The sequence below is a fragment of the Solanum pennellii genome, chromosome 2 (genome assembly GCF_001406875.1).
Source record: "Solanum pennellii chromosome 2, SPENNV200".
Lineage (NCBI taxonomy): Eukaryota > Viridiplantae > Streptophyta > Magnoliopsida > Solanales > Solanaceae > Solanum > Solanum pennellii.
In genome coordinates, this window is record NC_028638.1 from 514859 (window position 1) to 576720 (window position 61862).

General features: G+C 37.4%; 1 long non-coding RNA gene and 1 pseudogene across 1 annotated transcript; both read left to right on the top strand.

The window, feature by feature from the left end:
* Positions 1–26367: 26367 nt before the first annotated feature.
* Positions 26368–32316, top strand: LOC114076160. Its single transcript, XR_003576981.1, has 2 exons — positions 26368–27175; positions 30518–32316. It is a non-coding gene; the product is annotated as an uncharacterized LOC114076160 (long non-coding RNA).
* Positions 32317–50520: 18204 nt separating this feature from the next.
* LOC107009651 lies at positions 50521–60301 on the top strand (annotated as a pseudogene).
* Positions 60302–61862: the final 1561 nt, after the last annotated feature.

Below are 61862 nucleotides of genomic sequence, written 5' to 3' on the forward strand. Positions count from 1 at the left end.
CTGCAATGAGTCTTCAATCTGCTCTCTGGCCTACACCTATAAACATAGTAAATGTATAGGGTTAATACACACTTGTAATGAGAATGGGTGTATGCACACATACACATAAGTCCATGCATGATCAAGGAAAGCTCTTCCTATACAACATGCCATTTATGGAAAGTGAAGTCACTAGACTTTCCGAATTCGTTAGTTGTGAATTGTGGTATGAATATGATGTATTTTAATGCATTCAAATCACACAACTCATTTTCTATATGAACATCAGACCTTAGAGTCATCAACATAATTTTAGGATAACTCGAGCGAATATTTTGAAATTTGATATTCCAAACCTGAGAGCTCCTCTTCATGCACTTAGTTTTTTTTTCAGTTCTTTTTCTTCTTGTTGTCTAATTCAATGATCTCCTTTGATCCTATGTTTTACTTACAAGTCCAATGATTCATTGTAGTCCCATACCCAAAATGAATCAAGTAAGTAATCCAAGGACTAAGGAATGAATTCACTATCCTTAAAATAAGTCATTCATTACATTATGTATTCATTAACACTTCATAATCCAATCTCTATTGTCTATGCCAATTATTTCATCACTTTCATATTAGGGAAGTTAGGAAGCTTTGATTTGCTATTTTATTTTTATTCCCCTTTATTGACATTATATAAGAAGTCATTATAAGCAAATTTTATTTGTCTTTGGCCATTATTTGCTGAAACTTCATTGGTAATCATATTGGCAACTAACATTCTTAAGCTCTTACTTTCATAGCTCACTTAGAACATACTTTCCATCATCTTTCTTTATGAATTTTAGAGACATTTTTAGAAGTAAGATCATGCGAGTTGTCTTCCCCACACCAAAAAGAGGCGATTCACTGATCAAAATGAATCTAGATCATTTGAGCTAACATGAAATCCAGTGTCTGCTCCACACCGAAAGGGGTGATTCACCGGCTAAGGTGAATCCATCTCAAGTATTTACCCCACACTGAAAGGGGTGGCTCACGGCTATAGTGAACCAAGAACATTCTTTTGAGCATTAAACGACATATATAATGTGAGATAAACATGAAATACAGTGCCTACCCCACATCGAAAAGAGGTGATCTCACTGGCCAAGGTGAGATCGAAACATACCTAGGCTAGTTCCCATGTTGGCTAGACATAGTTCGAAGACTAGGAGACATATGGAGACTACTTATCCACCTCGGTGGTAGCCTCATCTCATGAGACTTAAACGTGCAAGAACAATCTCATACTTAGTCTATCGGTGCTTTGCTCACTTTCTTTATCTTCTTATCTTTTATAGTTGACTCAAACATTATGGAAGCTTGCTTCTAGATTGAGGTTTACTTACTCTATTGATGACTTGTCATCCCTTTCTTTACTTTGATGAAATGTGAATTATCCTTGTATAACATCTTTGGTGTTAATGATAATTGTCTCACACGTTCTAACACCCTTTTGCATGAGTATCTTAACATAGTATCTTAGGTGTAAGTAAGACTGGTCTCACTTCCTTCAACACCTCATTCTGGTCACTTTTTTTATTTAGACAATTTTGATTATGTTAATACTCACTTTACTTGCTTACGTTCGTTTGATAGCTTCATATCATCGTTTATGGACGATGAGAACTTCATTCACTAAATTACGTATGCTCATAGTTTATTTGGTTAGGGTATGTTGGGACTTGTCACAATGAATGGCATGCCCTTGGATATGGATTCATTGAATTACCTAAGATGTGCTTATATTGTCATTTCAATACTTTGGCTATATATGATTGGCGTAAAATTAGTATTGGCCTAAGAAATTTGGAAAAGATTTCATAGACATCTTTGTTGGCACAAGCCAAAGTTACATTTACATGCTTAAGTTGGGATGTAATAACCATTAGCCAATCTTTTAATTATTTAGGATAATATTATATCCAATTCCATTCATAACTCTTAGACAATGTATTGTTAGCCATTTTATTTACATAAGGCATGCAATTCATTCAAGTATAATTTCATGGAGATCTTTTTAAGCCAACCTCAGATTATGACCTTAGCATAACGTTATTAGCCAATTTGGACAGCATCATGTTATCACTTTAATGAACATAACATCTTCATAAATCACATAAAAAGTAACCATTAGGACGTAACACATCAACACTTAACATTTTCGGACATAGTGTAACATAGCATTATTCCTTTAATTCACGTAAGGAACACTTAACATCATACGATTACAATTTAATAAGTTCATTCGACATTCATAATTCAAGAACCCTACACATTAAGATCAACAAGAACCACATACCAAAAACATGATCAAAACTAATCTATACAATATAGAAATCATAATAATGATACTAGGGAAATGGAAGTTCAATGAGAACCTTGGGAAACAACCCTAGTTTCGAGATTTCATGGATTCAAGATGATGAAAAGTACTCTTGGATAAATAATTTAATGATATAAACCCATACCTTAAGTATAACTTAATCTACTAAGACCACATTGAACGAAAACTTTGAGAAACCTTGAAATCGCCTAGAACGTTTATGAACTTTCTGCCTCTTTCTTTCGTTCATGTTAGCGTTTTGTTGTATGAGTGTTTCATCGTGAGTTTTAGGTTTAGAAACTGATATTGACTCATTCAAATAAGTCTTAATAAGTTAATTAATTAAATAAATAAATAAATTACTAAAAAGCCCCTCCTAGATTGACTAGAACTAGGAAAACACAACACTTAGTCAAATCTGAAATTTTTCCTGAGGATTTCGTTTTGCCCCCTTAAATAATAAATTAAATGGATAATTTAATTAATTAAGGTACCTAGTGTAATTAATAAAGTAACCCTAAGTCACTGGAACCATAACTAACCCTTTTGGACCATTCTAGATTAAGTACTAGGATGTTTCTTGAGTTATACTAGGTTAGTGTAAGAATTTCGTTTTTACCCTTTAATGTAATTAATTAACTTGGTAAAATAATAAATTAGGTGACCTAGGATAATTAATAAAGTACCCACAATTCGTTAGGACCATAACTAACCCTTTCAACCATCCTAGGTTAGGTACTAAGTTGTCTTTTTCTCGTCTTCACCGAAATCTGGAAATTGCTTTGTGATTTCGGTTATGTCCTATTGAAATAAATAACTAAGTTGATAAATTAATTAATTAAGTAACCAAGGGTAATTCAGAAAGTATCCCTAAGTTGTTAGGACCATAACCAACCTTTTGGACCATCCTAGGTTAGGTACTAGGTTGTCTCTTTAATTAGTTACTAGGTTAGTGTGACCCAATTAAGTCTTAGTTTGTCGGGTGTACTAGATAATTTATTTTGTTTATCCTAGGTTGGTTAGTTAGTTAGGGCAGCAGGTTAGAGTCTAGAATTAGTTAGAGAGTTAGGCCCCACATGGATGAACCCATGTGCATGCCTGCCCCCTAACTACCTTAACCAAATTCGGTTAGGGGGGCCCCTCTTGACCGTTTCTCCCTATGTTCTTGTACATGGTCTTGCACATGGGTTGGTTGTACTTTCCTAACTAACTATTATTTATGGTTCATTTGGAAATATTTACTTAATGTCCCTAGGATCCTCACTATGTCATTGGGCACTGTTTAATCTACATGATCACTTCAAATGGTCATGTGGTATGGTACTAGGCTTGACACTTGGATGCCTAGTACTTAATATATTTTGTTGAGGACTTGTTTTTATCTTAGGGTCTTCATTTCAGGTACATTTCTTGGACAACAATCTTGGATTATATTATGCCTACTTGGACATTTGTAGAAATCGGCTAACTCCCTTAGTCAATTTTCTATACTGTGCCCAATATTCTTCAATATTGGGTATTGGGACGTCTATGTACCCCCAATATGCATTCTTAAAGACCTACCAAGCTCTTCATTAGACATGTGATTTTCTGGAATGTTACATTGTCCCCCCTAGGAACATTCGTCCCCGAATGACACTACACATCATTTAAAAACAAAGAGGGTGATTTTTGAAAACACTTTAACATACTTGAGCTTTACTTCTTTGTGAATATCTGATTCATAATTATTTGGATGATGCATATCATTCAATCTTAGCTGAAGCTTCGTATTTGAGATTGAATTTCCTTCTCAATCACACTTAACTTAATGCACATCACAATTCATGCAACACAAAAATTATGTCTACGCTATACAAAAATAGCAACGTGAACGCAAGCATGAACTCATATTAACTCATAAAGTGCAAGTATAAAATACACATTTATGGACTTAAAACACCAAAGCTGACTAATGCACTAAAATTTAGAGTTTTATAACCAAAATCAGACTTGGGAAGAATATATCTAACCTCAAGAACTGAATAAGTCAGGGTAACAGGATCTCATATTGGCTTCGGCCTCCCATGTTGCTTCCTCAACAAGGTGGTTCCTCCATAACACCTTCACGGTGGCAACCTCCTTGTTCCTCAACCATTTCACTTGGCGATCTAAAATTTCAACGAAAAGCTCTTCATAAGAAAGGTTCTCATCATCTCCTAACCCCTTTGATAACATCTTGTTGGATTTAAGATTGGAAACTATTAGGCTTGTTAGATTTTGACCACTCCCTTCCCATTTCAAATCTAACTCATTTGGCAACTGAAACCTTACTATCCTGTTTCTACAGTCTATGGTAGCATAACACTTATAGAGCCAATCCATACCCAAGATTATATCAAAATCAAGCATGACTAATTCTATAAGGTCAGTATGGGTGATCTATCAATAATAGTTATTGGGAAATCTCTATATACTCCTTCAGCTCTAATGTTGTCTCATCTTGCAAAGACCAGAACTTGAGTCTAGCACCTTAGAGCACTCGGCCATCCTGACCTATATCTTGTACCATACCTGATCCACATCCTTGAGCTGGTGTGCAGCCAACTCAGCCTTCTCCTTTTCATTGACACCCATAGCAGGCATTATAACCTACCATTCACTCACCTCTACACAAATGGACACACTTACCGCACACTCCAGCAGCTGGGCCTTGAGGAGGAGCTTGGTCTCCCCCAATAGCTTCTTCTCCAACTCTCCTGCCAGTGTTTCTCCTTGTGTTCACGAACACACAAGAAGGAAATTAACTCCTAGAATTACACAAAATGTCAAAGCTCTAGACAACACGATAAAGAGTAGAAGAAGGGAAATTTCCTAACATTATATAGTCTCTAAGTCATGATTGTGGTGCGCTTCACAACCATAAGTTAGAAACTAAGTATTATGGTTGTTTTGAGATTTAGTTCCTAGGTAATGTACATTGATGCTCTGATACCAATTTTGTCACGACACAGATTTTGGAATCCGGATCGCAAACTGTGTCCTTAACCTCTCAGAGGTCGCAGACAAGCCTCTTCTTAGCTTTTATAACATTCATAAAACTTTTACACATATTGAAGTGTACATATACTTCATATACTTTTCACATAAGTTGCTATTATACTAAGCTCAAATTAAAAGACAACCATCTACAATTGTTGAATCAATTCAAATCAAATATCAATATAGCATAATAGTTTGCAAAAAAAGCCTTAATAAAAAAGCTTCGAAATGAAAATATCTGAAGGAAATGCTAGGGACAACATCCTGTAGCTATATCTAAACACTAGGCTATGAAGATTGACGTCATCCCCGAACATAACAGGACCTACCAAATGGTCTGAAGAACGCATAGTCTAAACCGCTGCAATGAGTCTTCAATCTGCTCTCTGGCCTATGCCTATAAAAATGGAAAATGTATAGGGTTAGTACATACTTGTACTAATTATAGGTGTATGCACACATAGACATAAGGCAATGCATGATCAATGAAATCTCTTCCTATACAACATGCCATTGATGGAAAGTGAAGTCATTAGACTTTCCTAATTCATTAGTTGTAAATTGTGGTATGAATATGATGTATTTTAATGCATTCAAAGCACACAACTCATTTTCTATATGAACATAAGACCTTAAAATCATTAACATAATTTTAGGATAAACCGAGCGAATATTTTGAAATTTGATATTCCAAACCTAAGAGCTCCTCTTCTTGCACTTAGTTTATTTTTAAGTCTTTTTCTTCTCCTTGTTGTGTAATTCAATGATCTCCTTTGATCCCATGTTTTACTTACAAGTGCAATGATTCATTGTAGTCCCATACCCACAATGAATCAAGTAAGTAATCCATGGACTAAGGAATGATTTCACTATCCTTACATTGAGTCATTCACTACATTATGTATTCATTAACACTTCATAAGCCAGTCTCTATTGGCTATGCCACTTATTTCATCACTTTCGTATTAGGGAAGTTATGAAACTTTGATTTGCTATTTTATTTCTAATCCCCTTTATTGGCACCATATAAGAAGTCATTATAAGCCAATTTTATTTTTCTTTGCCCATTATTTGCTGAAACTTCATTGGTAATCTTATTGTCAATTAACATTCTTAAGGTTTTACTCTCATATCTCACTTTGAACAAACATTCCATCATCATTATTTCTTGCTTTCTTAGAGACATTTTAGAAGTAAGATCATGTGAGCTAACATCAAATCCAGTGTCTTCCCACACCGAAAAGAGGTGATTCACCGATAAAGATGAATCTAGATCATGTGAGCTTACATGAAATCCAGTGTCTGCCCACACCGAAAAGGGGTTATTCGCCAGCTAAGATGAATCCATCTCAAGTGTTTATCCCACACTGAAAGGGGTGGCTCACGGCTATAGTGAACCAAGAACATTCTTTTGAGCATTAACTGACATAGATCATGTTAGCTAAACATAAAATCAAGTGTCTACCCCACACTGAAAAGAGGTGATCTCACTGGCCAAGGTGAGATCGAAACATACCTATCTCTCTTAGGTGGAATCCATAAGCTTGTTCCTATGTTGGCTAGACATTGTTTGAAGACTAAGAGACATACGGAGACATACACGTACAGGCACAAGCTCATAGCTAGTCTATCGATGTTTTGCTCACTTTCTTTATCTTCTTATCTTTTAGATTTGACTCAAACATTATGGAAGCTTGCTTCTAGATTGAGGTTTACTTACTCTATTGATGACTTGTCATCCCTATCTTTACTTTGATGAAATGTGAATTATCCTTGCATAACATCTTTGGTGTTAATGAGACTTGTCTCACATGTTCTAACACCCTTTTTCATGAGTATCTTAACATAGTATCGTAGGTGTAAGGGAGATTGGTCTCAATTCCTTTAATACCTCATTATGGTCACTCTATTAACTTAGACAATTTAATTATGTTAAGACTCACTTTACATGCTTACATTCGTTTGGTAGCTTCATATCATCGTTTATGGACGATGAAATCTTCATTCAATGAATTACATATGTTCATAGTTGGTTAGGGCATGTTGGGACTTGTCCCAATGATTTGCATGTCCTTGGATATGGATTCATTGAATTACCTGAGATGTGCTTATATTGTTATTTCAATACTTTGGCTATATGTGATTGACATAAAATTAGTATTGGCCTAAGTAATTAGGAAAAGATTTCATAGCCATCTTTGTTGGCACAAGCCAAAGTTACATTTATTTATGCTTAATTTGGGATGTAATAACCATTAGCCAATCTTTTAATTGTTTAGGATAATATTATAGCCAATTCCATTCATCACTCTTAGACAATGTATTGTTAGCCATTTAATTGGCATAAGGCAGGCAATTCTTTCAAGTATATTTCATGGAGATCTTTTTAAGCCAACCTTAGATTATAATTTTAGTATAAAGTTATTATCCATTTTGGACAACATCATGTTAGGACTTTAATGAACATAGCATCTTAATAAATCACATTAACAGTAACCATTAGGACGTAACAGATCTACACATAACATTTTCGGACATAGTGTAACATAGCATTATTCCTTTAATTCACATAAGGAACACTTAACATCATACGTTTACAATTTCATAAGTTCATTTTACATTCATAATTAAAGAACCCTACACATTAAGATAATCCATCACCACATACCAAAAACATGATCAATACTAATCTATTCAACATAAAAATTGTAACAAGGATACTAGGGAAAGGAAAATTCGACGAGAACCTTGGGAAGCAACCCTAGTTTTGAGATTTTATGGATTCAAGATGATGGAAACTACTCTTCGAGAAATAATTCCAGGAAAAAAAACATAACTTAAGTAGAACTTAATCTACGAAGACAACCTTGAACGAGAACTTGGAGAAACCTTGAAATCTCCTAGAACGTTTATGAACTTTCTGCCTCTTTCTTTTGTTCGTGTTAGCGTTGTGTTCTATGAGTGTTTGATCGTGAGTTTTAGGTTTAGGAACTGATATTTCCTCATTATACTAATGCTTAATAAGTCAATTAAATAAATAAATAAATAAATTACAAAAAAGCCCCTCCTAGATTGAATGGAACTAGGAAAACACAACACTTAGTCAAATCTGAACTTTTTCCAAAAAATTTAGTTTTGATGCTTTAAAATGGATAATTTAATTGATTAAAGGACCTAGGGTAATTACTAAAGTACCCCTAAGTCATTGGAACCATAACTAACCCTTTTGTACCATCCTAGGTTAAGTACTAGGATGTTTCTTGACTTATACTAGGTTAGTGTAAGAATTTCTATTTGACCCCTTTAATTTAATTAAAAAACTTGATAATTTAATTCATTAGGTGACCTAGGGTAATTACTAAAGTATCCCCATGTCATTAGGACCATAACTAACCCTTTGAACCATTGTTGGTTAGGTACTAGGTTGTCTTATTCTTGTCTTAACCAAAATATGGAAATGCTTTGTGATTTCGGTTTTGTCCTTTTGAATTAATTAATTAAATTGCTAAAAATTAATTAATCTAGTTAAATATGGTAATTACTAAAGTACCCTAAGTTTTCAGGACAATAACCAACCTTTTGGACCATCCTAGGTTAGATATTAGGTTTTCTCTTAAACTAGTTACTAGGTTAGTGTCACCCAATTGAGTCTTAGGTTGTCGGGTGTACTAGATAATTTATTTTTGTTTGTCCTAGGTTATTTATTTAGTTAGTGAATTAGGTTAGAGTCTAGAATTAGTTAGAGAGCTAGTCCCCACATGGATGAACCCATGTGCATGCCTGCCTTCTAACTACCTTAAACAAATTCGGTTAGGGTGGTCCGTTCTTGGCCGTTTCTCCCCATGTGCTTGCACGTGGGTTCTTTTACTTTACTAACTAACTGCTCTATATGGTTCATTTGGGAATTTTTACTTATTGCTCCAAGGATCCTCACTATGTCCTTGGGCACTGTTTAATATACATGATCACTTTAAATGATCATGTGGTATGGTACTAGGCTTGACACTTGGATGCCTAGTACTTAATATATTTTGTTGAGGACTTGTTTTTGGCCTAGGGTATTCATTGCAGGTATATTTATTGGATAACAATCTTGGATTATATTATGCCTACTTTGACATTTATAGATATTGGCTAACTCCCTTAGCCAATTTTCTATTCTATGCCCAATATTCTTCAATATTGGGCAGTGAGATGTCTATGTACCCCCAATATGCATTCTTAAAGACCTACCGAGCTCTTCATTAGACATGTGATTTTCTGGAATGTTACAGACATAGTGGATTTCACCCTTGTGTGGGTTTTTCTATATGTAGCTCTGTCAATATTAGCCCCTACATAGGCTTGACTTTCTTGTGTTTCAATATATTTTTTAAATAACTCTTGTGTAGGCTCACTCTTTGTATTTTTTCCCTATTTATCCCCTGCTTATTTTTATTTCGAACATTAACTATTATATGTGAAATTTGCTTGGGCGTAATTGAATGGTTCAATTCCACATGCACATCATTCATATGCGCTAGGCCTACCCTTGGCACAAAGGGTACCCCACATTTTTAGGACACGATATATGTGGTTTAACTGCTTATGTGATATTTGATTTCAATGAGGACGCTGTTAACCCACTAATTTTTCAAAAAATGCCTGGAAATATGTACAAGTCAGTATTACAAAATGTCTGACCAAATTTCCCGGGTCTTAAGTTTCTCAACCAAAAGTAAATTCCTATTATCCAAATACTAAACATTATTCTATCATCCCAGGAAAGGTAAAACCACCGCTACGGATAAAGGCAAGAACATCAATATTAAACCAGCTAAGGAGGATTTACAATTGCTTGAACAACATCCCTACAAAACTATAGTAAAGAGGTTCGAAGTAGAGGTCTCCGCCGCAGCCTTTAAAGCTTCCAACCCACCACTAGAAGAGGAGTTGGTGGCTAAGACGTTGAAACACATTATCCTAGATGAATAGATGATCGTCATGCGGAGGCTGTGCGGAAAGTACCTATATGACACACTCTTTGCCCCTGAGAACGTTAAGTTGGAGAACATTGTAGAAGATTTTGAGGAAGCGATTGCACATAAACCTTCTTTCTTAGGACGTCTGGCAGAAGGGGACCAGAAAGTCACTCTCAAAACATTCTTCAATAAAATTGAATAAGGCTGAATGTCATTTTGTGCGCCCTCATTTACGAGCGCTTTCGGACTGAGCGTATGATGAAGACCATAGAGAGAGAATCTTTCTAAATTGGATAAGGGGATATCCGTAAGGCCCGTGAATGTCATCCTAAGCAGAAAAGGCACACAATACAGGAGTGTATGGAGTTTAAGAATACGGTCTGCTAACTGTTCGATATTGATGGTATCACGAACAGGTAGGGTGACAATGTTATCATTGCGTGTGATGAACCGAGGCTCGGCATATCGGTACTTAGAAGATTGAGTTCTATACTTGATCCTTCACGCCTTTCAAGAAAACAATGTTGGAGGTCTACTCGGAGCTGGTTTGAAACGGGGTCTTTGCCCCTCTTTGTAAGGACGTGGGAGTGTTATATTTATTGGGAAGCAAAGTTCGAAAGTGTTGCCCCTATCACCAAGCCACTTATCATAGCATTGAAAACTGCCTTCCATCTTTCCACGACGTGGAAGCCTCGTCAACATGGGAAAATTTCAACTTGAGTTTGTTCCATGTGACTAATGCAACATCATGGAGAAAATTGGATGAGATGGAGTCACCTTTTTCTTTAGAAGCTTTATTGTTTTTTTTTTCAGTTTCCTTGTAATCGTTTGAGAATGAATGAATGAAAACAAGCATTTCCTTTTGTACCCGAACTACATAGGGATTGAATTCCATTTGTGAGATAGGTAGGCAGCCTTTCAAGGCCCGACCCCTGTCTTTCAAAAGTTTTATCCCCCCCCCCCATTTCATTCTACAAGGAAATGTGAAGTCCAGATCAACGGATGTCAAAAGATGCAGCAAGATGACCTTTGCTCAACGTGATTTAACATTTCTAAGATAGTCCAAAAATTAAAACAAGCAAATTTTTGCTAGTCCTAAGAATCACTTCCCCCTTTAGTTGTGGGTCGGCATGTCCTCAAACAAAGAAACTTTTTTGTGTTTACATGCTCTCTATGTGATACTTTGTATTATGTATTTTGAACTCAAACTAAAAAACTTTTCCTTTGAATTTTTTACCATCCACATGTACTTAAAACTGGTCTGTGTCAATAAGCTGGCTGATCATCCTTTCTTCACAAGATATAAAAGGCCGCAGAGATTCCTTTCCTGGTCAAAGTTCAGATAAGGGAAAAGCAACGATGGGAGACAACAATGAAGAAATCAGTCTAACTGATGTTGTGGTTGCTGAACCCGCCATTGCATACTAGAATGAATTGATCCTGCAGTTAATACAACAGATTGCCGAAATGAGGGTTGAAATGCAGAGGAGGCAAGATCTGCCTCCGTTGAGTTTTGTTGTCAATGCTTCGACTGATGGAAGGCCTACACTATAATTTTCTTCTTCTAACATGGAACAACCGTCCACTCCTGCTCAAAATACCTCAGTTGTCGACTTAACCATGAAAAATCCTCAATGCGCATCAGCCTCCTACTAAATTCCACACCCTCCTCAAAAAAATAATCCTTAAATACCACCGCCCCCTCAAAATGACAATCACCAAACTGCTCCACCCCACAAAATCAAAACACATTCCATCCCCAAACATACCCTTAAAATTACCAAACCACCCAAAACGCCCCAAGTCCCTCTATCGCTCCACTACTACCCCAAAAAACCACTTTCCTAATTCATGTGCCAAACGAGCATTATGCTAACGGTCATGAGCTCAACCATTACGAAGAGTAGGAAAGAGAGTTGAGGTTAAAGGAAGAGGGTGCTAAGGTGGATATAAAAGAGGAGATACGAAAGTCAATGAAGGATCTACAATGCATTCCTGATGTCGCCGACTTGAGTTATGAAGATTTGTGCATTCATCTTAATTTGGACCTCCTAGAAGGGTTCAAGGTACCAACAACCGCCCTTGAAGGAATAGGTAATCTCTTAGCGCATCTAAGGGCCTACTATGACCAGCTAATGGTAATTGGGAGAGATGAAGTTGTATTTATGTGGCTCTTTAGCCAAAGTCTGAGCGGAGAGGCTATGGAGTGGTTCATATCCCACGAAACAAGACAGTGTCCTAGCTAGAATGCCTTGTCTAAGTAATTCATTATACGATTGCTTAGAACATGGAGATTGTCCCTGATAGTTATTCCCTAGAAAAGATGAATAAGAAATCCAACGAGATAAACAAAGTGTTTTTGTACAGATGGCGACAGAAGGCAGCAAGATTTCGGCCTCGTATGTCCAAAAAGAAAGTTGTTGAAGTATTTTTGCGGGTTTAGAAGCCCGAGTATTATGACAAAATCATGCTGCTCATTGGAGCAAAGTTTGCCGAGATAGTCAAGGTAAGTGAGACCATTGAGGATGGATTAAGAACCGAGAAGATTTCCCATGTTGTTGCTGCGTTTGGATCCTTGGGTTTGCTGAAAAAAAGAGAGAAGATGTGTCTGTTGTCTCTTATGAGGGGAAGAAGATCCAAGGAGATCATCATCATATAAAGGTCGTTCTCGACCGTCACAGAGTTCTTACAATGATTGTTATACACGAGTTGATTTTCAAAATACCCCTCCCCCCAATTATAAAAATGCTCCTCCAGCGTACCAAAATACCCCCTCCTAATTATCAAATTCCATCTCCCATCTACCAAAATTCCCCTCCAGCTTACCAAACTTCCCCTCATCATTACCAAGGTGTCGCTCCCAATTGTGCTAACGTGCAGTCCAACTATCAAACGCTTCCCCATATATATCAAGCACCTATCCAGTTTACCAAAATACCCCTCCAAACTACCAAGCTCCATTGCCAAATTGTCAAACCAATCCCTACCCAAGATATCAAGCACCCCGTTCCAACGTCCAAAATTATCTTAGATGCCTCCTCCTCAACAAGGCAACTACGATCCCCCTCATCCAAGTTTTGAGAAAAAAACCCACTAGAATATTTATCCCTCTCATCAAAAGTTGAACAAAGCTGTTCGAGCGTTTAACTGTGGCAGGTTATATCCATCCAGTAGGGCCCAAGCCGGTGGACACTAGCTCCATATTTTACAGACATAATCAAAAGTGTTCAAATCACTCCAACAACATTGGATAAGATACTGAGGAATGTATTAACCTCAAGCATAAAGTCCAAGATTCGATCGACCAGAAGGTAGTCTCCCTCCAAATGGTGTCGCCTAACGTCAACAATAATCCTTTGCAAAATAATGGGGGCGTCACTATCAATATGATAGAGGCAGATGACGACTGGTGCATGACAAAGTGGATATTCTCGATCATTCGTGATGAACTAGAAAGAGACATAGCTTTGTTGAGCATCAAAGAGAAGAAGGAGTTTGTGATTTTGAAACCTTAGAAGGTTGTTGCCTTGGTGCCAATAGAAACTCCCGCTCGACCAAAGTTTGTGATTGAAACCGCTTCTAGTCAAGGTATGACTAAGTCCGGTAGATATTTTACGCCAGAAGAGTTGGATCATGGAGGACAAAATAAGGAAAAAGCAAAGAGGTCGACAAGTGAGGCTGAGGGTGAAGAATTTTTGAGAAAAATGCAGCCTAAAGACTATTCAATTGTGAATAATTTGTAGAAGACCCCAACTTAGATTTTTGTGTAGGTCTTGTTGATGAGATCGCATCTATATAGGCAAGCCTTGATGAAGTATTTGGATGACACATATGTTCTCGTAGGCACCAGCAGCGACAATGTAGCATCCATGATCATCCAAGTCATTAGAGGACATCAAATCATCTTTTGCGACGAAGAGGTGTCCTTCAAAGGGATGATGCACAATAAAGCTTTGCATGTCACCATTATATGTCGAGAAAAGGTTATAAACCACGTCTTGGTTGATGATGGATCCAGTCTCAATATTTTCCCACTATCGACTCTAAGACAACTAAGTTTGACTTGGGGAAGCTTCAACAGAACCAAGTTAATGTGAGGGCTTTCAATGGGATGCAAAGAGACACATTGGGGGCGGTAAACTTGATCATTCAGAAGGGTTCTATAGAGTTCAATGTAAATTTTAGGTTTCGGACATCAACACCAGCTACAAACTTTTTTTCGGAAGGCCGTTCATCCATATGAGCATGTGTCGATCATTTATGAAGCCTTTCAAGGCTGTGATTTCTACACGGTGGAACTTGTCAATGGCACCATTGAAGATTTGTATCCACATCCCTTGACGCCCTCTCTATACAAAATGATTGCTACGTTTATGCTTCATAATGCATTCGAGCCATATTTTGGGTTGGGAAAGAATTTCCAAGGAGTTGTCGAGCTTATTCAAATTACCGCAAAAGGAGCAATGTTTTGTTTGGGGTACGTCCCCACAAATGATGAAATAGAGATGAAACAATAATATTTATCATGCATTGGCCAGGCTAATTCCTCATATGTACCAACCATTTCTCGTTCGAGAGTATGCTAACAATGATGGCCTTGGGGAAGGAATCAGGGGCATGTTTGAAGAGATTGATGCAGTAGAGAAGATGAGGTTGAGACGTCCGGCATCCACAATACTGAGCCTAGGGAGCAGCTGCAGAATTGGACCTTAACACCACTCTTGATTCCCCAAACATCTTGGTAGAAAGGACATTGTTTATGTCTATTTTTAAAATAATTGGTAGCCCGAAAGAGGCCTGATACCCACCATTTTACAGTTTCATTAATTGTTTGAATTTTGAAATTCCCTTATAATATTTAAAAAGGCAACATGGCCCTTTGCCATGGCCAAAGTTTGCTTTTGTTTATCAATTTTAATGAAAGCCTCTTTTATTGAAATTTGTTTTTTTACTTATCTTCTATATTTACTCTCCTAACTTTGTCTGTTTATGATTTTAGTAATATTAATTTAAAACCTGCCAAAGTCATGTCATGTCACAAGCCAAACAAATAAAATGAAGCAGGTGATGACGAAGGTAAGAATATGAAAGAAAAAATGAGGTACCAGAATATGTTGCTGAGGAGTTTCGGCAGTTTGAGAATCAATATAAGCTGAATTTGGAAGAAAATAAGACGGTGAATCTCAGAGACAAGGAGTGCACCAAAGAGGTCAAAATAAGTGTCCATCTAACTGAAGCTCAAAAAAAGGACTTGATTCTTTTACTTAGAGAATACATGGATGTATTTGCCTGGGTCTACAACGACATGATAGGGTTGAGTACGAATATGGTGTCCCATAAATTGCCGATCAATCCAGGTTTCAATCTAGTTAAACCAAAGACTCAAAATATTAAGCCCGAGTTAAGTTTGTTAAGAATAGAAGAGGTTAACAAACAAATCGAGTCTCAATTAGTCAAAGTGACGTAGTATTCAACTTGGTTGGCCAGTGTTGTTCCCGTCACCAAGAAAGATGGGAAGATCAAAATTTGTGTTGACTACATAGAACTCAACAAAGCAAGCCCAAAATATAATTTTCCACTATTGAACATTCACATTCTGATCAATAACTGTGCTAAGCATAAAATGCAGTCATTTATGGATTATTACGCACGCTATCACCAGATCTTGATGGATGAGGAAGATGCAGAAAAGACAATCTTCATTACGCCTTGGGGTGTATATCATTAGGGTGATGCCATTCGGTCTCAAAAATGCCGGTGCTAATTATATGAGGGCTATGACGACTATCTTTCACAAAAGGATTCACAAAATGATTGAGGTGTATGTAGATGATGTCATAGTCAAGTCATGCGAGAGTTAGGATCACCTGTCTGATTTAAGAAAGTTCTCTAATTTTCTGCGTCGGTACAACTTGAAGTTAAATCCCGCCAAGTGTGCTTTTATGGTGACAGTCGGCAAACTGTTGGGATTTATAGTCAGCAAATTGATCATTGAGCTTGACCATTCCAGAAATCAATTCAGGAATTATCGCCTCCGAAGAGGAAGAAGGAAGTGATCAGTTTCTTGGGTAGGTTGAACTACATCAGTCGGTTCATAGCTCAATCAATTGTGGTGTGTGAGTCTATCTTCAAGTTGTTTAAGAAATATTCTTTGTCAAAGTGGAACGAAGAATGTTAGACTTATTTTGATGCCATCAAGAATTATTTTTCCAATCCACCAATTTTTGTTGCTCCGCGAGAAGGGTGTCATTGTTTCTGTATTTGCCTGTCTCGGATTATGCATTCAAATGCATGTGTAAGATCCCGAAAATGAATTAGGTGAAGTAGATCCTAAAAATACTTTTGTGATGGTCTAAGGTCCTAAATAGGTCTAAAATATGGTATTGAGTGAGTGTCTAAGAGTTTAGGTGCATTGGATCAAACGTCAAGGGACGACTAAGACGTTCGACGACTAAGTCACCTATGTGCCTCATATGTGGTTCTATGTGCTTATATGTGATTCCTAAGGTTATAAGATTCTTAAATGAGTTATTATAGCATATATAGGCAGTGTGTCAAGTTTCGTGAAGTTTGGAGGTGAAACGTCCAAGAACATCCATGACGTTCAAAAGGTTTGCCTTGAAACGACCTTCTGAGTCTATGCATGTTTCGTTGAGTTTAACATGTTCGTTTTTTATTAAATTCATGTAAGAGGTCCTAAACTCGTAAAATATCATATTTATCTTGGAAACTCTTAGGCAAACATCCCCAAGGACCATCGAAGGGTCCTTGAGGAAGGACCCAAGTTGGTACCAAAGGATACCAAAGGCTGCCTAAACCACGGAGGCAATCGACGACCAGTGGGTCAGTCGACACTCCGTTGGTAGGTTATAATAATTTGGGACTTAGACATGGGAGAGGAGAGGCAAATGACCAGCCTCAGTCCTCAACCACGGACCAACAGGACAGTCTGTTGGTCAAGGGACGAGCCGTCATTTGGCAACCGTTGGTGGACTGCCTCCCAGCGTGCAGTTCACCGTAAGTTGAGGGGTGAACTTGTAAATTCACCCCACTTACAAATAAGAGGTTTGGAGGTTCTTAAGGGGTCTTTTAGGTATTTTAAACATGCATGTAAGTCTTTAACACTTAGAAGATTTTGTTCTTCCAAATCAAAACCCCAAATCCGTTAAAAATTCCTTAGAACTCCATTGGAGCCAAACCTCGAGGAAGGGTTGGATTGAAGAACTAAGTGGAGATTCTTCATCAAATTGAAGAATTAGATCCATTGAGGTATGATTTGTGATCCTTGAAACTCTCTTCACCAAGGAGCCCAACTTTCAAAGATGTTTTCTATAATTTTCAAAGTTGAATTGTCTAATTTCATGATCTACCATGAGTTCTTGCATTAATGGTTTTTAAACATTGATTATGGAATGAATTGTTAATGTATTGATGATTTTAATGGTTTTCAAACATTGATTATGGTTTGAATTGTTAATGTATGGATGATTTTCATCTAATTAACCTATGAACCCATGAATCGGATGAACCCTAGTTTTGGACTAATTTATGGGTTACTTGATATTGATATAATGTTTATGAATTCTAATATAGTTTCATATAGGCTATTAATTGAAGTAATATTTATAGTAAATTGATATAGAGTTTTTATTAGATTGATGAATATGTAGTAATTTGACCTAGTTTCATGAATATTGTTATAATTATGTTGAATTGTTGGTTATGGCCATGGGTAAGGGCCTTGTGATATCGAATCGGGTGATTTGACATTGGATTGAGGTATACAGGATGGAGTGGTTGTAATGCGACCTATTTCGTTTATTTTATGATTATGTGAAGTACGATAATGTCTATCTGCATGATAAGTAAGGTGAAAGTATATGTGTTCTTCTATTGATGTTATGTAGGTAATCATGTTAGACTATGACTATGACTTTGTGTGTATAGTCTTAGGGTTGATGATTGGTTATTCATTATTTACTATGTGAGTCTATGTTGGTCATATTGATGATGATATGATAATGTACATGATGACTTAAAGATGATAAACGTTATTTATATGTGCTTCTAGAATAACATGTAATATGAGTTAAAGTGAAGTATATGGTGACTTGTCTTGGTTGACGTGTGTCCCTTGCTTGATGTATGTATGAACGTGAATATGTGATGTCTTGACTTAGTGTGCTAATTTATCTTCGTATTTAATGTATGAATGACATGTGAGCTTAAATGGAGTTAAGAGGGTCCTTTATGTGAAACCTTGAACCTGGTGGTAAGGTTATGAATGTTGAAGTCGTATGCCGTAATGGTATCCTTTTATGTAAAGGACTGATAGACTTAAGGTTAATTTGCTGGAAGAGCATCATATTAGTCCTTAGGAAATTCATGATGAGTTTCTTGTCTCCACTGTGGGGGTAGCCCTAGTGGAGCTTTCTTTGGTAGGGTAAATGTGATTAGGTTATGAACTTGATGTGTGACCCATTTATATGAACCTTATGTGTAAATTACTCTATAATAACGAAGGCTAGAACCGAGTGAGTATGGTAAGGGAAGTAGGTTTAGTTAAAGAAAGAGACTAGATTACAAAACATGCCCTTCATATTCCTTAACCATGTGCCTACATGAGATTGTCTAACTTCTACCATTGGCAAGTAGAACACCCTCATCGGAGTAGGTTAGAACTTTGGATTCCATCTCTTGCTCTCATGGTCTATGTCGGTTATTGCCTATTCTGATCATATGGAATACCTATTAGCATTAGAGAAGTTCTATGAAGTTTAGGTGGTGGTATGAGACGCTATCTAGACATTGCACAATAGGCTTTAAAGGTGTTAATTGGAGTTCCTAGGTTTTGTCCAAGACCATTACTTGAATGTCCTTATGTGTTGAATGTCTCCTAAATTAACTAGTGAATGTAATGACTTACGTTAAGAAAACAAGTTAAATGAATAAGTACTTATCTAGAGTAGTTAAGGTTGTCTAGTTAAGGTGTGAAGGAGGCTTAGGAATGGTCATTTCGTATCTTACCTAGATGAGTCTAAAGAATGACTCTAGTTAGGGAAATTTGTTGAATATGTGGACATGATCTAACCTTAGAAAGACTTAAGAATTATTTAGGTAGTCTTGAAGAGGTCAATGATGGACATAATCTTCTTGATTTACTTAATTAAGTCTTTTGATAGCTTTTGGTATGAGAATGTCATATTATCGATGTGTTGATGTTTTGATGTCTTGTAAGTATGTGTGTGTCTTATTGTAAGTATTCTTGAGGGTTATTTCGCTATGCTTAGGAAGGTTGTATGGGCGGTCTCTCTTTGTATTACTTAAGTGAGTCTTAGGATAACTTTTAATGAGAAGACTATATTCTAGAAGGTGTTAAAAAGGAAGAACAAGCACTTCACTGTAACAGTGAAGTAATTCATTGTACAGTGAATGTAGCTGACTGTTAAGTTGGCTAAAAATTATGATTAATTGCTTAATTGTTATACTATGTGTTTATAAGTTGATAAATGTTATTCTTATTATTATAATATGACTTTGAAATGAAAATATGCATATTTCCAATAAATGTCCGTTTGCATGATTTTTATGCATTATGCCATACTTAGTACATGTGGTTGTACTAATCCATGCTTTTACATATCTCTATAGTTGTTGGTAAGTGAGGAGCATTTGGGGAGTAAGACTTGGATCGTAGCATCATTAAAGTGAAGTTGATGTATGTCCTGAGTTAACTCGAGGGCATATATAGATGTCTTTTATTTTTCTTATCGAAGTATAGTAATAGACTAAGTATTTTTATATTCATATTGTGTATGGGTCGTTTCCCAAAAGTTTCTCGTATCTAAGATTGATGAGAATGAGACTTGATATATCCTATGACTTTATATGAAAGAGTTTTTAAAGACTATGTAAATTTTTGTGAAAAGTTTTAATCCCAGACTACTTTCATTATGTATATGCGATGAATGATATGTAAGGGCGTGTACAATACCTCCGAGAGGTCAAGTACGCCGATTGCAATCCGAGATTGGCCCTAACTTCAAGGGTGTGATTTTAGGATGTGACAAGCTTGCTATCAGAGCATAGGATATGAAATTAGTTTTAGGAATTGAAAAGTGTCATCAAGTCACGTTATTAGTAGAGTCTTGACCATCATTGTGAGTTGCAACACATCTATGGGTGAGAGGCTATAGGGCGATAGAGTTTCCTTTCTTTTCTACTCCTATGTCGTGCCGTAGATTAAAAGTTATGAGTACTCTTTTCTTATGGTTTTCCTTGTGTTTCTAGGAAGATGAATACGAGGAAGACACCGGCTAGGAGAGTTGAGGAGAATGATGTGCAAGAGGAGATTCCTCTTCAAGTTGAGGAAATTGAGAAAGTTGAGCGAGTTCCTCAAGGTACTCAAGGTGATAAAGTCCCTATTGTGGGTGGAGGTAATGATGTTTTGGTAGTTCCCCTAGAGTTGAGTAATAGTGATAATAAAGAGTGTTTGCTTGCTTTAGCTCGAGCCATAACTACTCAACTGAATTTGAGTATGGTGCCTGGGGTAAATGTTGTGGAGAGAACTATGACATCTTGTTTACTATATTATTTGAGGATGAATCCTCTTATATTTCATGGCTCGAAGGTGGGAGAGGATCCCCAAGAGTTCCTAGATGGAGTGTACGAGGTGTTGAGTGCTATGGGGGTTACATCTAGGGAGAAGGCGGAGTTGGCTACGTACCAATTGAGGGATGTTTCTTAAATGTGGTACACTTAGAGGAAGGATAATAGGTAGGAGGAGTCGGGTCCTATTTAGTGGGAATAATTTAAGGAAGCTTTTCTTGGTAAGTACTTTCCCCGTGAGAGGAGTGAATTTAAGGTAGAGGAGTTTATCAATCTCAAGCAAGACAATATGAGCATTGAGGAATACTCTTTGAAGTTCTCTATGTTATCTAGATATGACTCATATCTTGTGTCTAATCCAAGGGATTAGATTAGTCGTTTTGTGACGGGTGTCGCCGATCTAGTGAGGGAAGAATGTCGTATGGCGATTCTACATGATGATATGACCCTAGCTAGAATCATGGTGTATGCCCAATCAATTGAAGAGTCTAAACTTAAGAGGATGACTAGAAACTTGAATGGAGTGGTTCTAGTGACCAAGAGCAATTTAGGTTTAAGAAGAGGTCTCAAACTCAAGAAGAACCTAGGAGTGCTAAGGTGAAATTGGAGAAAGGAGGTGGTTCTCAAAATGTCAAGCCTACATGTGTCACTTGTGGAAAGAGGCATTATGATGAGTGTTTAAGGGGTACCGTGAGTTGCTATGGATGTGGTAAAGAAGGACAGAAGGTGAGAGATTATTTTAACATTGCTTATAAAGGAAAAGAGGGTAAGCAAGTTAATCCTAGTGTTCCAAAAGATGATGCTCCAACAAAAAGTCGTTTCTATGCACTACGGACTAGAAGAGAGAAGCCGGGTGATGATGATGATGAGGTAATTCCTTGAATTTCTCTTATAGTGATATGAGTTCCTTCTAAGTGGGGGAGTATGGTTAATAGATGAATAGAAAGTCATAGAAGCTTGTTGCATATGCATGGTGTTTAGGAGTTTTGTTGAAATTGAATTTCATTAACTTCTTGCATTGTGCATATTATGAAGACATGATTATGTTGTAAGATATTTTTATATGATGTTACCTTTCATCTTAGCATGTTCCTATCATGAATTGCCTAAAAGTTACATTTTTGGAGAATTTGCCTAATTCACTGTAGCTTGGAATCTGCTCACTGTTAAAAATTTGCAAAATATGAGTAAATTATTACTTGGTCAAAACTTGTTGCAATATGGTTAGAACTGATGTATATGAGTATAATATTTAATATAAATGAGTTAAGCTATTTGGAATGAAGCATGTGAGTTTTCTAACATAATGAGTTATAGAATTGACTTTTAGTTTCTTTTTGTGTTGTGTATCTCTTGATTATGTGAAATGGATTTTTTCTTCTTTATAATGTGGTATATGGTATGAATATGAGCTTCTAGTTGAATCTCTATTGTTGGAAGTGTTCGGAGAGTGACAAGTGTAATTTCAGGACGAATGTTGTCCAAGTGGGGGAGAATGTGAGATCCCGAAAATTATGTAGGTGAAGTAGATCCTAACATGGTTGTAATGATTTACTAAGGTCCTAAAAATAGGTATAAAATATGGTATTGATGCAGTGTCTAAGATCTTAGGTGCATTTGAAGTCAAATGTCAAAGGACGACTCAGACGTTCGACGACTAAGTCACCTATGTGCCTCATATGTGCTTCTATATGTTAATGTGTGATTCCTTAGGTTATAATGTCCTTAAATGAGTTATTATATCATATTTATCCAGTGTGTCAAGTTTCGTGAAGTTTGGAGGTCAAACGTCTAAGAACGTCCATGACGTTTGAAAGGTTTGCCTTGAAACGACCTTGTGAGTCTATGCATGTTTCATTACGTTTTACATGTTTGTTTTGGATGAAATTCATGTGAGAGGTCCTAAACTTTAATGCGATCATTTATGCGTTGAAAACGTTGGGGAAAACATCCCCAAGGACCATCCAAGGGTCGTTGAGGAAGGACCTAAGTTGGTGCCCAAGGCTGCCCAAGACAACCCAAACCACGGAGGTAATCGACGGCCAGTGGGTCAGTCGACGTCCCGTTGGTATGGTATCATTGTTTGGGACTTATCCATGGGAGAGGAGAGTCAAATAACCAGCCTCAGCCCCCAACCGTTGACTAACAGGACGATCCTTTGGTCAAGGGACGGGCCGTTGTTTGGCAACCGTTGGTGGACTGCCTCCCTGCGTGCAGTTCACTGTAAGTTGAGGGGTGAAATTTTAAATTCAATCCACTTCCAAATAAGAGATTTGGCGGTTCATAAGGGTTCTTTTTTGGTATTTTAAACATGTATATAAGTCTTCAACACTTAGAAGATTTCATTCTTCCAAATCAAAACCCCAAATCCCATAGAAATTCCCTAGAACTCCATTGGAGCCAAAACTCACAGAAGGGATTGATTGAAGAACTCAGTGGAGATTCTTCATAAAATTTAATAATTACCTTCATTGGGTCATAATTTTTTATCCTTGAAACTCTCTTGATCAAGGATCCCAACTTTCAAAGATGTTTTCTAAAGTTTTCAAAGTTGAATTGTCCAATTTCATTATCTTCCATGGGTTCTTGCGTTAATGGTTTTTAAACATTTATTATGGATTGAATTTTTAATTTATTGATTATTTTAAACTCAATAACCATGAACCCATGAATTGGATGAACCCTAGCTTTAGACTAAGTTATGGGTTACTTGATGATCTAATGTTTATGAATTCTAATTGCAGTTTCATATAGGCTATTGATTGATATAGTAATTGTAGTCAATTGATATCTAGGTTGTATTAGATTGATGAATATGTCGTAATTTGACCTAGTTTCATGAATATTGTCATAATTATGTTGAATTGTTGGCTATGGCCACGAGTAAGGGCCTTGTGATATTCAATTGGGTGATTTGGCATTGGATTGAGGTGTAGAGGATGGAGTGGTGGTAAACTGCCCTTTTTCCTTTATTTATGATTATTAGACTTGAATTATGTTGTGATTGGTATGGTCCACTTATGGTGGCAGTGTTATGTGCTTTACTTTCAATTGATGTGGCCTTGCCGGCGTTATTTTAAGTAATATAATGATCATGGCCTTGTCGGCAACTATTTGAAGTATTTAGAATATTATGTGAAGTATGATAATGTCTATCTACATGATAAGCAAGGTGAAAGTATATGTGTTCTTCTATTGATGTTATGTAGGTAATCATGTTAGACTATGACTATGGATTTGTATGTATAGTCTTAGGGTTGATGACTGGTTATTCCTAATTGACTATATGAGTCTATGTTGGTCATATTGATGATGATATGATAGTGTATAGGATGAATTAAATATCATAAAATTTATTTGTATGTGCTTCTATAATGACATGTAATATGAGTTAAAGTGAAATATTTGGTGTCTTTTCTTGGTTAACTTGTGTCCCTCGCTTGATATATGTATGAAAGTGAATATGTGATGTCTTGAATTAGAATGATAAAGTCTCTTAGTCTTTTATGTATGAATGACATGTGACCTTAAATGATATTAAGAGGGTCCTTTGTGTGAAACCTTGAACCTAGTGGTAAGGTTATGAATGTTGAAGTCGTAAGCCGTAACGGTATCCTTCAAAGTAAAGGAATGATAGACTTAAGGTTAATTGGATGGAATGGCATCATATTAATACCTAGGAAAGTCATGATAAGCTTCTTCTCACCATTGTGGGGTAGCCCTAGTGGACCTTTCTTTGGTAGGGTAAATGTGATAGGCTTATGAACTTGATATGGAACCCCTTTATATGAACCTTAAGTGTAAATTACTCTATGAGAATGAAGGCTAGCATCGAGTGAGTATGGTAAGGGAAGTAGTTCTAGTTAAAGAATGAGACTAGATTACAGAGCATGCCCTTCATATTCCTTAACCATGTGCCTACATGGGATGTGTCTAAGTTCTACTATTGGCAAGTAGAACACCCTCATCGAAGTAGGTTAGATTTTTGGATACCATGTATTGCTATCATAGTCTATGTCGGTTATTGCCTATTATCATCATATGGAATACCTATTATCATTAAAGAAGTTCTATGAAGTTTAGGTGGTGGTATGGGACGCTATCTAGACATTGCACAATAGGCTTTGAAGGTGTTAATTGGAGTTCCTAGGTCTTGTCCAAGACCATTACTTGAATATCCTATATGTGTTTAATGTCTCCTAAATGAATTAGTGAATGTAATGATTTAACTTAAGACAACAAGTTAATTAAATAAGTACTTATCTAGAGTAGTTAAGGGTTGTCTAGTTAAGGTGTGAAGGGGGCATAGAAATGTCACTTCGTATTTTACCTAGATGAGTCTTCAGAATGACTCTAGTTAGGGAAATTGGTTGAATATGTAGACATGATCTAAATTTAGGAAGTCCTAAGGATTATTTAGATAGTCTTGAAGAGGTCAATCATGGACTTTATCTTCTTGATTTACTTAAGTAAGTCTTTTGATATCCTTTGGTATGAGAACGTCATATTATCTATGTGTTGATGTTTTGATGTCTTGTAAGTATGTATATGTCTTATTATAAGTATTCTTTAGGGTAATTTAGGTATATTAGGGAGGTTGTACGGGCGGTCTCTCTTTGTGTACATAAGTGAGTCTTAGTATAACTTTTAGTGAGAAGACTCCATGCTAGAAAGTGTTAAAAAGGAAGAACAAGCACTTCACTGTAACAGTGAAGTAATTCACTGTACAGTGAATGTAGTAACTCTTAAGTTGGCTAAAAATTGTGATTAATTGCTTAATTGTTATCTTATGTGTTTCTAAGTCTATAAATGTTATTCTTATTGTGACACCCAAATTTCGACCCGCCTCAATGATAATTAACTAGAAGGCTTCTCAAGTTTAAACAATTCAAAATAATTAATTTATAAATTTGTATATAAATTTATATATATAAAAATGAAAACGACAGTAATAAATAAATTTTGGATTGCGAGTTATTTTAAATAAGGTTTGACGTTGTCTACTGTTTTGACTATCGTACTGTCTTGCAAATTTTATTCGTATAATCATTTAAATTTTATAAATATTTAAAATCGGAAAGTATAATAGTGATAGTATCATTTTGTTGACGAATATTTGTTTAAGCATTTTAGCTCATATTTTGAAATATTAGTTTATTTTCAAATTAATTTTTTTAGTTTGTTAACCTTAAGAAGCTTGTTAATTTGGTGTTAATTCGTCTTATCTAATCAAATTGACCATCTATAATTTTATTTTGACTAAAGTGGTAGCATATTAGCTAAAAGACTAAAGTAGGGCCTCCCTTAGACTTTCCCGCAGCCCAAATCCCTCAATTTAATTCCCAAGCCCAAATTAAAAACCCATTAGCAAAATAAAACCCAGACCCCCCCTTTATTTCCCGTATAATTTGACCCGGCCCACTTGCCCTTTATCCCATTTGTAGCGGAGAAATGAAACACTGAGCAGGGATCCAAATGCGGAAGAGCGTAGCGCGTGAACAGTAGGCCAGGCCATGTACGCGCCTTCTCCAGTTTGGCATTTTCCCTCTTTTTCTCGTACGATTCCCTACATCTCAGCAGCTATGACAGGTACGGCGGCACGCGTTGTCCTTATGCTTTGGGATTGAGCCACGTTGCATCTAAGGACAAAGGAGGTGATCCCAATCGTCCACCTCTAATTTTTATCCGTTCAATTGGAGGATCGTTTGGGGATATTGGAGATTTTGGGACGGATTTGAAGGAATTTCAAACCTTTGGTTGAAAACTCGGTTTTTCCCTTGTCCTTTTCCCTCACAAAAGATGAACCCTAATTCTTTTCCCCTATATATATTTTTGCTATCTTTAGTGTTAAATGGGGATTTTTTTTCTGGGAAATTAGAAATTTTAAGGGGGAAATTTGGCAAAGGGTAATAGTGTTCAGAGTTTTCTTTCTGATTTTGGTTTCTTAGGCAGAAACAGGGGAGTTTTGGGAGGTTTTTTTTTGGGAGTTCGTAAGGTGAGAACACTAGAGAGGAACTAAGCAAGATATCAAAAGATAACAATACAAGAATACATTCTTTAGGCAGAGAAGTCGATCTTGAGTGAAAACATCACATTTCCCGCTCACTTCGTCATCGTTTTCTCTCGAGCCATGGAGATTTGTGATTCAGAACTTTCTTGGGATCCTTCTTGGTTGTTGCTGGTGTAGCGTCCCGGGTAGAAGATCGTCATTTACTGCTCGTCCTGTCTGTAGCTCGCTGCCTAGTAAAAGGTAAACTCTCCCTTCTCTTATTTTAACTCGTCTCATCATCGACTTGTTTGGTCCCGTCGAGTTAGTCTTTTCTCTTGCCTAGTTCATCACTGCTGCATGTTAAGGGTTTGTGTGATGTTGAATGGTTTAACTAAGTTGTCCATTGTGTTAAATATATCAACTCATCTTTGAACATCGAGTTATTTATCTTTTGGCGTCCTTGAGATCACGGATAAGTCGTGCGAGTTTGTTTTTTTTATGAGGTTCAACCTTTGCTTGTTTCACTGATGAGTTTGTTCGTAAGCAGTCTAAATATATGTGTGAGCAGTACATATTTTTAGTTAAATACATTTCTTACATGAGAGTTGGTTTGTGAGCTTTAAGAAGTCACTGTGCGGTGTGTTTGATTAAGCTATTTTCTATATCATGTTCTGTTGATGATTGCTTCGATGGTAATTCTTGACTACCCACCGCCCCCGGCTTTTTCGTTGATCCAAATAAATGCTAAGATACGGTCCCAAGCTAATCTGACAAGTTATAGTATGTCCCAACCTTGTCTTGAATAATGTGATTTCTGTGATTATGCGATAGTTTTATCAATTCTCTCTTTGGTTTATTATTGTTAACAATGCTTAAAAATATATATAAATCTTATTTGGTTAATACAGGGGATTCTTTTAGTCAATGCTCTTATTTTAGATGCATATCCAAGCCACAAAAGATTAAAATTCGATGCAAATCTTTCAAAGTATTTCCCAACTAATTCTTTTGTTTATTGTATGCCTTCTCTTTCAAAATGAACTTTAAGGTATATATCATTTAGAATAGTTTCCCATGCACGACTGATTTGTATACATATATATATACATATACATATTTGATTATCTATCTATTCTTTTGTTTTGTTGCTTAGGTCTGTGATGAGTTTTTTCTTATTTATTTAGTGTTCTTGTTGTTCTTGCTGTCCGCCTGCGTTAAATTGATTTAAATTTATTTTTGTCGTTCTTTGCCCATTTCCTTAAAGTTCCCAACTTGCCCTTTCCTTCGATGAAATGATTGTAATGTCTCTCTTTTGAATTTGCCGTGTCTAAATAGATATCTTTTGCATGTGTCTAAAAGATGATAAATTTGATCTACACCATTTTGTATTTGGTCAGTTTGCGGCTTGTTTTTTTTTATGTTCATAATAGATGTTTCTTCTAGTTTTCCTTTTGCCGTGCGCCAGTGTAGGAGTTGCGTGCCATTTCGCTGTTTGTGGGTGAAGTTAACTTAGCGCGGTGCCTCAAATTTTTTTTTTCTTCTTTCTCTTATATTTGTTGTAAAATGTGGAATGTTTATACCCTTTTATTTTAATATATATATATATATATATATGTATATATATATATAGATATATATATATGTATATATATATATATATATCTTATCGTTAGATTGTTGTCTTTGTTTAGTTTCATCATATTATGGATAGGTGGTGGTGTGATTGGCAGAGAAAATTTCCAAACATAAGTTCTATAGGGTGCTTTATTTGTTAAAGTATTGTGGATCGACTATTTCGTTCGTATCTTGACTAGTTCAAAGAGTCGAATATAAAAGTTGGTGACATATTCCTCCTTTTCTTTACTCGAAGGTGTAAGAATTTTGAAGTCTGTTATTTATTCATGTCCTTCTCGTCTCGCTTAAATAATACTATTTTGTTAATTTGTGCATGCATAAATCTTTAACCCCATGTAAGGTCGCCTGTGTTGTGTATCATTTCGCTCAACCATATGAGCTCATTATATACATTTTTCTTACTGTTTGGAGTTCTCTAAGGTTAACAAGAAAATGTCTATTACTTGGACTTCTTGAAGGAACCAAGTGCGGCTCTTCATTAGCGAATACATAGATAAATTTTATACTTTGTTATCCTTCGTTACTATGCATAAAAATTTATTTCGCGTGCATATTGCTTTAGCCATTTATTAACTGTTTTATTCTCTATCTTCTACATGAATTATGGGATGAGTTAACCCCATTCCACCTTCATTTATCCCCATGCATTTCTCCTCGAACCAAGGGGACTCCGTCTCATTCATTTCGAGTCCAAAATCGACGTGCAAATCCAAAGGCTGAAAACCCCGAGGACGCGAGTCAAAAATCGAAGAGTTTGGGCAGAATGCCCATCTTTATTTATTTATTTTTTGTTGTATTTTATTATGTAAAGGGCCTAAGCCCTTATCGCTTTGTATTATTATCTGATTAGTCTAGGACAGGTACAAAACAAGCGGGTCAAAGACCCAAAAGGAAATGGATCCAAATTCTGGTCAAGGCGTACAGAAAATCCGAACTTGGACCCAATTTCTCTCTCTCTCTCTCCCTCTCTTTTAACTTATCACGTATTTTTTTTTGATTGCTGCTAGTTTTAAGTTTAGAAACTCGCAAATCCTCGTAAACACTACCTTGTTTTAATCACATATTTAAAATCACTCAAAAAATAATAAACTTAAAATTTGGCAAGTCTCAACTAAATAATAAAATCAACGTTTCATTTTCAAAACAGTTCTCATTAATTTTATTAAAAAATATAGTTAAAATTTCCAGTCAAATAGTTAGTTGTTGGATAACCTTAGGTTAGCGGAATATCTTAGGTGCTTTCAAACCTTCGTAAGATATTATTATTAATCCCCGAACCCCTTTAATTGTTTTCAATAGATTATTCTGTTAAGTCTTTTGAAAGCAAATGTTTTCTTAATTTTTTCAAAATTAAGTGGCGACTCTTTAAAAAATCAAAAGAAACTTCAAAAAACAAATACTTTCCCGATTTCGGATAAAATAGAAATGACGATTCTGCTGGGGAGTTAAAAGAGGATTCTAACCTTAAAACTAATATTATTTGGCTATGTGTATGTTTGTTTATTTGTTTATTACTTTATTAAACTATTTTATTAATGGCATGACATCTTCCGTCAAACGACAATTATTTTCATTCCCACTAAAGGACGATTATGAGGGTTCGCAGTCGTTCATCAACCAAAATTTTCTCAGGGAACCCTGACGAGTGTAGTTGGCTACTTGATAGTCAACGATTGTTAACTGTCCCAGCCCAAGTAGTCCGCTTGGGTTACCCCTTCCAATTTAAATGTAACCCACTCTTAATTAAAATAAGATAGAGCGAAAGCCAATCCCAAAAATAGCACATTGGCCTAAGACGACCCAACACCCAAGGAGTGTTGGGCCCATTAGAAAGACCGCCTTGAGTCCAAAGAGCCCACGGCTCGAAGGGACGATCATATTTGTGTGATAAATCAGAAGGATGTATTGCGTGTTTAAATGTTTGTTGTGTCAATTAACTAATTGTATGTTTTGTATATGTCGAGTTAGTTCCTTCATTTCAACATGGACACCAAGACGCCAGACATTCTCCGCGTATGGTGGGACAACCTCAAATATTGTAAAAAGAGAGAAATCTTGATTCACCTGGGTCACTTACCTTCAATAATGGACTTCAAGGTATGGCCCACGTTTATCGAGGTTATCACTCGATTCTGGGACGATGAGAAGATCGTTTTTCGATTTGGAGATGTCAAAATAATACCTACGCTGGAGGAAATTAAGGATTGTCTGGACTTTATCGAGATGTGTGGCAAGAGGAAAAAATGTCCAAATCATCACATCCTTCTTCAAGATAGGCCGACTGGTGAGGTATTAAAGAACATATTGTTACTAGTAAATACAAACTGGTTGGAAACCCACGATATACCACTAATGAGATTTTTTGAGAGATGGGGGCACGACAGCTATTTCAGACTATTTCCCAATGAATTTCACAATCACAGTACCTGGAGCGAAACTCAGACTATCGCTTTCTTTGCATGCCATTTAGGAACTATGGTGTTCCCTAAAGATGAAGGAAAGGAAATCGACACCCGGGTTGTGATGGTAGTGGATGCCATGTTCAGAGGAATTGGTAGAAAACAAGAAGAAAATAAGTACTGTAGTTTAGCCCTGGTCATTTTGGCCGGCATTTATCGATCTTTAAGCCTGTGTAAAAATGGGTTCCCGTTTTTCAAGTTTGCAACATTCTACTTCAATGGTGGTTGATTGAGCAACTCTACAAAAGGGATGGCGCCCAGGTACAAGAGTTGGCCAAACCGAGCCAGACGAGTCCTCTTGATAACTATGAATTCTATCCAAGTGTCCGCAGATTTCCAATTCATACCACCAGGGGTGCGTGGGCAAGGGTATTTTATGATTTGAAATAAGTAGACATATAGTGGATGTTACCAAACTTCAAGTCCGAGAGGATAGCAGCACAAGGGGAATAACTTCCATTTTTAATCCTTCCTGGCATTAAAGGATTGCGTCCCTACAACCCAGCAAGAGTGATGCGACAATTTGGTAGAACACAAATCATACCCGCTGAAGGGGATGCTAGCTCTTTTGTTGTCGATTACAGCGAGAACGGCAAAATACCTTTCGCTAAGATCATCCTCCAGGAATGGGACGGACGTGTCAACATGAAGTGGGATATGACCTAGAGTAGATATGAAGCTGGGTATGTCAACGAATACAAGACATGGTTGTAGAATGATCTGCATGGTGTAGTGAATCTGACACCACGCACAAGTCAAAAAATTGAAGACGTACAGACAAGGCTTCAAATCCACGCATACAATTTTCAGCAAGAATGGGGCCGAAGGGAGCAAGAATTTTAGCAGAAAGAGCGAGAATTTCAGAAGAGAGACCAAGAATTTCAACAAAGGGAGTGAGAGTACCAATTCCGAGAGTTAGAAAGTCAGAGGTTTTTAGTTGTGACGTCACAAGAGCTAGCTGATACAAGGGCTTGTCTGATGCGTTTGGACACAACCCTGGACGAGCAGATGAACACTTTACGAGTCATACCAACATCTTCAAAAGTTGTGTTCCCCGAGCCATACGTGTTCACCAGCAAGTGTATCATCCGCAAAGAAGTAAAGAAGGCCAGAAGAGGAGCCCACCCATCAACATTTTGACTCCCCTGCGTGGGATTGTTTTCTATCTGTATTTTGCATCACATCCCCCTCCTTAAATGTACCCCGTTTGATTTAAAATTATGTAAGGAACGCTATGATATTTAGTGAAGTTTATTTTGGGGATACAACTATTTGTTGAAATGACGCAATACATCCTTCAAATCGCTAGGCCTACCCTTGGTACAAAGGATCACATGCATGATTAGGACGCGATATATGTGTTTAACTGTTTGTGTGTTATGTTGCTATGAATGAGGATACCGTAAACCCACTCTTATCCATAAATTCCCAAAGAATATAAAGAAGCCACTATTACAAAATGTTCGACCAAAATTTCCAAGTCTCAAGTTTCTCACTCAAAAGACTACCTCCTATACCACAAATCCTAAAACATTACTCTACCGTCTCAGGAAAGGCAAAATCACTGCTATGGACAAAGGTAAGAACATCCAGATGGAGCTCACTAAAGAAGAACTACAAAGAAAGATTGAACGGATCACTCGGGAAATTCAAGAGGCCATGGAGGAGGGGCTCAGAGTTGACATGGCCACCACAATCTACAAAGTTGCAACCGTGACGTTGGATAAGGACCTCGCATCAACATAAAAAGAAAGAAAGATGTTGAGATGGAGACAGAGGAATTGCGAGAGAAGTTGGACATGCTTCGGTTGAAAGTGCAAGAAAGAGAAGCAAGAGAGGCGAGGATAGATTCAGAGACCGCCGCTCTGTTAGCTAAAAGCATGTCACTCGACAAGGAGCTGACAGTGGAAATGGAAGAATTAGCCTCCATGAGAGAGAGAATGGCTGCACTGAGGAAGAAACACAAAGCCTTCTATAGCGACATGACTAATAAGATTCGGAAAATGGGCGAAAAATACGCCGTCTATGAGCAAGGAGCCAATAGTGGTCCCGACAACGCTCACCCTGAAGCAACTGAGGAAGACGACGACGAGGAAATCCTCTACAAACCTCCATTCCTAGGTCGTCTCAAAGGAGGAGGCTAATGCTGCAACAAGATAAGAAATGACTAACTTGTCGTCATCATTTCATCTTTTAAAGTCTCTATTGTTGCCTTTTAATTTCCTTTTAATCGTAATAAACGAATCAATGAAAATGTTTTATCTTGTACTCGAACTACGTTGGGCCTAAATTCTCCTTATGAGATACGTAGGCAGCCTTCCTAGCACTGGCCCCTATCCTTAAAAAATTTCATTCTCCCCTCCATGTTACGAGAAGATACGAAGACCGGATCAACAGACATAAAAAGACAGCTGCAAGAAGACCGTAGCTCAACGTGATTTATCCTTTCTGAGACAACGTCAAAAAATAAAACAGGCAAACTCTTGGTTGTTAAAAAAATGTGTTTTCGCCCTCACTCGTGGGTTGAAGATATCGTCAAATAAAGTAACTTGTGTGTTTATCTGCCCTCTGTGTGATATTATGCATTTTGTACTCTGAATCCGCACTGACAAATATGCCTTTGAGTTGTTTTCCTTCTCAGGTACTGTGAAACTGATCTGTGTCGATCAAAAGCTGGCAAATCATCCTTACTTCACTAGATCAAAAGGTCCCGCAGATTCCTTCCCTAGACAAAGCTCAGACAGAGGAAATGCAGCTATGGGGGATAATAATGAAGAAGTGAGTCTTACTGATGTTGTGGTGGCTCAACCAACCGTAGTAGAATAGAATGAGCTGATTATGTAGCTGATGCAGCAGATTACAGAGATGAGAGTGGAAATGCAACGGAGATAGGATCTGCCTCCACCACGATTTTCTACTAACGTCGCTGATGGGAGGCCTCCAATATACTTCCCTTCCTCAAATGTGGATCCCATCTACACCTGTTCCGAATCCGACGGTTATAGATCTGACTACCCAAAATCCACAATATGCTTCAGCATCCTACAAAACTCCATTTCCTCTTCAAAACAACTGTCCTCAAATACCGCCCCATCCTCAAAATACTCACCATCGAGCCGCTCCACCGCCACAAAATAAAAACCAAAACCAGAACCAAAATACTTTCAATCCCCAAGAACCCATCACCATTTAAATCAGAACACCAATCCTCAGGCCTACCCATAGAATTACCAAACAGCCCAAAATGCTCAAAGTCCCTTTATAGCTCCACCCCTACCAAAGAGAGCCACTTTCCAAGTTCCTGTCCCTGCCGAGCATGATGTGCACGGTTCTGAGATGGACCATTACGAGGAACAAGAAAAGGAATGGAGGGCAAAGAAAGATGTAAGGGTCAGTATAAAAGAGGAGATCAAGAAGGCCATCAAGGAGCTACAATGCATCCCCGACATTGCTGGACTTAGTTATTAGGACTTGTGTATCCACCCAAATTTGGACCCTTCCATAAGGGTTCAAGATTCCGAAGTTTGACACCTTCGGAGGAGTGGCAGCCCTATGGCTCATTTGAGATCCTATTGTGACCAGCTCGTGGGATTTGGAAGGGACGAAGCTTTATTGATGTGTCTCTTCAGTCGGAGACTGTGTGGAGAAGCTGTCGAATGGTTTACCTCACATGAAAAAAGACAACGGCCCAGCTGGAATGCATTGGCCAAAGATTTCATCGATCGATTTGCTTACAACGTAGAAATTGTTCCCGATCGATACTATTTGAAGAAGATGAAGCAAAAGTCAACCAAAAGCTATAGGGAGTTCGCCTATAGGTGGAGAAAAGAAGCGGCAAGGGTGAGGCCACCCATGACTGAGAAAGAAATCATTGAATTGTTCGTGAGCGTTCAAGAGCCGGAATATTATGATAGAATCATGTTGCTCGTTGGAGCAAAGTTTGCCGAGATAGTCAAGATTGGTGAGACTATCGAAGACGGTTTAAAATCAGGAATGATAGTCCGTGCAGCCGCATCACCTGGATCTTCAGGTTGTTGAGAAAGAAAAGAGAAGAAGTCGCTGCTATTTCATACGGGGGAAGGAGAACCCCCAAAAGCTCATCATATTCCCAAGGTCGTTCTCGGCCTTCCCCAAAGTCCTACCAATCTTGTTATACGCCATCTAGTCATCCCAATAATCAGAGTGCTACCTCTATTTATCCAAACGTCCAAGCTCCCGTATGCCAAAGTCCAGCCCTCAATTACCAAAGTCCATCTCCCATTTACCCAAATCATCCTCCACCCTACCAAATTCCATCTCCCTAAAAGGGTGTTGCTCCCAACTGCGCTAACGTACAGTCGAGCTACCGAGCACCCCCTCCTGTTTATCAAGTCCTAGGTCCACTGTGCCAAAATCCTCCTCCGAATTACCAAGATCCATCACCGAATTACCAAACAAATCCATATACCAGAAGCCAAGCTCCCCGTCCAAATACCAGAAATTATCAACAGGTGCCTCCTCCTCAACAAGGCAATTATGACCCTCCCCGACCCAGATTTCAGAAGAGGCCTTCAAGGAACTTTACTGCACTCGCTAAAAGGCGGACCAAACTGTATGGGAGACTGGCTGTGGCTGGATACATCCACCCTATGGGGCCCAAACCCGTGGATGTCAATTCAAAATTCTACAAACCCGATCAGAGATGTGCTTGACATTCCAACAGTGTTGGGCATGATACTGAAGATTGTATCAACCTCAAGCATAAAATTCAGGATCTGATTGATCAAGAGGTAGTCTCTCTCCAACCGGCGGCACCAAATGTCAACACAAACCCGTTGCAGAATCATGGAGGCAGCACTTATATCATCATTTTCATATTATGGAGATTATGGGGAATTGATTAGCCATTATGTTTTGCTCCCCTTTATTGGCATAATATAAGAAGTCATTATAAGAAAACTTTTATTTGGCTATGCCGATTATTTGGTCATTTGCATAACGTGAAGATATTGGAGCATATATCTTGATTTGGCACAAGCCAATAACTTTTTAAAAATTCATTATTATCAATCACATATTATTTGACATAGTTAGGCTCTTGCTTTCTTAGCTCACATTGAGCTTACATTTCTTCTTCTTTCTTTCTTATTTTCTTAAAGAAATCTTTAGCATTAAGATCATGCGAGCTAACATGAAATTCAGTGTCTTCCCCACACCGAAAAGGGTGGTTCACCGCTCAAAGTGAATCTAGATCATGTGATCTAAACATGAAATCCAATGTTTGCCCTACACCGAAAAGGGGCGGCTCACCGACTAAAGTGAAACCAAGTCCAGTGTCTGCCCCACACGGAAAAATGGTGGTTCACGGCTAAAGTGAACCGAATACTTTCTTGAGAATCTAACTGATACGCTCAAATTTACTTCTCGAAACAAAGTAAAAGAGGTCACATCAAGTAAAGAACCCAACTAGTGAGGTTGGGATCATTCCCACGAGGAAATGGTTCAGACTTAACTTTATTCTATTATTACTTCTATTTAGTCAATTATTTCCCGAAAACAAATAACTAAAGGGGGGTTTTGATTAATGAAGGTAATTAGATAAATTAAAGTAAACAAGTTACAGGTTCAAGTATTGGAATTTAATCAAGTAAAAGAGTAACTAGGGCGTAAGTGTTCCTACAGGCTCCTAACTCGGTAATTCTAGCTATAACAATCCTATCCTAGTATCTTGCATGCAAAGTGATAAGTTAGGTATCTCTAAATCCTTGGTCCTGCATCTAGAGAATTTCACTCCGCACCTTGGTACAGCTACGTCTGTTGCTTTACTAAACCTTATATTTACCTCATATTAAGCATCATATTCGATATTTGACTAAGTTGTTACTTCGTACCAACCGACACTAGCCTATTAGATAGTATATACTAAATCTATGTTGATAATTCTTTTCCTATTATCTACCTCCTTGGTTCGGCAAGTAGAAATAAGTCTAGTTCTAACGTTGGCCATTCGTTAAAAAGACTTCTAAGCAAAAGAATTATCAATAGATGCAAGACACTATTCTAGAATCGTTATTTTAGCTAGGTTTTACCTTGTTATTTACCCATGGTTCCCACAACCCTAGTTATGGAGTTTAGTTATCCATGCTAATAATCACACAATTCATAATAATAATGTAAGAATTCATGCACTTACTTTGATGAGAATAAACAAAATCAAGAAATTTACTTGAATAAATCACAAAACACCAATAATCGATTCCGAAAAAATAATATCAAATCCCCAAATCAAATTTTCAATACTAAGACAATAAAACTGAAAATTATCCAAGAGTCTAATGCCAAAAATGTGGTTTTTTCGACTATTTATAAGAAACCAAACCTAATAAAAGAGGGAAATCTATTTAAGGAAAAATCTGCTCAAAACGTGTCTGAGTCGACGACCCTCGTGATGGACCGTCGTGGACATGATGGACCGTCGTGGTCTTCCGTCGCCCATACTTAGCTTTTTTTCTACTGCTTTTCTTTATCAACTCTCTATTACCCTCGACGGACAGGTTTGACAAACTGTTGCAAGAACGACAGTCCATCGTTGGGTACTGGGACTACTCTCTGTTAGCATTGACGAATGTGCAGGATGGACCATCGTGGCTATGACGGTCTGTCGTGAGCTTCCGTAGTCCCACACTTGGTCAGAATTCCCCAACTTCCTTCAGCAGTCATTATCTTCTAACAACGGTTGATCCCTACGGACCATCACAGTCACGACGGATCGTCGTGGGGTCCGTAGGTGGTCACTTCTGCAATTTCAACTCAAAATATTTGCGTTCTCCTTTGGACAGACTTCCTTGAAATAAATAGAAAACTACATCAAAAATCAATACGAGAAGGCATTAAAAGTACCGTGAAACCACGGTACATCACTAATCGACATAGATCATGTGAGCTAAACATGAAATCCAGTGTCTGCCCCACACTTTACACCGGCCAAAGTGAAACAGTATCATACCTAGATCTCTTAGGTGGAATCCACTGGCTAGTTACTATGCTAGAAACATAGTTCTAAAACTAGGAGATTTTCGGAGACTCTTATCCGCCTTGGTGGAGCCTCATCTCATCAGGCTTACTGTAACACCTTGAAAATCCAAGACACATTGTAAAGCGTAACATAGGTGTCATAAGATATAAATACTGTTTCTAAGTCCAATTTTAATGGATATAGGTCATTTAAGAGGTTTAAGAACCAAAACGTCCAAGAACGTCCATGACGTCCGAGAAGTTGGTTCAAGGAGATGTTAGTGTGCCTTATCCTATTTGAATAACTTTTAGGAGTCGGAAATGTACGAAAATTGGTGGAAAGGTATCTAATAGGTGTTTGGTTGGTTTCATGGTTGAAACGTCTAAGTACGACTCCCCAAGGACCAACCAAGGGCCCTTGAGCAGGACCCTTGTAGTTTGATACAACACTGCCTAGCAGTGTGCATCGACGGGACAGAAGACGGCCCGTGTGTGGATCGATGGGGCGTCGATGCCACTGTCGTCCCACACTTAGGCTGGTGGAGAAGGCTCCTTCACCGGCACAGCCTCTGAACTCATCGACGGAGTGCAAAGGTGCAGGCTATGGTCCGTGTGTGGATCGACGGGGCGTCGATACCACCATCGTCCCACACATAGACAATTGGAGGAATCCCCCTCGCCTGCACAGTCTCTGACCAAGATGAAGGACTGCAGGACGGAGGGGGGATGTCCGTCGACTCACAGACGGCCCATAAGCGGGGTCTCATCTGCGAGGGTACTAAGTTGCTGCACGTTTTTAATTCAGTTTATTCCAGTAATTAGATGGTTAAGGGGTTAGTTGGGGATTAGAGGGATACTAACTAAGTTGATTAATTCCCACTATAAATACCCTAAACCCTCATTAACCTAAAGAAAACTCACAAACAAACTCTCTTCCTTCTCTCTTATTTCTCTCTCTACATGAACTCACCGTTGAAGACTAGCAAGAATTAGGGTTTGGAGGCTGAAAAGGGATGAACTCACCATCAAATTGTTGACAAACGTTAAGGTATGGGTTCTATTCACCTTTGAGACTCTTTCCTCAAAGGGTTCCTTCAAAAATAGAATTCAAAAGTTGAGTTCTCTTATGGGTTTCATCCAATTACGAAATTGAAGTTATGAATTGAGTTGTTGATGATTTCTTTAGGTTACATTGAGTATATTAACATTTAATTCAACTTTTTTATGATAATTGTTGATGGATTGGTCTAAATTGAAGAATATGATCCTCCATCTCTAACCTTAAGTAGTGATCTTTGACCTATATGGTATTGTGATCATTCAACTGGGTTGGTTGTTGATTTGATTACTATCCTATGGTGTTATTATGATTAAATTACAATGAATTATAGGCCTATCATTGTAGTTCTTGATATGTGATTTAGGTTATGAATTATAATGTGAAATTATCCAATGCATCTTGTCTCAAGTTGTGATCTAGAGTTGAATTGTGTTATATAGATGCAATTGGACTTGTTATCTTATTGGTTATCATTGTGTGATGATGTTACTCCCCAAATTGGGTTGAGTTATGGGTTCATGGTAAGACCTTGATGATAGATTATGAGGAAGACTTGGTAAGTCTTAGAATCTCTATCTTTATTTCCAATTGTGATTAATTGTTATTAAGTCATGATATTACATTGGAGTATGACTTATACTACGATTATAGGGTGGTATGATGTTGAATTGAAATGTCTTGACTATGTTGTGAGGTTGATTAAGGTTTATGGTATATAAAGATGGTGAAAATTGTCAATGTGTCTTGATATGCTATGAAATGCTAATGTGTTAACCTCACTTATATGAACTGTGATGAAAGGACTTATACTCATACAATTCTTATTGAGTTATTGATGATGATGATTATACAAGGGCTAGACCCTATGGCCTAAGTTAAGCTATGATTGATAATTAAAGGGTTAAAGACATTTCAAAAGGAACTCTAGCTTAGCACCGAGTGAACAAGATTGAGGAGTGTCCCTTCCCACATACGGAAGGTAGGAACATACTTTACTCTTGAGATTGGGGACTTTAATGCATGGCGCATAAAGATGGTCCCAACTATATCTCCTAGTTCTTGAACTATGTTGCCCCCATAGGAATACTAGTTAGTGGATCCACGTATTTTCTATGTTTCATGTTTTAGTACTACCTTGGCAAGTAGTCCGCCTTCTTTCGGTGTATGGTTTTATGACACCTGATCCACACTAGCTATGTGGTCTATGTCGGTTAGGGAAAGATGTTCCCAAAAGGTAAAACGAATTAAAGGACTTGAACTCTAACTTGGATAATCTAAGGGGTCTAGCTTAGTCTAGGTAGGGGTATGGGACTCTACCTAAACATTGCACTAGTTAGCCTTGAGGGAAGTCTTAGGAGGAGGTTCTTATAAATGTTTGTGTTATGATAATATATGATGTATATATGATGACCATGGCACATTGTTGATAATATATATTGATTAGTTCATTTATAAATATGCCTGGGTTATAACGTTAATTATGATGAAATGTAAACTTAAATGCATGATATGTAAAGTTGGACATTGGTCACGTTTTCTTGTTGAGGATACTTGATTGAGTAAGGTTATGGGGATTTGCTTGGTCATTGCACTTTTTGATTTGATAAGGACTTCTGAGTAATTGTCTTGCTTATTATGATATGTTCAACTCTTATTCATTCTTGTGATATTATTCCTTGATGTTAGGGTTATAGTAAATCATAGTTTCAAGTATGTTGGGATAAGTATTACTTGTTGAGATAGTAAGCATGTTTGGTTGGTTGATATGACTTAATTGACTTTGCATTAAGTCCCTAAAGGGGTAATTTGGCATGTTTTGATAAAAAGTCCCTTTTTGCATGTTTTGCTTGTGTATGTGCATAAGATCTCATACTTAGTACATGTGGATTACTAACCCCATTTTCTTCCCTTTTCCCAAACATTTTAGGTTCCGGTCATTGAAGAGTTTGGAAGGCGACATTGTTGAAGGCTTGGATTCTTCCTTTCATCCAAGTGGAGTAGGTCCTCAACTTTCGAGGGCAATGCCATCCTCTAGTTTACGGATTTTGTTATGAGCTTATTGACTCTTTCATTGCTTTTCGTTTTGGTTAAGTATTGTACTTTCGTATGACCTATGCATGGTCTTGTTGGATTGATGTATGGGCTATGCCCATATTGTGATATTCGTTTAGATGGTATGAGATGAGACAATCGTTGAGACTATTTCTATATTTTACGTATATGTATGTGCAATAAAAGTATAAGGCTATGTAACCTTCCTATACGAAGGGTCTATGTATACTCGGTATGAATATATATTACGTGTATGTAGAGGTCTATGTAAACCACAAAGTAGTGATAATGAAAGTTTTAAATTTTCCGCATTTTTCAACCTATGAATGTAATGACATGAGACTAAGAGGCTAGTCTTAGTCCTTAAAAAGGACGATGATTCCGGTTACGTAGGGGGTAAACCCGATGTGACAAACTTGGTATCATGAGGTTGAATATCGTTGAGTTATGTATCTCTCTCTCTACGACGTCTATATAGGTTTGTATTCATAATTGTGAAGCGCGCCACACTTATGAGTAGGAACCTATATGATGCTTAGGAATCACTCTCTTTCTTGGAAATCTTATATCGTGATAATAGAGTATACTTATGGTGAGATTTTGCATCTAATCCTATTCTTGTGCTTACAGGAAGCATGAACACTCGAAGGAATGCAGCTCGAAGACTTGAGGGGGAAGTTCCTAATACGGGAGCTCCTCCCCATGGTGATCAAGTTCCTCCACTTGAAGAATATGCTAATGTGGAGGAAGCCCCGGCTAACCCTCCACCTATGATGGAGGTTGAGATAAGGGATATTCTTTCTCAAATGGCCAGAGCCATGACTACTCAAGCGCAAGCCACGACGGTTCAAGCCCAAGCTATGACAGCCCAAGCCAATCGGGAGATTTCTCCCCATCCTCATCAACAAGTCACTACTATGGCTTCCCATATAAGGGACTTCTCTCGAATGAACCCTCCTACTTTCTTTGGGTCTAAGGTTGATGAAGACCCCCAAGAATTCATTGATGAGGTCTACAAGATACTATATGTTATGGGGGTGTCTTAAAGTGAGAAGGCCGAGTTGGCCACATACCAACTCAAGGATGTGGATCAAACTTGGTATATGCAATGGAGGGATAATAGGTCGTTGAGGGGTGGTCCGGTGACTTGGGAGATCTTTAAGGCGGCTTTTCTAAATTGGCTCTTCCCTAGGGAGATGAGGAAGGAGAAAGTGACGAGTTCATCAATCTTCGCCAAGGAGGAAAGAGTGTCCATGAGTACTTTTTGGTATTCATTAAGTTGTCCAAATATGCTCCTTCTTTAATGTCCGATCCTAGAGACCAAATGAGCCATTTTGTGATGGATGTTTCGGAGGGTTCAGGAGGCAAGAGCTAAGCGAAAAAGTAGAGATGCTACGAGAGCAAGGTCATTTGATGGAGGTTCTTCAAAGAATAGGCTTGAGATACAAGACAAGCCTAGATTTAAGAAGCGGTTTTCGAATCAAGTCCCTTCCAAATTCCCAAGAGCTAGTGGTGATAGGGTGTCTAACCCTAAATTCAAGAAGGGAAAAGGTACTAATTCACCAAATGAGAAGCCAGCTTGTGGAAAATGTGGTAAAAAGCACCATGGTGATTGCCTTAAGGGTATGGATAATTGCTTTAGTTAAGGCAAGAGTGGTCACCAGATGAAAGATTGTCCAAACTTGAAGAGTCAAGACAAGGGTAGTGGCCAAGATCAAGCAAATGGTTCTAGTGATGCTCCAAAGAAGAACCGCTTATATTCTCTCCGCTCTAGGGGTGAGAAAGAGACCTCTCTCAATGTGGTGATCTGTATGTTGAAAGTTTTCTCTGCTGATGTATATGTGTTACTTGATCCCAGCGCTACTTTATCATTTGTTACACCTTTAGTAGCTCAAAAGTTTGATATTTTACTCGATATTTTGCATGAACCTTTTATACTGTCTACTCCAGTGGGTGAGTCGATTGTTGCAAAAAGGGTTTATAGAAATCGTCTAATAATGTTGCCTAATAGAGTTTCTTATGTTGATCTAGTAGAACTCGATGTGCTTGATTTTGATATTCTATTGGGTATGGATTGGTTGCACGCATGTTTTGCATCCATTGATTGTAGGACAAGAGTGGTGAGGTTTAACTTCCCAAATGAACCTGTTATTGAGTGGAAAGGGGAAAATTCTATTCCTAGAGGTCGTATTATTTCTTATCTAAAAGCATGCAAAATGATCTCAAAAGGGTGTCTATATCATATAGTAAGAGTCCAAGATCTAGACTCCGAAGTCCTCCCATTGAGTCGGTACCCGTAGTGAGTGAGTTTTCGGAGGTCTTCCCTAATGACCTTCCCTGTATTCCTCCCGAATGGGAAATTGACTTTGGCATTGATTTGCTACCGGATACAAATCCCATATCAATTCCTACTTATCGGATGGCTCCAGCCGAGTTGAAGGAGTTGAAGGCTCAACTCAAGGATTTACTAGATAAGGGTTTTACAAAGCCTAGTATTTCTCCGTGGGGTGCTCTGGTTTTGTTTGTGAAGATGAAAGATGGGTCCTTGAGAATGTGTATTGATTACCGCTAACTCAACAAGGTTACCATTAAGAATAAGTACGCTCTGCCTCGGATTGACAACTTGTTTGATCAACTCCAAGGGGCGAGTTACTTTTCAAAAATTGACTTGAGATCGGGGTATCACCAACTTAGGGTGAGAGATAAGGATGTACCAAAGACGGCCTTTAGGACTAAGTATGGGCACTATGAGTTCTTGGTCATATCTTTCGGTCTCACTAATGCTCCGGCGGCGTTTATGGACCTAATGAATAGAGTATTATGAAATTACCTAGATTCATTTGTCATTGTCTTAACTGACGATATCTTGGCATATTCAAAGAATGAGGATGATCATATGGGTCATTTGAGGGTAGTATTCCCTTAAAGAACATCAATTGTATGCCAAATATAGTAAGTGTGAGTTTTGGTTGAGGGAGTTGAGGTAGACCCAAGTAAAACGGAAGTGGTGAAAAACTGGCCTAGACCATTGACTCCAACAGATATTAGGAGTTTGTTAGGATTAGCGGGTTACTATCGGAGGTTCGTGGATGCTTTTGCGTCCATTGCGTCTCCTTTGACTACTTTAACCCAAAAGAGTACGAAGTTTAGGATTACTTGAGTGCTTGTGACCCTTCTTGAACTTGGTCCCATCCCAAACTCCAAACGAATTATTACCATTGCTCGAATCGGACTGATCCGAGGGCCTATATTTCTTGCTCTCTCAGTCTCTCCTTCTTTGACAACTCTCCTCAACCTGCTGTGCATGTACCATCAACCTACCAAGGTCCATGTTATCATGCAGCATGGCTGCCCGACATTCTTCCTCCAAATCCTCCGACACACCAGTCACAAACCTGCTCGTCTCATCTCTGCTATTGGACACCAGAGAAGAACCATATTTGAAAAGCTTAACAATCTTCATGGAGTATTCCTTGACTGACTTACCTCCCTGTCGTAGGTTAATGAATTCCTCAACCTTAGCCTCTCTCCACTCTCTAGGAAACAACCTCTCCAGGAATGCAGTCGTGAGAACGTCCCAAGTGATGGGGACTTTTGCTAGTGCTTGACCATCTCTCTGAATCCTGCGCCTCACCTAAGACACATCTTTGAGTTGGTATGCAGCCAACTCAGCCTTTTCCTCTTCACTAACACCTATAGCACAGAGAATCTTGTGAACCTCATCCACAAACTCTTGGGGATCCTCATTAGTCTTTGACCCGTAGTAGACTGGAGGATTCATTATGGTAAATCCCTAAATCTACTAGCCATGGTGCTAGCATGAGGGTTCTCCCTGGGAGCACCCTCCCTAGTGGCTTGGGCCATGATAGCATGTGCCTGAATGGTGATGGATTGGGCCATCTCAACAAGTGCTTCTCTTACTTCTCCATCCGTCAACGCAGCTGGGTGGACAGGCACTTGCACTTCAACAGCTGGGGCTTGAGTAGGAGCTTGGTTTCCCCCAATAGCTGCTTCTCCAATCTCTCTTGCCCGTTTCTTCTTGTGTTCATTCTTCTACACGCTCACACAAGAAGGAAGTTTGATGCTAGAATGACACAATATGTCAAAGCTCTACACAGAACGATAAAGAGTAGAAAAAGGGAAGATTCCTAACATCACTTAGTCTCTAAGTCATGGTTGTGGTGCATATCACAACCATAAGCTAGAAACTACTTAACGTGGTTGTGTTGAGCCTTAGTTCCTAGGTAATTTAACCTCATGCTCTGATACCAAGTTTGTCACACCCGTATTCTGGAATCCGAATGCAACCAGCGTCGTTAACCTCTCAGAGATCGCAGACAAGCCTGTTCTTAGCTTTTATCACAATCATATAGTTAAATTTGCTGAAAATTTAAAACATTCAAAACATAGTGAAGTATACATAGACTTCATATGATTAGTATATAGAATAATATTCTAATGAACTCAAATTAAACAACCATCTACAATCGATTAAGCAATTCAATGAAGAAATTAATATATCGTAATAGTTTGCCAAACGGCCTTAGTACAAAACTTTGAATAAAAGTCTGAAATGAAACTTTAGGGACAACATCAACTAGCTATGTCTAAAGTACTAAGCTAGAATGATACGTGCACCATCCTCAAACTCAAGAGGACCTACCAAAGTCTGGAGATCACTAATCCAAACGACTTCAATGAATCTTCAATCTGCTCTCTGACTTGTGCCTATAAAATAGTAATGTATAGGGTTAGTACACACTTGTACTAACTATGGGTGTATGAACATATACACGTAAGGACTATGCATGATAAGCTCTTCCTATAAGAATATGTCATTTTTGGGAAAGTGAAGTCACGAGACTTTCTAAATTCGTTATTTGTGAATTATGGTATGAATATGACATATTTTAATGCACTCAAAACACACAATTCATTTTATATATGAAAATAAGACCTTAGAATCATTAACATAATTTTAGAACAACTCGTACGAAAATTTTGAAATTTTCTCCTCCCTAACCTGAGAGCTCTTCCCCCAACACTTAGTTTATTTTTCAGTATTTTTCTTCTTGTTGTTGTATATTTCAATGATCTCCTTAATCCTATGTCTTACTTACAAGTGCAATGATTCATTATAGTACCATACCTACGATAAATCGAGCACATAATCAAAAAGACTAAAGAAATGATTTGGCTACCCTTACTACAAGTTATTCTTTCCATTCTTGTTAAGTTGGGCATGAAATATTTATAAGCCAATCTTTATTGGTTAGGCCACTTATTTCATCATTTTCATATTATAGAGATTATGGGGCATTGTTAGCCATTATGTTTTACTCCCCTTTATTGGAATAATAAAAGAAGTCATTATAAGCCAATTTTTATTTGGCTATGCCCATTATTTGGTCATTTGCATAACGTGAAGATATTGCAGCATATTTCTTGATCTGGCACAAGCCAATAACTTGTTAATACTTTATTCTTATCAATCAAAGATTATTTGACATACTTAGGCTCTTGCTTTCTTAGCTCACTTTGAACTTACATTTCTTGTTCTTTCTTTCTTACTTTCTTAAAGAAATCTTTAGCACTAAGATCATGCAAGCTAACATGGAATCCAGTGTCTGCTCCACATCGAAAAGGAGTGGTTCACCGATCAAAGTGAACCTAGATCATGTGAGCTAAACATGAAATCCAGTGTCTACCCTACACCAAAAAGGGGTGATTCACCGACTAAAATGAAACCAAGTCCAGTGTCTTCCCAACACCGAAAGAGGTAGTTCACGGCTAAAGTGAATCAAATACTTTCCTGATCATTTAACCGACATAGATCATGTGAGCTAAATATGAAATCCATTGTCTGCCCCCACACTGAAAAGGGGTGGTTCCACCGGAAAGTGAAATCGTATCATACCTAGCTCTCGTAGGTGGAATCCACTGGCTAGTTCCTATGCTAGCAACATAGTTTGAAGACTAGGAGATTTTCAAAGTTGAAGTAGAAGAACTAGGTAGTGACAATATATTTTGTTCAATCCTTTGACCCCCACTATTTTTAGAATCAAATGAAAATTCATTTTTATGAAAAATAGCATCACCAGATTCTAATATAATATTATCTTCAAGATTAAAAAATCTATAGGTTGTACTATTTGAACCATAACCAAGAAAAGCACAAGTAGTAACTTTCTTACAACTTTGTAATCTTGGGATCCATTAGCCTCACAAAGGCTAGACAACCCCAAACTCTTAGATATCCCAAACTTGGCTTGTAATCTTTTCACAATTCAAAAAATGTCAGTTTTTACTTTTTATGAGGCACACGATTCAACACATAACAAGCATTTAAAATAGCTTCACCCCAAAAATTTAAAGGTGCATGTGACTCAATAAGCACGGCATTAGTCAATTCAACCAAAATTGTATTTTTCCTTTCTCCTACTCCATTAGATGAAGGAGAGTAAAGAGGAGTAGTTTCATGAATTATTTCCAATGATCTAACAAGAGAATTAAACTCATTTATTCATATTCACGACCTCTATCACTTCTAATTCTTTTTATTTTTCTTCCAAACTGATTTTCAACTTCATGGAGATAAGTTTTGAAATTTTCAAAAGCATCAATTTTATTTTTCATCAAGTAAATATATGTTAACTTAGAAAAATCATCAATGAAAGTGATAAAATATCTATTACCTCCACGAGTTAGAATTCCACCAAGTTCACAAATACCAGTATGAACTAATTCTAACAAATCAGTTTTTCTTTCAACTTGATAATGAGGCCTTTTAGTGATCTTGACTTTACTACAAGCCTCACACTTTTCAAAATTCTTTTTAACCATTGAGATTAATCCTAAACTACTCATGATTTCAACATAATGATCATTAATATGACACAATGAGCATGCCAAAAATTGGTAGAAGAAAGCATATAAATAGAAGTAGAAGTTTTATTCATTTCAACATTCAACTTAAACATCCCATCACATGCATACCCCTTCCCCACAAAAATACCCTTCTTCACTATTACATATTGATCAGATTCAATAATCTATTTAAAGCCTGCTTTATTAAGAAGAAAACTAGACATCAAATTTTTTCTCATGGAAGGAGTATAAAGTACAGTTTTTAAAGTTAATACTCTTCCAGAAGTAAAACTCAATTCAACATCTCCCTTTCCAAGCACTTGAGTAGTGTGAGCATCACCAAGAATGATGGTTTTGGCCTCCTCAAAATGAGTATATTTTTTAAACCAGTCTTTGTCATAACAGACATGACGGTTTGCACCATAATCAGCCCACCAACCATCAACATTCTCAATCATGTTTATGTTGGTAATCACCGCCACAAAAGGTTCTTCAGTAACGTTTGCCTAAAGGTTAGGACCACGTTTTTGGAATCTTCAAAATCAGGCAATATGCCCACTCTTGCCACAAACAAAGTATGGTCCCTTTTCTTGAACTTGTTGATTTTGTGCTTGGTGATTTTCACCATTATTTTTCTTGGGAGGTCTACCATTATTTTTCTTGAATTTTTTCTTCTTAGGCTTTAAAGAAGTATTTTTTTTTAGTTTCAAGAGTAGCATTATTCGAAGTGTTTAAATTTACCTTCGTTGTGATATTGTTTTCTTCTGTTTGTAAAAGTGCATCTTGGCCTCTTGCTTCTTCTTCCATTCGAATTATCATTACCAAGGTTTCAAGAGAGGTTTCCTTTTGTTTGTGGCGCATAGTTTTTTGATCCTTCCAAGAAGGTGGAAGTTTATCTACTATGCCACAAACAAAAAGGTTATCTCAAATTTTAACCTCTTCGGACCTAAGCTCTCCAACAATCATGATGAAGTCTTGAGCTTGATCTACCAGTGATTTGTTGTCCACCATTTGAAAACAAAAAAATCTACTTGCTGCATATTTTTTTGCTCCAGCCTCTTCGATATCATACTTACTCTGCAATGCCTTCCAAATTTTTGTTGCACTAGAGTAAGTTCTATCATGATAATCATAAAAATTATCAGATAGACAATTAAGAAGATAATATCGACACTTATAGGAATAACCATCATACTTTTCCACTTTCTCAAGATGAGAAATAGTTTCATCATCATTCATAGAGGTGATGTCTTCTTTATTTGGATTCTTCTCGGTTAATACATAAGAAATATTGAGAAGACTTAAGTAGAAAAGTACTTTACCCTTCCATCTCTTGAAATGGTTACCATTGAACTGAAATGACTTGTAGATATCTTCCATCTTGACATCCGCGGTTTTTTCAATTGTAGCCATCTTAGAATCTCCTTAAAATTGTTAGTGAAAAAACTTAAAATATAACAAAAGTACAACATTACAATTGAAAATAAAATGAATAAACTAAATCTCTTCAAGGCTGAGGTGCGGATATCTTGCTCTCTTTAAGGATATTCAAGCCCACTGCAGCAAATGTTTTCACCGGTCCAGCAATAGTCCTCTTTGACTTGTCCCCTCCAGGATACAACAGCCTTCACAAAGTATAACTCAACAACTCTAGACAAGAGTTGAGTCTAAAGCTCCACAAAAGAACACCTCCCTTCAACTAATAAGAACTCTCTTTTAGATTAACTCTTTCACTCTATATTTTTCTCTTGTGTGTTGTGTGTATCAAACCAAATGAAGACCAGCACTATTTATAGTTGAAGATATCTTCCTAATAATGAATAGAAAGACAATGGGGTAGTAAATAGTGAAGATAAATGGCCTAGAAGTTACATATATTACATAGGTTATAAAGAATAATGAAGGTAGAATAATGGAGGAGTAAAGAATGAGATGACGGAGAAATTATAAGTGACCATCAAATAGCCACTAATTCCATCAACGGCATTTTGCAACTTTGCAAAACCGAAATACCATTTTGCACTAACTCCTAATGGAGTTATGCTCCATGTGTAAATATCTAACAATTATATCAAATCCATCACATTGAATCCAAACATTTCAAGCAAATTAATATAAAAAAACTATTAACATTAAAATGATGACCAACAATATGATATACAATAAAGGGAAATATTCGGCATCACATGGTAGCTAGGTATCCTCTACGAAGTAAAAGGTCAATCTTGAACAATCTAAAGCAAACAGGAGTCCTTCATATTCTGGAAAACAAAGAACTGTCACTCCACTATCCTTTCCAGGTATTCAGTGAGAAAGAAAAGAGCCTACCAGGGTGAAGCTTGAGAAAGCAAACTCGGAAGACGATTTCTGTTGTGCAATGCCAAAACTTGTAAAACAAGATAGGCAACATAATATGTTTGATGAAGCATATAAATTTAAAAGTATTTGTTTTTAATATTTGTTCCACTCTCCTTGATGTTGTCGGTTCAGTAAGAAAACAACATTCCTTTGTTAGACTAGTTACGTTGAATTATGTGACGATGGATGTTGTTCTTTCATGCTCCTCCCACTTCATCCTTTTGGCAGGGCACTGTAATGCAGCACCAGTAGTGGATCCCTCAATATCAAAGGTGACAACCACTAATCAGCATAGTAAAAAGAGAACTGCTACCAGTTTCGATGCATCAAATTGTCGATATCCACTACGAAGTAAGAAATCAAAAGATGTGAAGATTGAAAAAGGAGATGTGGATGGTATTTGGTTCAGTAACATGTTCTTTGGAGTTTCATCATGTTATGACGGATGCCATTCTTCTTTTATTCATCCTTTTGGCTAAGCATTGCACTGAAGCACTGGTAGTTCTGGATCCCTCAACATCGAAGGTGATACCACTAATTAGCATATCAAAAAGAGAACTGCTGCCAGTTTGGATGCATCAAATTGTCGGTATCGTACCAAGTAAGCAAATGAAAGAGGTGAAGATTGAAAAAGAAGATGTGAGAGGTATTTGGTTCAGTAACATGTTCTTTGTGATGAATTATGTTATGATGGATAACATTATTATTCTTCCTCCCACTTCATCTTTTTTTGCATAGCACTGCAACAAAATACCAGTGGGGGATCCCTCAGCAACTAAGATGACAACCACGGCCCGACATTATGAAAAGAAAACTAGTGCCACATTGTAGGTATCCACTGTGAAACAAGCAGCTGAAAGAGATGAAGATTGAAAAAACAAGGATTTCCTTTATGTAGCACAAAAAGAAAAAAAGAAAGAAGTCTAATAATGTGAAGGTTGATAAAGGAGATTGTTAGAATTTGTATGTCCACTATCAATCAACGGACCGGTCCCTTGACACAGCAAAAACAGTGCAGAAGATTAAACAATATGAAGAACACAACACAGGCAAGGTACGTGGAAACCTCCTTGCTCAAGGGAGTAAAACCACGACCTGTTGCACAGGATTTTCAACCGTCTTCACTAATCTTATCAAGCAAAAGTGAAACCCGATTACAACAACATGAAAGTTAATAATATCACAACCAAGCAATAACTCTATTGCTTGAAGAGCCTAAGCAGATTTTACTCTTCCCACTAAGCTATCACCACTAGAAAACTAAAGTTTAAACTAAGCAACACACAGGTTTCCCACTAAATCACCACGCTTCGGATGACTTACGATTTTTACTAAGCAACACACAAAGTTGCCCACTAAATTAGTTTGACTCAACTAACTTAGACTTTTCAACAAACCAAGGAATCTGAATCCTTTATAGATTAGGAACAAATTTACAATGTAAGCATGAAAGAAATAATCCTAAGACAACTAGGTAGCCTGTAGCTCTATTAGGTCCTTGTTGCTCTTAGGATGATCCTTCTTGAAGATGGACTTTGCTTTTTGAGCTTTTGGATTTTCTGAAATCCAAAACTTTGTTTGCAAAAACTTGAATTTGTGTTTTTGGAGAAGAGACTATATTCAAATGGACATAAACCCTTTGGACGAGTCTATTGGCTGAGAGCCTGCTGTCATGAAAAGTTGTGCACCAATCCCTCAGATTTTGCAGCTTTTTGATAGCTATATTTTCGTCCTTTTAACGTCGTAGTCTTGCGGGGACTAGGTCCCTTGCTTGTGGGGACCAGGTCCCTTGCAAACTTCTTTGTGAGTTCTTGACAAAGACTTGTTGATCTCTCTGTCTTCATGAATGAATGAACTTAATATGTTGTTTTTCATGTTGAAAGTATCAACCATAAAGAGTTATTAATCGTTGGACAAACAACCTCTTCCATTCTAATTGGTTCCAAACGCTGGCGCCTCACCTACCACTGACTGGACAGCTTTACAACTGTAAACCATTATGTATCAGATGGAGAGAACTTTGCCTAGGACCAGGTCCCTGCATTTGTGAGATAATGAAACATACAATCTCGTCCACTCTTCTTATTGATGTAGAACATTGCACTTTTCACCTACCACCTAACATTACAACTTGAATATAGCATTTTCTCCCTTTTTGATGATAACACACAAATATACTTCACACTGATTTTATCATTCATCTCACTGTCAGAAGTTCCAATAACAAGGATTAGGTTCCTTGTTAGATCGATAAGTTTGTTAAATCATCAAAACTTCACATCAAGTTCGAGCTAACATCTAACTAAGCTTCAAACTAACATTTTCCCCCTTTTTGGTGATAACATACTTATTCACCAGTTCCCCCTATCAACAAGAATTCTTGGGGTAACTAGAGTTGAATCATCCCCACAGTTCGTCAAATCATCAAAACATCGATGAAACTTTTTCTCTCTTTTTGATGTTAACAAACATATTCACCAATTCCCCCTATCAACAAGAATTCTTGGGGTAACTGGAGTTTCATCATCCTGAAGTTTGTCAACTCATCAAAATATCAACATAGCATATTCCCCCTTTTTGATGATGACAAACTTGTTCAACTTCTTCCCCCTATTGGCAGGACCATGTCTTCTTCAGGTAGCAAGCATTGATTCCCCCGGTCAGCAGAACCAGAACCATTTCCTCTTCAGGTAGTTAGCATTGATTTACCCTGTCAACATGACCCATGTCTTCTTCAATGTATTCTTCAAATAGATCTCATACCCTAACAATTTTCCCCCTTTTGACATCATTAAAAAGGGTTAAAGCAGTAAACCAAGTTGAAAGAAATTTAGTTCCAGCAAATTCATGGCCACTTGGTCAACACTTAACATAAGTAAAAACTGCGTAAAGTAATGAGGCAAGCCAGTAGAAGCAAGAATTTTTTAATTCATAAATAAAATATCAGCCATCAAAGCATTGCAAATATCATTAAGAATGAGAACCAAGATAATGCCTACTGAGTTTAAATTAAATAGAGGAATGAATATTGACACAAGAATTTAGGGAAAGAAAGGATTACTTGGAATCAAGGGATTGAAAGAGTAGAATTAATAGAGCATATCCCTTTGCATGATATTTTCAGAAGCCTCTATTAAAGATCACTTTCTTTTCCGCCTCGCCTTAATGTTGAACCTTTAGGGATGCCAATAATTTTTTTTATTTATTTTTTTAATATGGCACCTGGTCCCTCTAATATTGTTGTTTCAGAGGCTGGACTTGTAGACAACCCATTTCAGTATTCCAGTTAAAAAGAACAATTGTCATGGCTTCCAGCACCAGCCTGAGTTTCTCATAACAGAAAAATTGGTAACACAATCAACTCAAGTCCTCCATGATTAATGGATCAACAAATGAGGAACCAAGAAGATTTTTTTACACACACCTTCCTTTTCTGAAAACTTTGAGTTATCAGAATATCAACTTCTCCTTTTTGAACATCATCTTTTCCACTTCTTCATTTTTCATGGAGTACTAGATATCTCCTCGCACTTAAAACATTTTCATGAGAAAATTCTCCATCTAGAATAAAGGGGTTAATGTTTTGAAGTGTGTTTTGAGAGAAGAGAAAAGAGAATTTCGAACCAAACTGATGTTTGGAAGGTAAATTGAGTTTTCTGGAGAAATAGAAAGAAATATGGAATATAAAGAGAGAGAAAATGAGGTATCATTTTGGCACTCAAAAGATGGGACAACAGTCAAATACCTAAATGACAGACATGTGGCAATTTCAAGGTTCTCCTACGTAGCTCAAACTGCAATGTTAAGAGTGCTAACCTTCAAGAGAGGACCAGGTCCCTCTCTGTTGTTTGAATGTCATTGCCTAGATCTGTCCTAACATCTCTTTTCCTTCATCCCTTTTTCCATGTGTGTATACCTAAAAAAGGTATGAAACTGAACTTGCTAAAACATACATAACTGAAAAGCAAGGATACCTGCTCCCTTTGCAAAGTCATGAAAGATTTGATTGCTTCACTCAAGATCCATTTAAGAAGGTTTTAGCATTTCCATCATCAGCTTGATTAGTTCAGCCAAATTTTTGTGAACTTCAGGTTGTTGCTCGTTTCACAAGAGTTGAGTCCATCAAGCTGCACTTGCTACATTTATCGCCTCAGTTGATGAAAGAACAATTGAATCTTTCCTTTTAATTCCACATGAGTGAAAGATTAGCGCATAATCCAGTATTAAGGTACTCCTTCCATCAGCTTGATACCCAGCATAATCAACAACACAATGTACTCCAAATCAAAAAGTCTGCTGATGGATAGAATAGGACCAGGTCTCTTGTCTTCTTCAAAATATCTTCGGATTCTACTAGCAGCCTTTAAAAGTGATTTCTTTGTACATGGGTAGAGTCTTTGAACCCGGTTCATTTACATCCAACTTCAAGTTAGTGCCCAAGAAAGTATGAATTGTCAAGGCACCTAAAACATGAAACCTTTTTCAACAACTTCTTTGAACTAGTACCAGGTCCCATCCTATGTTCAGACAATAATTGCCCTGATCATGTTGTTCTATCTTCTTCCCTTCATCTTAGCCACTATGAGTACATATATAATCTTGACAAGTTGGTCCTTAGTGAAGCCTAAGGTGAAGATTTCACCTCCTTGAGTCTCCATTTTGCCCAACTCCATGATGACATCAACCTTCTTTCTCATTGTCTTGACTTCAAGTATGTTAAGCCATTCGAGAAACTCAATGATGTGTTATTCTTGACAACCAAAGGTATCTTTTGAGATTTGCTTGATCTAAAGCTCCAAGAAAAGATTTGATTCTTCTATTATGCTCATTTTAACACTCACTATTAATGAGAGAAATAAACTCTTCACATAGCACCTCAAAGATTACCTCAAAGATGACCTCATCAATATGTACCTGAATAATCAACAATTCTTTTAATAGTAAAATCAAAGAGAGGGTTTTTGACAATGTTACCTCTCTTGAAGCCACTGTTGAGGAGAAACTTGGACAACCGATCAGCCTGTTTGGGAACCGACTGTCATACTTTGCATCTTTCAAACTGAGCTTGATTATCTTCTTCATTCTCACCTTCAGAATTCACATTATTAGTTTGAACTGCATCATCTTGTTCAGCACTTTCTAGAAGATCGGGTCCCTCTTTAGGTTCATAATCTCTATCATCTTCTTTGAGATTGCTGGATTAATAAAGAGAATGTTCTTCAGCAAGCTTACTATTTTGACCATCTCTCTATTCTGAAGCACACCCTTCCATCTCAAAAACTTCTTTTTGTTGCAACTTCTAAACTCTTCCTTCAACACCAACACCCCAAACTTTGTCATCTGTAAATTTCATTTTGTGCAGACTGGACACCAGGTCCCTTCACACAAGTTTGTGCAGTAGAGAAGCGTTTACCAGAGCATGTCTCTCTTGTCATACTTCAACATCACCAAGGAAAGTGATAGTGTCATAATGAATAGTAATCATATCAGCAATACACATGTTCTTGCATCTCTTCAATCAATATCATCCGAGAGAGCAATATTGTGACAACCCATTTTTCAACAAGCACTGAGCTTTATTTCTTTCAACACAAATCTGTGAAACAGTTAAGAATTGTACTTCGACCATTGACATAGTACACATTCTCAATAGTGTGTTTCATAGATTTTCCAATCACGAATTAAAAAAGACCTTTTCTTCCATTGCCAAATGAGACACTTCCACCTTGAAGTGCCTTGAGAGAGAAGAAGTTCTCAGTTTCTCAGTCACGTGCTTTGAGCATCTGCTATTCATGAACCAACACTGACTGCTGCTACTTCTTTTCACATGAATACCATATCACTTGTTAGGTTTGGGAACCCATTTTAGTTGGAGTTCCCAATAAGCAGTTAAAGGAATGATAAAAGAATTCTTTTTCCTGTAAGGCAGATTGATTTTGTGCAGCTTAGGAACAGAAGCACGACTAGGTCCCTTCTTTTGAAAATTCTTCTGTTGACCAGCACGACCATGTCCCTTCTTCTTCAAGTTCTTTTGTTGACCATACACAGGACGAGGTCCCTTCTACAGTCTATTCCGTGGTTTGGAATAGTTTTATGAACTTTCTCCACAGTTTTTCAAAATTGGACAATCTTTCTTAAGATTTCCATCTCGAGCACAGTTCACACACAACATATAATCAGCATCAGGAACATTTTTGTTTCGAGGATTGTAGGAGGATTTTTATCTTGTCAAGCCCAGCCCTCTCTTAGTGTTGTTGTCTTTACCAATTAGATTTGTGAGAATCTTAGAGGAATTGGTCCATTTGAGAGAAATTTTCAGCTCCTCTTTTACATGGACCAGATCCCTCTCTAACTCAAGATTTCTTTCAAAAGCCACTTTAATATTTATTTTAGCAGTATGCAACTTATTTTCAAGCTCCAGCTGCAAGCTACTGGCCTCATTCTTTCCTTTAAAAATTGTAGCAGTCTCCCCTTTAATCATTTCCTTCAGTTCTACATTTTCAGCTTCTAGAACAACCATTTGACATTCAATATCAGATATTTGGGCAACTAAAGCCATTTTTCCATCTTGAAAGATGTCTAGGCTGTTGTTTACGAGATTCTTCTCATCTGTCATCTCAATTATCAAATCAATTAATACAACAGCCAGCTTTCTCAACTTACTAGAAGAAAAGGTATTCAAGTTTTGCTTGAAATAGGATCGAGTTACCTTTTCATCAGCATCTTCCTCGTCTGACTTTGACATGAAATCACTATCTGCGTGTTCAAAATCATCTGAATCACTTGAGGATTTTTCCCATGCAGCCATATCCCTTTTTACTGCCCCGAAGAATACTTCACTTCTGCTTATCTTGGGACGAACCTGGTCCCCCTCTTTCTCTTTACCTTCTGCAGTCTTGACATAATTTTCATTCTTCTGATCAGTCTCATCAATCAAATTTGTCCTCTTGTCTTTGCCCTCATAAGTTGTTCTCAACAGATCCCAAATTTCCTTTGCTGATTCACAAGATGAAATCAGATCGTATTCATTTATACTAAGGCCACATTTTAGTAACTTCCTTGCTTTGTGATTTTTTTGGACTAATAGTATGTCAGAGTCATTATATTGTTTTCGAGTTTTGGAATAACTCTTATGACTTCTCCATCTTTAACCTTCATAGTTGACACATAAGGACCTTTACATATGACATCCCATACTTCACTATCCTCAGCCATGAGATAGTCCCTCATCTGAATCTTCCAATATTTATAGATCGAACCATCAAGAAGAGGAGGTCTTGTGGCAGACTGACTTCTTTGCTTATTCAGTAGTGACGTCATTTCTCGCAGGAACTTCTCTCTTGGTGATAACCAGATAGAGAGCACCTTCTCTGATACCACTTGTTAGAATCTATATGTCCACAATCAGTCAACAGACCAGGTCCCTTGACACAGCAAAAACAGAGCAGAAGATTAAACAATATGAAGAACACAACACAGGCAGTTTACGTGGAAACCTCCTTGCTCAAGGGAGTAAAACCACGACCTGTTGCACAGGATTTTCAACCGTCTTCACTAATCTTCTCAAGCAAAAGTGAAACCCGATTACAACAACATGAAAGTTAATAATCTCAACACCAAGCAATAACTCTATTGCTTGAAGAGCCTAAGCAGATTTTACTCTTCCCACTAAGCTATCACCACTAGACAACTAAAGTTTAAAATAAGAAACACACAGGTTTCCCACTAAATCACCACGCTTCGGATGACTTAGGATTTTTACTAAGCAACACAAAGTTGCCCACTAAATTAGTTTGACTCAACTAACTTAGACTTTTCAAAAAACCAAGGAATCTGAATCATTTATAGAATAGGAACAAATTTACAATGTAAGCATGAAAGAAATAATCCTAAGACAACTAGGTAGCTTGCAGCTCTATTAGGTCCTTGTTGCTCTTAGGATGATCCTTCTTGAAGATGGCCTTTGCTTTTTGAGCTTTTGGATTTTCTGAAATCCAAAACTTTGTTTGCCAAAACTTGAATTGGTGTTTTTGGAGAAGAGACTATATTCAAATGGATATAAACCCTTTGGACGAGTCTATTGGCTGAGAGCCTGCTGTCATGAAAAGTTGTGCACCAATCCCTCAGATTTTGCAGCTTTTTGATAGCTATATTTTCGTCCTTTTAACGTCGTAGTCTTGCGGGGACTAGGTCCCTTGCTTGTGGGGACCAGGTCCCTTGCAAACTTCTTTGTGAGTTCTTGACAAAGACTTGTTGATATCTCTGTCTTCTTGAATGAATGAACTTAATATGTTGTTTTTCATGTTGAAAGTATCAACCAGAAAGAGTTATTAATCGTTGGACAAACAACCTCTTCCATTCTAATTGGTTCCAAACACTGGCGCCTTACCTACCACTGACAGGACAGCTTTACAACTGTAAACCATTATATATCAGATGAAAAGAACTTTGCCTAGGTCCAGGTCCCTGCATTTGTGAGATACTGAAACATACAATCGCGTCCGCTCTTCTTATTAATGTAGAACGTTGCACTTTTCACCTACCACCTAACGTGACAACTTTTACAGTTGTACCCCATTTGTATCTTGACGAGAGCACTCTGCTAGAGACCAGGTCCCCACATTTGTGAGGATTATCAAAACACCTAGAATATAACAGAGATGTGGAAGGTAACTTGTTTAGTTAACTTGTTCTTTGTGAGACTCATCAAGTTCAAGTATGTTATGATGAATGACGGTTTTTGTTTCTTTTTTTTCCCGTCCCCCTCATTTTTTGGCAGAGCGCAGCAAAGTAGAGGATCCTTCATCATCTACTATCACTAATCAACATAATGAAAAGAAAACTACTACCAGTTAGGATGCATCACATTGCAGGTATCCACTACGAAGTAAGCAACACAAATAGGTAAAGCTTGATCAATTGAGGAAATATGCATAACAGAAAACCAAAAAATAAAGTAGAAGCAGATTCTCCATATAGTGTTATTTCATGTATTCATATTATCAAGCTAGAAGAAATAAAAAATGAAAAGAAAAACACAAAGAACTATCCGAGTCCACAGAATCCACTGTGTGTCCTTAAGAAATTTAATCTCCTCAAGTATCCGAGGTTACAGATTAATTCCTCCCAAGATAAAACGGATTAACCATTAAAGAAGTAGCGGTACCTCAAACTTCAATAATTTCAGCAAACTTAAAATGACAGCAATGAATCACACACACAGACACAATCATCGATTTTGTTTTGTAAAATATGTATGCAAAAGAAGGGAAGAATTCAATTATGAAAAATGAGAGACACCCTCTCTACTTATAGCCAACAAAGGGTAAAGGTCACAACTCTTAGGAAAGAAGACAACCTTCAGAAAGGTCACAACACTTTGAAAAAGGCACAACCTTTCAAACGGTCACAAATCTTTAGAAAGGACACAACCTTTCATAAAGGTCATAACCCTCCGGCAAAGTGACAACCCTTCACGAGAGTCACAATCCTTCACTTCTTGTTCACACCTTTAAAACTCAACATATAGTATAAGTCAAAACCAGATAATCTATTTTGTGCAACAGAAAAAGTAAAAGGCAGGGAGACCAACAATGTGACTTGGAAGGGAATTTGATTTCTGCATCTTATAAAGGAAAAGGTGTGATATTCCATTTTTTACGGTTATCTCTCATGGATAATACTTGTTTAGTAACAATAGAATATTGTTTGGTCTTGTGTTTCTCTCATATTCCACAGCCTCTGAGATGACAGTAGTTGGCAAGAGAAAGATGTTACCCTCGGAGAAGCAGAATCAGGATATGTACTTCAATCCACACTTGATTGTTTCTATGCAGCCTGCTTGTGTCTCTAGAACCTTCCAATTGGTAAGTTGTCAAGTCAAGAGATGTGTATTTTGGTAGATGTCGAGTCTGACTGTCCTGATGCACCTTTTCTTTTCTGTTAAAGGATAAAAATCAATAAAAGAGTAACAATTTGCAGGATATATATACCTGTTGACTTTTTCAAGAAATGTGTGGAAACCATTGTAAATCTACGAGTTTCGTTGGTTGTTTGATATTCAATCAAATTGTCTCATCAGGTTGGAGGGACTTTGTGCTCGACAACAATTTAAATATATACTTGGCATTGTGCCAATGCTAGCTAGATATGACAATTTTCCGAGCCACAACTCCCGTTTCCTGAAAGATAGTCAAGTTACCCATTTTGCAAGCGCCTGAATCTTTCTATCCGTCTTGAATATTGTGTATTTTGGTGGCCTCTCCTTATATTTGCTATTTCCTAAACGTTGTACTGAGCACTGTTAAAAACTTTCCTTTTCACCTCAAGCATCATGTTTACTTGTTATTTTTTGGTTCATGCTGCTTTCCATCTACTGCTGAAAGATTTTAGAATGTATAATTTAGAGATTTAGTAGAAATTAGGTTGTTCCCTACATACTGAACTTGTGTGGATAGTTTGTTGGAAATCAACATAAGGGATATTCAAGGTGACTTAATCATTGTCAACCCATATAAATACATGCATGATTTCATTAATATTTGGATCTGTTTGCAATGAATAATAAAGATCTAAATCATTTAGACGGTATTCCATTAAAGTGTAAAGATCTAAATCATTTAGACGGTATTCCATTAAAGTGCATTTTTTTTAACTCCAGCTTATAGTTATTAAGTAATAAGTTTGATTCGCTTACACCTATAATCAAGTATGAATATCATTTAACATTTTTTGGTTGTTGAACTTCATTGCGCTGCACGTGATGTCGTGTAAATTTTAAATCAAATTGTTTTTACAAAAGTTTCACCTTATTTGACAATATTTATTAGGAAAATTTTATTTTGTTTCCACAAATTCACAGTTTTTTTATAAAAAACTATACTTTCTGTTGGAAAAACGCGGACAAGCACAAAAGTATATATGGTAAAAGTAATGAAAATAAAATGGGAAAATAACGACACCAAGAATTTTACGTGGAAACCCTTCTGAATAAGGGAAAAAACCACGGACTAAGAGGAGCAATTGATATTACTATAGTAAGGAATTTTACACTGTGTAGTCACGAATACAATACTCAAAGTGACTACTACACACTTAAAAGGAACAACACTCTTTTGATTTCCGTCTTACTAAAATATCGCTCACACTCTATTTTTCTTCACAGACTATTTTCTTGTATAGTCTATGGAATACCTCACTTTGCTCTCAAAATGGTTTTTCTCTCTAACTTGGTGTGTTCTACAAATGAGCAAGAATGCTCTATTTATAGAAGGATAAAACCATGCTTATGTCACTAATGACATAGGTAAATATAGCAAAGTCAAAAATGGTTGCAAATCTTACCAATTTGCCAACTACCAAATCTTTTCTTTTCAACTCCAATTACTATTCCTTTTTAACAATTGCTTGTACCAATTGAATAGCTAAAGTTGACTAAAAAATGGGATGGATTCAACAAATCTCCCCCTCCAGTCCCATTTACTGGAAGAAGGTATCTTCAACTTCTTTAGAGAGAGCTCATACC